The 59,134-nt window shown below is 34.4% G+C and overlaps 2 protein-coding genes, 2 long non-coding RNA genes and 1 pseudogene across 5 annotated transcripts in view; all 5 read left to right on the forward strand.

Annotated features, from left to right (window-relative positions):
* The window catches only part of LOC117113533 (adhesion G protein-coupled receptor L3-like), a 10,588-nt gene extending 359 nt beyond the window's left edge, over nt 1-10,229 (forward strand). Inside the window, exons 2-17 of the mRNA XM_033256893.1 lie at nt 781-819; nt 1,148-1,474; nt 1,952-2,272; nt 2,744-2,878; nt 3,012-3,110; nt 3,749-3,800; nt 4,118-4,229; nt 4,595-4,665; nt 5,127-5,244; nt 5,911-6,026; nt 6,293-6,398; nt 7,386-7,603; nt 8,013-8,079; nt 8,213-8,313; nt 8,986-9,154; nt 9,779-10,229. Coding sequence (XP_033112784.1) covers nt 781-819; nt 1,148-1,474; nt 1,952-2,272; nt 2,744-2,878; nt 3,012-3,110; nt 3,749-3,800; nt 4,118-4,229; nt 4,595-4,665; nt 5,127-5,244; nt 5,911-6,026; nt 6,293-6,398; nt 7,386-7,603; nt 8,013-8,079; nt 8,213-8,313; nt 8,986-9,154; nt 9,779-9,856 — 2,129 coding nt within the window. The 3' untranslated portion in view covers nt 9,857-10,229. The remainder of the gene's footprint in view (nt 1-780; nt 820-1,147; nt 1,475-1,951; nt 2,273-2,743; nt 2,879-3,011; nt 3,111-3,748; nt 3,801-4,117; nt 4,230-4,594; nt 4,666-5,126; nt 5,245-5,910; nt 6,027-6,292; nt 6,399-7,385; nt 7,604-8,012; nt 8,080-8,212; nt 8,314-8,985; nt 9,155-9,778) is intronic.
* Nucleotides 10,230-16,637: 6,408 nt separating this feature from the next.
* On the forward strand, nt 16,638-16,784 carry LOC117113637 (annotated as a pseudogene).
* Nucleotides 16,785-16,929: 145 nt separating this feature from the next.
* Nucleotides 16,930-19,842, forward strand: LOC117113567. The gene is made up of 6 exons (XR_004446230.1): nt 16,930-16,977; nt 17,282-17,383; nt 17,501-17,555; nt 18,271-18,391; nt 19,044-19,114; nt 19,769-19,842. It is a non-coding gene; the product is annotated as an uncharacterized LOC117113567 (long non-coding RNA).
* A 6,943-nt stretch (nt 19,843-26,785) lies between these two features.
* LOC117113568 (caprin-1-like) lies at nt 26,786-47,106 on the forward strand. 2 transcript variants are annotated; one of them, XM_033256937.1, is made up of 15 exons: nt 26,786-26,961; nt 28,877-29,026; nt 30,935-31,096; nt 33,010-33,107; nt 33,890-33,972; nt 34,555-34,650; nt 35,222-35,289; nt 37,493-37,682; nt 38,019-38,105; nt 38,284-38,429; nt 38,838-39,066; nt 39,579-39,947; nt 40,288-40,461; nt 43,356-43,556; nt 44,958-47,106. In XM_033256937.1, the coding sequence occupies exons 1-15, from the start codon at nt 26,845-26,847 to the stop codon at nt 45,035-45,037; spliced, it is 2,250 nt and encodes a 749-aa protein (XP_033112828.1). In that variant the 5' UTR covers nt 26,786-26,844; the 3' UTR covers nt 45,038-47,106. The 2 variants fall into 2 exon arrangements, with proteins under 2 accessions (XP_033112828.1, XP_033112829.1); XM_033256938.1 differs by having other exon boundaries at nt 26,787-26,961; nt 40,288-40,422.
* A 2,794-nt stretch (nt 47,107-49,900) lies between these two features.
* On the forward strand, nt 49,901-51,184 carry LOC117113597. The gene is made up of 2 exons (XR_004446233.1): nt 49,901-50,457; nt 50,673-51,184. It is a non-coding gene; the product is annotated as an uncharacterized LOC117113597 (long non-coding RNA).
* Nucleotides 51,185-59,134: the final 7,950 nt, after the last annotated feature.

A 59,134-nucleotide genomic window follows, 5' to 3' on the forward strand; every position in this document is an offset into this window, starting at 1 on the left:
ACAGACAACTAGATGTATATGACATCTGTGTGATTAAAATTATTGATAATGTAAAGAGTATCTGGATATATTCGTATATAACAATACTCTATATAATATCATGGTTGGAATGTTTGCTCTTTAACACTTGATTATTTTACGTTTGCGTTCAAAATCGCCTCTACTTGGTTTACAGATCATCACTTTGTCCTGTATGTTTTTGTATTTATATATTTTTCGTGAATTTAACCAGAAAAAGGTGTTTTGTTAGCGCATATAGTTTTTTTGTATTTTTCTTATAAAGGCCTATGGGATGTCAATAAAAATGTCCTAGACCAAGTGTCTAGGAACGAAAGAACGTATAATTGACGCGTCAATTACTGAGGCCTACTGTTTGATAGCAATGAATAGTATGTATATAGGTGCACCTAAGTATATGTACGGTATGTGTGAGTATATTTATGTGTACAGTATTTTTGTTTTTATCAACGTGACTAATCTATCTAAATTTCTAATTTTCTGCATATTTTTTTATCTCTTCAAGAATGTACTGGATTATATCAACAATAATTATATGTAAGTCTGACTTTATTAAATCATCGATTTTTAATACATTTCAAGGAGAGGATGGATGGAGCGATGTTAATTATTTTTACTCAATTTTACTTCTAGTAATTTGGGAATGAGTTAAATTAACTGAACTACATCAGCATGTACATCTGTATTAACATATTGTGATAGGAAGCTATAACTATATAATTATAATTATAGTTATAGAGGTATTTATTAATTTTGTTGTAGATCATTTCAAGGTCGGAGTGTCTGATCCACAGGAAGGAGGTAAGCCATGAATAGTTATTCTACCAATGAAGGTTAAAACCAATTGTAAATAAACCCATATTTACGGTGAATAGCTTAGGCCTATAGAATTGTACTTCCTTATTTTAATGTGAATAATAATTTTGCCATGCAAATCTTCAAACAATGATAATGATAATAATAATAGTAATAATAATGATGATGTTGATGATTTCGATAGGTCTATATGCATTTGCTAAATCGCGAATAAATATAACAAATACATTGTAATGCTAAGAAAACAATGGATAAACTCCTTAAAAGACTAGAATAGTAACTGTCATCTTTTTTGTTACCATTTTCCGTTCAGATATAGTTCTTCTAGGTGGTAATACCGCTAACCAAGGCAGGATTGAACTCTACCACAACGGTAGCTACGGTAATATATGCGGGAAAAAATGGAACTTCGACGATTGTTCAGTTGTTTGTCGGTCGTTAAATTACAGGTTATGTTACAATCATCACCGATACAGCGAATACGGGAAGGGTAACGGTCCCCTGTTGATGTATAATGTTGAATGCACAGGATACGAAAGCACGTTGAGTGACTGTACACATAGTGGATGGGGGAACATACACGAAGATTGCTATATTCGAGTTCAAATAGCTAGCGTGGATTGCAGGGATACTGTTCTAGGTATTGTCGGGAATTATAACGCATGTCATTTAAATCGTTTTTACATACAATATAAAAGCTGATAAAAAAGCAGCTAATAAAATTCAAAAATATGACGATATTTTTGATAAAGATCATGTCAGGCAATACTTTATTAGAACTAGGCCGTCAACCGTATGAAGTTGTAAACAACAAGGTCATGAATAAAAACAAATGTACAAACGATAAACGGAATGACAATGAGCACGCGTGCTGAAAAGTGTCGGCTGGTTTCTCGGACATAGCTTGCATTACAGTCAGAGCACAAACAAATTTATATACAACACGTCAGCGGAGAACGGCGGGGAGAGAATCTTTCACTTAAAACAATTTTTATTTTGCAGCAGTAGCTGTAGTAATAGTAGCAGTAAGTAGTAGTGATAAGTAAAGAGTATAGCAGACTATCAAAATTATATAGCCTTTCATTTTGTTTTTAATATGCACCATAAATCCTTTCAGATATACGCTTAATAAATGGACAACATCCGAACGAAGGGCGGGTGGAAATGTTCGACGGGGGAAGATGGGGAACAGTCTGTGACTACGGATGGAGCATTGATGATGCAATGGTTGCGTGCCGCCAAATTGGATACGCATCTGCTGTTGAAGCATTTTCTGGATCTAAATTTGGCTCTGATAATTCGCTTGTGTATGTTTCCTATATGAATTGCTTGGGCTCTGAGGATACACTAAGTGATTGCTTACATAACGGGATTGGTAGATCGGGTTCCTGTGATGCAACCACAACTGCCGGTGTTCGTTGTTCGGACGAACTTATTGGTAAGCTGGGGTTTGAAACTACTTTATTAAACCACATTGAATAGGTAAATTTATAATTAAAAAAAGAAGATTTCATTCATTTAATTATTTATTTACCCAGCCAATGAAATGCAAAATATGCCACTGACGTTAGGAGAAGATTATTGAGAAGATTGATTGAAAATGACAATATCAGACTTAAATTTAAATACAATTTTCTTTTTTTTCTCCATTACTTTTTTTTTATCTTTAAATATTTATGGGACGGAGGGAGGCTGGCCCCTTGTTTATGTATGCTTGATACGATTATGGCATCTCCACTTATTTATCTGTTCGCTTATATAAAATTTATACCGTATATAATACAGTAATAAAATGTAAACAGATAAATCTTTTTAAGCCTAAACATTTTAAATGAATAAAAACTAATAAGAAACAGTGCTATATTTGTATATATATCATATAACTGTATTACGTATATCATTTCTATAGATTCTAGTGTATCTGATGGCGTGGTGGAAATGATTAATGACGTAACTGCTCAGCAATTCCCTGAATTAGAAAACCTTGCAGTTGACGAATTTAAATATTTTTCGACAGTGGGCGAGGGTAGTGATCAAACCATAGGTGTGCGTTTTTGTTTTATAAATTTCTACAAACGATTTATAACAATGGGTTTTAAATTTACAAAATTAGCGTACTTTGAATTACTTTAATTAATTCAAAATGCATTTGTACTTTACATTATTAATTTTTTTAGAGGGGGTGATTATCAAGTCATCTGGCCAAACAATGGACCTGACTCCAGTAACAAACAATCAGAACGGAATAGCGTTTGCAGTAGAAGTAAACACGAACGGTAAATATAATTCTGTTATGATTGCAATATAAAGCCCTGGGCATGTTTTAATAAAAACATGGTGTAATTAATGCATCGATTAATTAAGATTTAAAGCATGTTCTTTGACATTATGCTTTAGCTTCATATATAAATCATTGGTCCATTGGCATATAACGTAAAAAAGTGATGAGTGATGTACCTTGATGCTAATCTCAATTGTTGACTTATTTGTTTCGTTAGTTTAATTCATCATATTCATCCAATTATCTTAAGCCCAGAGACGGCGATCAAATCGCTTAGATTATTCCGATTCCTATATTGTTTCATTTGGACGCACTCTGTCCTTTAGATCATCATTTTATCTCTCCGTTATTTTACTCTGGAATAGATTATCACAATCAGAGGTCAACTTGAAAAAACAGTATTCACATTTAAACAAACTTTAATTGAATATCTTAAAAGTTAAACCCTTTACTGTCTTTATGCATTTTTTTCTTTATTTACTTTATGTATGTAAGTTAAGTTTACTTAAGGGGGAGTTATAAGACAATAGTCTTGACGAATATGTGGCTACCCTCCCCAGGTGGCCTATTGTATACCGAATTTTCATAAATAAAAAAATATATAATTTGTCATAATATCTTGTTTACATGCAGATACAATTGGAATAATCGTGGCTATATTCAGCTCTGAAAGTGTATCACTACCGTAAGTATAATCCAATCGTAGGCTACCATCAATCAGTACGATAATGAAAATGTACAAAATGCTGTTTTACTTTATATCTTGCATTTTATATTGTGCTATCAAGTAAAATTAGTATTAGGTATTAATTAATTATTATATCAATAAACGGGTTGGGGGGAGCATTGTGGACGACTAATGGTGTTTGGGTTCCCACGCTCTCCTGGCCATTTCATCCATAGTACTCATGTGTACAAAATAAAACTAGGACTATATTGATAAGAATGTATTTTTTTTAAATAAAAAATTCAAATATCTTCTTTTTTTTTCTGATTTGGAAGCAGCCTTGCGAACTCGTATATTGCAAGTGACCTGGTCGCTCTCAACGTTTACGATGCTGAAGGAAATCATACACGGAAGGCGAAGCCATATATTGTTTTTCCTTCTTTACAGGTAATTAAATTAATATAATTAATGAAATAATCAATAGACTGCGGTAGAATAAATAATAGAAATCCATCTGAATCTTCTGAATTTGTAGTCAACAAGTCAGCATTTTATTTGTGACGAAAACTTGTGACATGCCTAAATATGGTCATGATAGACATCACATCATGACCATATATAGGCACATCATGACTATATATGGGCACATCATGACCATATATAGGCACATCATGACTATATATTGTGTGCATGGGCTTAGGTCAAGTTTTGTTTTTTGTAAAAGAAATGTTAATTTCATATAATTTTTATAATAACGATAGAACGAAATACATTACGGTATAAATATGTTTATTGTCATTTTTTTCGTTTAGGTAAAAGAATCAATAGATCATAAAACCATGGAACCAGTCTGCGCTTTCATCGATGAAGCCAAATCCCCTATGTAAGCTTGTTATGTAGGCTATTTAATATACGTCCAATGTTTAATACATTCTTTGCTGTTTTTTTTTTTATTAGGCTGCTTTGTCAACAAATCAGGTAAACCCGTTCATTTGTTTCGATGTCAGAGGAACCCCTATTCGTTCAAAAAAGCCTTCTAACAGTCTAATAGTGGCGTAGGAAACTTGAATTGGGGAGCTGATGGTGACGCGCAAGCGGACTGGGTTGGAGTGGCTTTGGACATTTTGAATGGGGGAGGGAGATGGGCTGGTTTTTTTTTGTGCGAAAAATGTGTACCGGTAGGCCTATCCCTTATGAATTTGGTTCCTGACCGAATTCTATGCTTTCGGTGTCCGAATTCACAGTGGATTTATGCCTGTGTTCATTTATAGGACTACATTATGCCTATATCTATAAAATATTTATTTTAATAATTGAGTTTTGTAAAATTCTATTTCCTTGTAGTGAATGGTCGGACGAAGGTTGTGTAACGACATCAAGCGACTCTCTTACCACGGGTGTAATTTGTTCGTGTCAACACTTAACGTCATTTGCAATCCTTATGCAGACTAGGCCTAATACGGTAGGTGTAACGTATCTACACATATGTGTTTTAATCAACCATTCACATAGATGATGATCATCGATGATCGCTATGGCCAGTCTCTATAAATCTATTTGGACAACATTTATGGCTTTATCTAATTGTTATTGTAACCGTGCATTATTATGATTTCACATTTTTTGTGCTTGAATAAGTTATGTAATAATATTGTATAGGCCCACACACTATAACACTAGGTATTGTCATAGAGAACCTTCCCACAAAGTTTATTGTCCCCAGTAGAAAACTCATAAAAACCAAGCAAATTTAATTAAGAGTCAAAATGGCAATATATCACTGGTGGATCCATGAATTCAAAATAGAGAGGGTGCGGGGGCTAGGAAGGGTTGGGGCTGAGTTAAGAAAATTTATGCTTATGGCACCACCTTTAGATGGCCGAAAATGGCACTCTCAGACCTAACTTTTCTTTTTTCTCCATTTTAAAAATATTTTTTTTAATTTTAAGGGTGGGGGCGGTTCGTGCGGCTTTCCCTTGAATCCGCCCATCTTATGATATTTTGAGTTATCTGTGCTCAAGATGTATTTAGATAAGGCCTATTAGAAATTATATCAGGAATAATTTTTCAAACAAGATATTATATGGGATGTCTTATTATTACATATAATATCAATATGGTATTTCAGGACATAAAGATAGAGGACAAGGATGCAATGTTGGGGTTAGATGTCATTACGTTCACAGGATTGTCAATATCAAGCGTGTTCTTACTATTTACCATCTGTATAATATGCTCGTTCAGGTTTGTGAATTAAATTTAGTGAAAGACTAGAGGTCAGTAAAATTGTTTTGCTTCAATCTATTGTTCAAAGCTAACATATGTATTCCTTTTGAATAAGAATTCGAATGCTGCAATTGATTTTTATTCATTTTGATGTCTCGTGATATTTATTTGAGTTCCATTTGTTTAAAGTGGAGCGTTGATTCGAATAAGTACCTTAATAACATTTGAAAAGATTTTAAACTAAAATGTTGCATGTTTATGTAATAAATATTATTATTTTGTAGCGATTTGAGGAAGTCACGACGTTATAAAATGTTGGGAAATCTTGTAATCTCCTTGCTCTTTACCAACTTTACTTTTTGTTCGCTCGCTTTCAATATTGAAAACAAGGTGGGTTTGTTTCTTATTAAATGCCTCCCTCTTTATTTGAAGAGAGACTTGTATTTATGACAGCACTATATGAAATGTACGAAAAATGCAGGCGTGATCATTTTGACAAGGAATATGTGGTAGGCCCTATTACAAACCACTGACATTGGATTTTATCTAATTTTGTTTAATAATCATGCAACATAAAAATATTGAAAATCATTCCTAATTTACAATAATATAACTGAAAAATCGCGGAATAAAAGCAGCATAGTTACCAACCGTCTCGCATCGTGCGGGACAGTCCCGCATTTTAAATTGATTTTCGATTAAAAACACGCATTTTGTAGAAACACATTCGTGATCATAAATTTGTCACGCATTTAGCACAAGTCTATGCATGATAACGAATTATCATCAGGGGAAAATGTTTTTAAAATTATAAGAAATTGTTAACAATTTAAAAACGGTCATGAAGTAACTTGAGTTATTAGAAAGCTTTCGATTTTGAGAATCAATTTACCCAGAAAATTTTCTTTTTTTTTCGACCAAAATTACTCAGCCAACCACGCACTTCTAATCTAGGAGGCGCGTCCGGTTTTGCGCGTTCATTGTCACAACCAACCGTTGATTATGTGACTCAAACCCGACCGTCACCGTGGCTTCGACGGTGGTCCTGGCGGCCACTCCCCCCCCCCCTCCCACACCACCCAGACAACTGGTGTAGTCATCACGCATTTCAAATCTCTCAGGTTGGTAACTATGCAGGAGGAAGATAGATTGAAATATAAAACAAAAACCCACCAAAAACGTATAAGTATTTAATAATTACAAATTTATATAAATTTATAAGTAAAACAAAAATTGTTACCTACGTGCTGTACGTCTACAATCAAGTTTGTATTATATATCTCAGCATTGATGTCTCAGGCAAGCTTTACAACTGCGCACTCAACAAAATCGTTTCAAAGTTTTAACGAAAGTTTTGTGGAATAATATTTGTTTCAGATCGCTTGTTCTCTTGCTGCTGCTTGTCTCCATTACTGCCTCTTGGCGGCGTTTTCTTGGATGACCATCTTGTCCACTGACATGTACCTGTGCATCCAACATGCATTTCTTGATCCCGAGAAAAGATTTTTATTCTTTCAAATATTAGGATGGATGTTCCCTCTATTATTCGTCACTATCACGGTTGCTGTTACAAGGGAGAACTACGCATCCGAGAGGTAATTCATAATATGGAAAAGCAAGAACCAGCAACCATGATAAAAGTTAAATTTACGAAAATTTGAAGGTTATTGTTACGTTATATCAGAAAATAACGTTAATACAATGTTGCAGCAAGTTGCATTTATTTGAAGATACGTTATGAATACGTATGGTTCTACAAAAAATAACGTAAAAGTCAGTAAATGGTTATTTACAAACTGTTATGAGCTTTTCAAATTTACAAAGTAGCAAACTAAGTCTTTATCTTCATTGCGTTTTTATTACATTATGCTGATTTTGCTGATTGATATTGTAATAAATAATATAGACCTAAATAGAACGCACAGAAGTTAAAAGCTTATTCCTTATTGTTAGTTTATCTTACTAAGTTCGTACTTAGTTTACCGATATATTTGTATCTTTTAGATGCTGGTTGAACATTAGCAACGGAGTGACATGGACATTCATAGGCCCAGTTATGTTTACAATTTTGGTAAGATAAACCATACGTTAAATTATTATAAGTTTAAAGGCTATTGATAATAATAATCATATGGTTTTTATTAAATTTACTAATAGCTATAACGATAATGTTGTGTGAATTCAAGTCTTTTTGTCGGTTTTAGGTCGTTACGATTCAACTCAGCATAGTTGGGTACGTGGCATATACAAAATCGCAAACGCCTCACCAAAACGATGATGAGAAAAATAAACTGAAGCAGATCAAGTAAGTGTGTCAATCAAAAAGGATCAATTGACCAAATAATCCAATGTGAGACTATATATATACTGTCTCTTATACACATCTAGATGTGTATAAGAGACAGNNTAGCCTATATATATATATATATATATATATATATATATATATATATATTCAGAGCCGAGCATCTGATGATTGAGGATGTGCCCTCATGAAACAGTCTGAAGTGCAAAATAAAATGTAGTGTTTGTAACCTAATTGTATTTGATTACTTATATATACAGGTTTTTAGTTCTTTTTTTTTTATGACAGACGGTAATGTTAATGTAGAATATTTGTACAGCGCCTTAATCGTCTTAATGCGCCACGAATCATATTAAAACAGAAACAAAAATTCAATAATAAAAATTAAACAAAAATCTAAATAGCAGGACGGCTATATTTCTCTTATCTGGTTCTATAAAGAAAAACTAACACGTTTCTAATAAGCCTGTATCCAAGGTCAATCGATATAAACATATAATGTGTGTATCTGGTATATGGATGTTTATGTTGATTGATCTAAATATGGGCACATGCAGTTCAGAATACGAAATGGCTTATTGGAGAAATGTTTATTTCATGTTATCTAACAGCTAATATTTGAAATTATATTTTAAATATATGATTTAATTTTATGTGTTTTTACATTCCTAGAACGTTACTGTTTAGAATTCTTCTTTTGACTCCGGTTGTTGGACTAACGTGGATCTTTGGTATTCTGAGCATCTTGCATAGTACCTTCATTTTGCAGTATCTGTTTGTCATTTCAACGTCTATGCAAGGCTTCTTGATCTGGTTCACACAGTGTTTTCTTAGCAAGGAGGTACGTTGTTATGCTACCCCGTACTAAATATTAAAATGTCATATATGTACAATGAGCATTATAATAACGTTAATTTCTTCTTCTCTCGTATGCACTGTAAATCATATCACTCTTCCACAATGTGTTTCATTTGAATATCCGGTCACAGCTCTGCAATTACAGGCATGTGTTGGTTTTATATTCCATTTGTGCAGCATTGTCCTGTGGGGACAAATCTATAGTAACTGGAGTATAGTCTATTTAGTCTGCAATCTACTCGAGAGGTGTAGTGCAGACGAGGCAGTGATGTATCTAGGACTCTTAAAATGTGTGTGTGTGGCGGGGTGGGGGGTTGCTGGTCTCCAGAAGGTGGAGTGGGATGGGACTGGATGATTAAGTGAAGGGGCACTAGCTCTCAAATTAAGGTACTACTTGAGCTTCGGAGGTGGGGGTAGGAGTGGGGGTGCGACTGGGAAAGGCGAGTCCTCCCTCGTCCCCTTGATACGCTACTGTCCAGGCAAGATCTTTGATAATCACAGGGTCCATTTCGTATATGAGATCTGTTCTGTAGTAGTCTTGCGAAATCCTCTCTTGTTAATAATCATATTCTACCGGTATCTAATTTGTAGTTTTCATCTTCCTTAGGTTAACACGGCCTGGAATAAATTCAAAATGCATCACATGTCTAATAGCGTCGACGCTACCATCGAAACGGTTAGCTGAAAATAGCAGTAATCCCACGAACTTTCATGGTGATGGTCAAACGTCATGGACGCCGCTTGACGACTGATTGTGGCCGCAATAGGCCCACAGAAAAAGAAATATTTTTTTTTATTTGTTGCTCTTTGATGTTTCAAATGGTATGTGCAATTATTTTGGAGTAGAGTTGGCCTGGCAAATCATATAAACTCTCTGAGAATTTGTACGTGTACTTACTGTCTGCTGTAATATAAAAATAAAATTCAAATTCAATAAGGATTTATGATAATTAAGCTTTCTTGAAAAGACATGAAATTGCGTCGGGGACAGCTACCTTAAGCTCCGTTTCCATACAATCGCTCACCCTTTCGCGACAGTCGCCGACAGTTGTCGAGAAGGTTGAACCTGGTTCAACTTTGCCGATTGCGTTGCAGACAAATCGGGGTGCCTTCCCGATTGCGTCAGGGCAGCTAGCAATGTACCCTGATTCGTCTGCAACGCAATCGGCAAAGTTGGACCTGGTTCAACCTTCCCGACAACTGTCGGTCACTGTCGCTGATAGGGTGAGCGATTTTATTAAAACCGAGCTATACTCAGTGCAAGGATTGCAGTGAAAAAGCGGTAGCGACTGTGTAGCGATTTATACGCAAACCAAGCTTGAAGCATCATGAGTATATTTCCCGCACGATTAAATTCGTAACGGTACTAAGTTTGATCTACAGGATTAATAGAAAAAGCCTTTTTAATGGAGAAAGCGTACCTGTCGTTAGCCATAGTAGCCTAGGTCAATACATAACTCCGGCTATATAAAATTGATTATAAGATTGAAAAATATAAATCTTATTATTGTAGTTGTGACACAGTGTCCACATTTTAATTATTGTTTATTTTTTAACATTATTATATATATTGTTTATATTTAAATTTAATTTATTGTTTAAGTATGAATTACTACGTCCGTATAAAAATTAATCTTATGTATTAGAATTGTATATTTAAATAATAATATAGGCCTAGGTCTACAGTAAACCTAGTGTGTAGTGTATAAAATTACGAATTTAAAAAAAAAACGCAAAACGTGAAATGATAAAGGAAGAAGGTAAAATAGCAGTTACACGATTATCAGCTGGTAATTATGAATTTACTAACATCTTTGTAAATTACTAAATTATAGCATGTAAATTGATCAGTGAAGTTTGCAGACATAAATCTGGTTCAGCAAATGTAACAGGGTTTATATTTATTGGTCTCTGGTGTGACTAGATGAGTATGATGGAATTTATCTTGCTATTAAATATATATATATATATATTTGTAAACCTCACCAAACCTAGTTCTGCTCGTACCTAATACTGTTGAATACACACATTTTAATAGTTTTGTAGTACCGGTACGGTAGCTCTTGTAACATGCAGTTTTTCTTTCCAAGTTTTCCTTAAAAAATAAAAGAAGTTGATACTGTCATTTAGTCAAAAATCTCAATGCATCTAGTATTAGGATAGACACCAAACAACTGCAGCGATTATAACACGTGAAAAAAAAAATAAGCAAAAGATTGTCAAGGTACCTGTAGCCTCAAACGCAGCCGCTGAGCGATCATTCCGGGAGTCTCGCATTGTAACTAGGAATGAGAAACTCAATTAGATTTTCTATTGCGTATAATACTATGCACAAGTAGTTAATAAGTATCGATTTATTATTAATAATTTTACTTTATACTTATTTATTTAATCAAAATAGAGTAGTCCTGTATAACTTGATTGACATATTGCCAATAAACGTAAAGACGAACATATTACAGTATGTTTCTAATTCGTATTGGTTATATCCACGTGGAGTACAGCGTTAATTAAGTGTTTTGATCGACAAAAATATTAGAAAAGATGCTTTTTACTAATTAACACTGAAAATTTATAATGACAACGAAATCAAGTTAGAAATGAAGTATGCATGTTTATCCCATAAAAAAAAAAAAAAAAAAAAAAAAATTTATACTGTCATTTAGTCAAAAATCTCAATGCATCTAGTATTAGGATAGACACCAAACAACTGCAGCGATTATAACACGTGAAAAAAAAATTTAAGCAAAAGATTGTCAAAGTAGGGCGTATTAGGCCAACAAGAATGTTGGTATTAAACTCCTGTAGCCTCAAACGCAGCCGCTGAGCGATCATTCCGGGAGTCTCGCATTGTAACTAGGAATGAGAAACTCAATTAGATTTTCTATTGCGTATAATACTATGCACAAGTAGTTAATAAGTATCGATTTATTATTAATAATTTTACTTTATACTTATTTATTTAATCAAAATAGAGTAGTCTTGTATAACTTGATTGAAATATTGCCAATAAACGTAAAGACGAACATATTACAGTATGTTTCTGATTCGAATTGGTTATATCCACGTGGAGTACAGCGTTAATTAAGTGTTTTGATCGACAAAAATATTAGAAAAGATGCTTTTTACTAATTAATCCTGAAAATTTATAATGACAACGAAATCAAGTTAGAAATGAAGTATGCATGTTTATCCCATAAAAAAAAAAAAAAAAAAAAAAAAAAAAAAAAAAAAAAACACGTATAGTTGCACATTTTTGCCCTTAAGGAGGGCATGGTGACGTGGAGACTATAGATGAAAAAGATTGTCAAAGCAGTTATTTTGTTTTCCACACATTCCGTAATCTTAAGCACAATAATTAGCATTGCATTGTTCCGTGGACATTACATCAATCACTGACCAAGTACCATTCCAACAACAATGCTTTCGCACCTAAAACGAAAACCTTTCATGCGCCCTGAACCTCAAAATTCTGTTCGGTTTACTCCGATCCAACTGCGATGCAACAAGGAGTGTTGAGTAGGCTATATGCGGAGGAATATAGTGAGAACAAAAATGAAGGAGTGCCAACAGTGATCACTCCAATAGAGTGAAAGAAGAGTGTGATTTCATTATATTTTAGAGTGAATTTTACTATTTTTTTTCCATTATTTTGAGAATAATATTCACTCACTGTTTAAAGGTTTACTGGTACGGGCACTGGTCTTGTAACCGACGGTGACACTGGATCATATGGTGGCTATTGACTGCATACAGTTATAACGCTAGACACGTCCCGGTACATTTAATGCTCAAAAAAACAAAAAGTACTCTTGCAATAATTTTTTTTTTTGCATGGCGAAATAATAATAATAAATATATTAACGCTTGCGGTATATCTCGTGGTGCACGGTAAGCATTCACTCATTTAGAAAAAGAGTGAATTTGTTGTGATCAAGGTAGGCAGTATTAATTTTTTTTTTATAGATTTTTTTTTAAATTACTATTCTATCGGAGGCAGATTGTGTTTGTTGTTTATTGAATTGCATCTCAGGCTTGATTGGTTTTCATACACTAGACTTTATAAAGGGATACAAGAGACGATATCAAGCGATTTCTTGAAACATATTATTGACTTTTTATTAAATCAATTATTTATCAATATCGCTTTTTTAGGGCTAACCTGAACGATTAATTCATGTTACGAATTAGTTTGTCCAAATTATATGGCACAAATAAATAATACTAACCATGTTTCTGACTTACGTGCCTCTGCATGCCTGTTTTCAATTAGAAGGCAGAGAGGTATAACAATCATTATTTTTCTAATCTATGTAACAAAGCGTCTACTGGAGTCCAATATAACGATAATATTTTTAATCAAATTTAATATTTAATTAATTTGATTGTTAGAAGGGCGTACTGTATTGTCGTCTTGGATTGAAGATGTGGTACAACTTGTAGATAACATAATTTCTGAACAACGCGACAAATTAGAAGAACTTAAAGATGACGAAATGAAGTATTTAACGGTAGAGGACGAAACAGGTAAATGCGTGGTGCAGAATTGATGGTTCGAATAATATTGCAGTATCCGCTGATGGGGATCGAATTCATCACTACCCACCAAGCGCAAACTCGTTGGTCTAGTGGTATGCTAGTTATCTGGAGGTCGTGGGTTCGACTTCCACCCGTATCACTTGCAAGATTTTTTTTTCGCAAGTATTTGGGAATATACTGAGCATTCCAGTAGGCCTACTTATAATATGTCAGGAAGGGCATAGATCATTTCGTATTATTTCTCCTGACGCGAAAGCATTGCAGTACCTGCTGCGCTATTTGGGGATCGGATTCATCACTTGCCACCAAGCGCAAGCTCGGTGGTCTAGTGGTTAAGATATCATGCTAGTTACGTGGAGGTCATGGGGTCGCTTCCCATCAGAATCACTAACGAGGTTTTTTTTTCGTAAGTATTTGGGAATGTACTGAGCATTCACTACTTATAACACGTCTGGTAGGGCAAACATAATTTCTTAATAATATTTTAACACATTATTATTATTATTATTATATATTAATATTTTTGGAGTTGAGTTGAATAGTGGTTAAGGTGCTTGCCTTCTGATCCCAGGGTGCTGGGTTCAATCCCTGTGACAGCAGGCCTTTTTTCACGACTAAAAACAACTCCACTCCCTAAGCCTCATAAAGAGATTTCGCTGATAAAAGCATCTCACATTATTTCATTTAATTAAAAGGCCCTTCTGAATATCAGCCTACTTTCTATGTCACCCTCTAATAGTTAAAAATATTATATATCGCGTGTCTTCTTTATCTTCGTATTTTATGTCGTGGCTTCTCATTGAACGTGCTTGACAGTATACTGTTCCTAGTATGAATAGTTAATAAAAAAAAAAGTTGGAAAGTTTTAATTTTATTAGATGTTAAGCTGGATTATTGGACGATGTATGGTATTCTCTTTCAAAAAAGTAGACGTTCGAATCAAATTACATTAGTGTGAATTGAAAAAGAATCTAGGTTGTTCTTGCCATGCCATTAATCCAAATAAGAACCAGAACTATCGACGCACTCGATCACAATTAGGCTGGCTATGAAGTTGTGAGTGTTTGACTACAATAATTACAAGGTCTATAGGACAAGATTGCTCTGCAGACATTATGTGAAAACGGTAAGGTTTCTATGCTGAGATATAGGTAATAATTTGAATTTATTAAGCGCTCAAGGTCAGTGGCGTGGAGCCAATCAAGAATTTTGAAAGGAGGGTGGGGGTGCTGAATGAAAAGGCCTATTGCATCCACTGACCTCTTTTTAAGGTGCCATATTATGGACGAACATATGGATGGCTAAGGCTACACCATAAATAGGATGTTAACGTCTAAAGTAACTTACTTTGCCATTTATTTCCATTAATTTACTATTATTTTGTATAAAAATGGTGTGCTCGGATACCGTAAAACCCCCACTGGTGGACGCCACTGTGGGTGATAATAACTATAGTATGAAGTCGAATATGTTTGCATCTTCATTTTTAGTCACAGAGATGATTTAGTCACAGGACTTCTCAGGCTTAAAATGACTTTAATTCGTGACATTAATACTGAAGGTTTTACCGCATGCAGTTAAACTGCAGCGAAGATGAAGAGAATAAAGCAAATTGAATTCTAAAAAATGAATGTTTAACTTATTTGACCAGTTTCATATTCTAACAGGACTTTCAGCTGAACTCAATACAACATACCTGTATTGGATGTGTTTTAAATTTAGTGGAGTCATTCTTACAGGTTGAGTTTGGTTTATATTTTCGATAATGTATTGGATTCTGTTGCCGTTTGCTTTATGTAAGTTTTGACCATAATATTTGTTATCATTAAGTTCATTTTTATGATAAGCGATAATGTTGTGTCTGCTTGGAAGTAAAATAGCTTATTACATTTTCTTTTTTACGAGAAACTCGTTTATATTGGATTTTTGAAGTTTTCACATAGACATACTTGTTTTGATGCTGATCTTACAAGATTTTATATCTTTGGTTATAAATAGACTTGTAAAATATTTGAAATAAGGATGATGTTAATACTGATGTACGGTACGTGAATGTAAACGGTACATTTATCAGTTAACAATGGTTAAAGTGTGTTTGGGTAGGCTACGTATACGCCGCGATTTGAAGAGAGTTTAACCGTGCCTTCATACACTATAATTAGGCCTACTATTATTATTTTTAGAATTATTATCGTTTATTATTATTATTATTACCATACCAGTAATTTATACAGACCTTATTTTCTTTTACGTTGCATTTTATCAGATTGTATCCACGTTAAAGGACAACAAGAAGGAGGTAGGCCTATAATTATGTTTGTCCCGTGAGCACTTGAGTCGTGGCATGGTTTCCGTTTTTTTTTCTTTGTTGACGAAAGCCAAATATCTTTTTTTCCCGTGTGTGCACATTTTCAAATAAGTTAAGGCTACTGCCTGAGTGCTTACCATTTATGCAGCATCCATTAAAAATGTTATCGTTTCCGTTTACTAGGATTCATATTTGGATTATAATTAAAATTTAAATTTCAATGCCATTGCCTCATTATTAATCATGAACAGACTATTTTTTTTATGGAATAATGTATATGGCACTGTGACTGGGGCTTTATATTTAGGATGTCTTACTCATCTGTCAGTCATGTTTTTGTAGAAGTCATGACTCATTGCTCCTATTGTTCCGCAATGAACAATGAATATTCATGAGCGTCGATATACTATAAAAAGTGGTAAAGTTCATGAGATCAAAATCATTATACTTTACATGATTTTTATTTAGATATCCTTGTAAAATAACACAATTATATCTTAGAATATATTTTTCATTGAGTTTTAAATGAATAAATGCCCGTATAATTTTTTTATTAATGACATTTGTATATAGCATTTAAATTATTCGTATATAAACTTATACTCGTGGAATGTAAAGCATACTTACCTGGCACAGGAGAGACTTTGATCAAGAAGGAAGTCCTCCCAAGGCGAGGCCACGGCATTGCACTTAGCTGTGGTTGACCCTTGCGATTCCCCCAAATGTGGGGAACTCGGGTGTATAATTTATGGTAGCGGGGGACTGCGTAGATGTGTATAAGAGACAGACATTATATAAATTCAACAAGGCAAGTTTTGTGTAAATCATAAGAATACGAGACCTCAACCAGCGAAATCACATGAATTGGGACAAAACCTAAAAGAATATACTATGTATGCGTATCCTAATCTAGCTTGAAAATGACGGAATACAGTATTTAACGAATGACGACGAAGCAGGTGTACCTTGATGTTTTATATATTGTAAACATTTAAATACATGATATACTAATGATGAATTTGTGAGTTCTTATTGGGTTTAAACTACAGTTTAGTTTTCAAGGCTCCGATAATAATGATATTATTATTATTATTATTATTATTATTATTATTATTATTATTATTATTATTATTATTATTATTATTTTATTATTATTATTATTATTATCATTATTATTATTATCATTATTAATATTAATAGGCCTATTATTGTTGTTGTTAATTATTGTTATTATTATTATTATTATTATTATTATTATTTCAGTTGGTGTGCTTCTCAAGTCTTCGAACTCTGTAATCGAACTGACTCCAATTACAACTGATCCAGGCGGTATTAACTTTTCATTAGTGGCTGAAAATAAGAATGGTAAATTTATACAATTTTGTGGTAGTAATAAACTATGTTAAAAATTATGATAAATTTTCCAAAAAAATTAAATTACTTAATTTTTTTTCTTTTAATTTCTTACTCTTCACTACACAGAACCAATCGGAATAATTGCAATTGTGCTGAGCTGGAAAAACTTAACCACTTCGTCGTAAGTATATTTTATCACACCAAACCACTAAACATGAAGGGACGAACTCGTGTAGGCCCATATATTTTTTTAAGCCAAGGGTGGCGCCAGCTAGGGAAGCCCGTCGAGGAGTGCTGCCTGCTCCCCTCCGTCGGGAGAAAAACAATTAAGGGTTACAGAAGCTTACATGATAGACGTGAACATCTTTGTATTGACTTCGCCAAAGATATTGTCAAATAGATACTCTAGCTGGTTTCCAAACATGAGAAAACACATAAGATGAACCTTAGGTATACTAAAAAATATATCAACATGAAGTCTAGAAAATGTCGTTAAGCAATAGTGCAATACCCAAGTTAACTCGAAAATTATCCTCTGTACAGCCCTAAATTTGAAATACTTCTAGCAATTGCATTAATCGCAGCTTAAACACATTTTAAAATGCTTTTAGTTAATAATTGTAGGCCTATTTATCCTTTTACCTTTGTCGTCGTTTTTCACTTTTGAGGCATTTAATTGATTTGTACATATATATTTGTTTATTCCTGCATTTAATCCTTTAGGTTTTAGGTAGTTTTAAGTAATGTTTTTACATTTTTTTTATTTTATATCTCTAATAAAAATTACATTTTTTCATATATTTTAACATTATATATTTCCATAACTGTCAAAATTGTTATTTTTTCCTTTAATTGAATAATTGAATTGAAATTTCACTGAACATGATCATTTACAGATCTGGTAACAAACTTACGAATTATTTTATTGCAAGCGATTTGGTCTCCATAGTTGTATATAATGCTGATGGCAATTATATTCCGAAAGTGAATACAACAATTTTATATCCTGCAATACGGGTAAGATATTTGCATTATCTGCATTTGAATTTGGTATTTTAATTATGAGACTGATGCGTTTCATTATATAACCAGTAATACTTTCAACTACTATACAATAAATTCTCTTAATTAGTAGTAATATGTAGTTAGGGTTTCTTTTAATATAGGTGTCCCAAATAAGGGGTCTATTACTTTTTATTTAAATATATATAGGCTACCACCGGGAGGTACTAACTGGTCCATGCCGGGCACTCTGCGAACGACGATCGTCGGCCGACGCGATTCTATGAAGAACGCAACGCCGAGACGCGCGCGCAACCGATCGTTTTTAATGGCGATCCGTTTATTGCCACCGATCAACACACGACGTCGAGTCTGGCACTCACCACAGGCAGCGGAGTTGAACTCGTCTTCCGACGGTCACACGCACGTCGTACGACGCAGTGAGTGACCAGCTTAAGGAATATGGAACTAGTGGGGAGCAGTTTCAGTTTCCACCGTGCCTGCTCACTAGGTCTACCCATAACTCAATTTGTTGAAAAGAAGATAGTTTGTGTACTACACATTTACCTGTCGGTATCATTCATATTATAATTATTTATTATTATTAGCGGGCGTAACATTTATTTTAATTAAATATGCATTTGAATTGTTTTTTTTTTTTTTAAAGCATACACTTCCTGAAAATAATGATATATTGTGGCCAGTCTGTGTGTTTATCAACGAAACATCATCCCCACCGTAAGTTAGACCATACTTGTCTCGTAGAACGATGGTGATGATGAAGGAAATGTGCACGTATTAAGTGTAAAGTTAATTGAACGTATGTGGTTCAAATTATTCTTATTTTATTTTGTTTTGTTATTTTTTATTATTTGTGCATTTATAGAATACTTTTTTGCATATCTTATTATTTTTCACAATTATTATTATTATTATTTTAATTGGGGCAGCAGATTGTGAGATATACGACCGGAAAATATTTAAAAAATTCTAAAATCTGCATCTTACTTCTTCAATCCATCCGCCAAATGAGGCCTATCATAGGCCTCAAGTGGCAAGCCCATCAGTCAGGCTTACAAGTCCGGGCTGCTTCCAGTCCGCCGGCCAGAATTTGATACATGGTCGGTCCGCTATAGTCAGCCTTTCCTAACTAAACGTTCTCAAATATACATCTTACTTCTGAAGAGCACCAAATTCTGGGAGGACCAAGACATGAAATATTGTCAATGTGTGAAAGTTTGGGGTTAATCCGACCAGTAGTTTTTGAGTTATGCTCCCGGAGGACAAACACAACAGACAGACACACAGACACACTGACAGACGGAGCTAATTGCAATACCCTCTTCCACCCTTTGGGGGGCGAGGGTTATAATACGGTAATTTACATTTCAGGCAATGGTCGACTGAAGGCTGTGATACAAGACATGATGATGTTACGCAGGGCGTAACTTGCTTGAGCAATCACTAAGAAAATGTTACGGTACATTTTTCAGATGCTGGCTGAACGTTGATAATGGAGTCACGTGGTCCTTTGTAGGACCTATTATTTTATCATTTTCGGTGAGTGAAATTATCCGTTTACTCTATTTATTTTACATGTTTTGCATATGACAAGCTACGAAATACCATGTTATAATACAAATGGTATTTACCAAAGTAATACCATCAAAAAAACCAAAGCATTTTAATTTATTTTATAATATACGTTGCTAAAACCACCACTAGGATGTTTAATGAACATGAACATATATAAAGTAAATTATACACAACGACAATCAAGTAGGAATTACAAATACAATACTGAACAGTTAAAAGTTGGTAATATGCTAACAAATAATGGAGAAGGCACGAAACAACTGTAGTTATATGTGAATTTTTTTCGCAAAGCCGATGCTCGTGTGATTGTGAGTTTCTTACCTATCAGGTCCAATGCGGGCTGAGGCAGTAACGGCAAGCCCTCTCATGACTAACGCTGCGCGCTTAACCGCGGTGGTGGACCTTTCCTGTCACTCGACACTATTTCTACCCCTCCTGTACTCCTGCTTTTGGAGTCCTCAGGAGGTCGGCCTTGCCCACCAGAACCAGAACCATGCGCTTTCCTCTTTCCATACAAACACTATATTCGCTTGCCAGTTCTTTAGATTGGATGTTTATTTTAGAATTTGTTTAGGCCTATATCATGGTTTGTTCTAAATAATCGTAAAGTTTATTTTGTATAACATTAAACCAAATAAATACTGCAGGTTGTTACGATTCAGCTCATCATAATTGGATACGTGGTGTACACGAAGACTCAAACGCCTCACCAAAGTGACGAGGAGAAGAACAAACTGAAGCATATTCGGTGAGTTTTAAAATTAAATTTCATAGATGGACTTTTCATGTTAAGAGGTTCAATAGGAATTATGTTTTTGCCCTCCTGACGACGAATGCTCAATACGTTCCCTAATACAAAAACTCACAAGTTGCAAGTGGTTTGGGTGAGAATCGAACTCACGTCTCCAGATAACTGGTCGGTTGTCTAGTGGTTGAGACACCAATATAGTTATCTAGAGGTCTTGGGTCCGATTTGGGAACGCACTGTGCATTCACTACGTTAACACGTCGGGTATAGGGACCTAGGGCAAAAACATCATTCCTAATTTCAACGTTATTATGGTATAATACTAAATCAAGAGCTAGGTCAATTAACTAGTCCATGCTTTGAGCGTCGTGTTCTTCATGAAATAGCGCTATTGATGTATTGAGTATAATGATATAAAAGTACGCGATTGATGTTGTTTTAGTTGTAATAGGAAAAGAGAACACGAGGCAAGAATGAATGGATAGATGAAACTTGTTAACCAAATTTCACGAAAACAGTATAAAAATATGATTCATTGCGTCCAACCTCCTACAATAGAACATGAGGAACATATGAAGAATGATATCTGCAGTATTCTTTAAAATCTAAAGGCCAACTCAGATAGCGTCGTACGACGCAGCCCGACGCGATTTGTTGTCGCGTCGGGTGTTAAACGCAGACGCGATATTTGCGTCGGGGGCAGTCGCGTCGTAGAATATTAAACATGTTTAATATTTCTCACGACGCGACGGCTTGTCCCCGACGATAAATCGGATCGGGCTGCGTCGGCCGACGCTGTCTGCGTTGGCCTTAAGAACATTAATATCTTACTTTTTTTGTAATTTAGGAGTACGTTATATAGAATTCTTCTTCTGACCCCGGTTGTTGGACTAACGTGGATCTTTGGTATTCTGAGCCTCTTGCATAGTACCATTATTTTGAAGTATCTGTTTGTGATTTCAACGTCTATGCAAGGCTTCTTGATCTGGTTCACACAGTGTTTCCTTAGCAAGGAGGTAAGCTATTATCTTTATAATATTATATAATTTATTTCGTTAAAGAATGCAATCATTCAAATAATCAAAATATATAAAATCTATGTTCGAAAATTAAAACTTTTCCTGGTGTTTATTTCAGTGCATTGTTATTAGTATAAATGTGTTTCTTTTCAGGTTAACGAAGCATGGAGGAAGTTTCATAACCAACATATGATGTCCAACATTGTTGATGTTTCATCCTATACGACAGATAGATGAACTGTTTCGTCCGTTCATGTTGCGAACATGACAAAGGATACGGTCATGTGTCACTTTTCCTATTAGGCCTTTTCGACTGGTACATAGTCAGTGTGTTGTAGAATAATAAATTCTTTACTTATCATAACGTGTTAGCTAAATGAATTCATGTTTTGTGAAATATGACCTTTCTTATTATTAAGAGGCCTATACAAGATTCCAAGATACATTTTAATGTCAAATATGATATATGATTTCCATTCAAGATCATTCTCATTCCAATAAATAATAAATAAAATTTTATAGGCTTCTGACTATGGTAAAGCAAATAGATTGGCCTATAAACAATATTTTTATAATATAAAAACATGAACATAACGTTAAATTGTGATTATCTGGTATAATTTGAGTTAATGATGAGTAAAAATATTGCGTTGAAGATTATTACTCATTCTATGTTCTCGTACGGCAGCCAATGGTTAGCAGGATCCGGATCCTGCTAACCGTTAGTTGCCGTACGTCTAGAAAATCCCGATCCGGATACCAAGAATAATATTCTTGGTATCCGGATCGGGATTTTCATCATATTATGATGATCGTATCACTGGCCAATAGAAACTGGAAGTTGTAAACGCGATTAGTTGATGATATCCTTTAGTGGTATCCGGATACATACGGTAGTTCAACCAACCTTAAAGATTTGAAATGCGTGACTAGACCAGTTTGTTGGGGGAGGGTGCAGGGCCCGGGGTCCAAATCGATTTCAATGAGCGTTTGTTGACAATACCGGGATACAAAAATATTTTTGATAAAATCACATACAATTTGAGTTTCAATGTATGGCCTACATTATGTTTAATTTGAGCACCCGAACTATGTACACAAACATTTAATGACTTAAACAAGCAAAACATGAATACCGGTAGGCATACTGATTAATTTTTAGTAGCGCGTCAGTGAATTATTTTATCACGCATAGAACTGTGCTAAATGCTTGACAAATTTATGATCACCCATGTGTTTCTGCAAAATGCGTGTTTCAACCAAAATCGCGGGACCGTCCCGCACGATGCTAGACGGTTGGTAACTATGCGGATACCGCTAACGGGCGCTAACCGATCGGGCGTTCTCACACAGGTGTTAACGGTTAGCGCTAACAGTTAGTCCGATCCGGATACAGGGCTCTCCTGAGAACCTAACCTTCTTAGATCGATTTATCTTTTATTGATATTCTATGTAATAGAACTAACATTTGAGCAGTTGTGTGTCGAATTGAATTTCCGAAAGGATAAGTAAAACGAACTATGAACTATGAAAAGTGTCATACAATAAAGTATATAATTATTATATGATCTAAAATATGCAATCCTGGTTTGCTGTTACGTCTGCCTACGTAAGCAGCCATTTCAATGTATTTAAAGCATGGTGGAGGTTTTAGTCATTTAAAAATATCAGTAGACACACTAAACTTAATTATATAACTAAATAATTATATTTATGATACGAATTCGAATTAACCGATCATTTTTATGTACTTCTTTATTATGTGTTATTCACAGAACGTTTCCTATTGGTCGTCAGGTTATTATCATCTAGAGTAGGCCAAAGCCTGATGAGTTGACTAATGCATGGAAATGTATAAATTAGGGTACGGGTGCAGGTTTGATCCCATTTGAAATTAAGAAGCCTGCATTTTCAAGGGAACAAGCTTGAAGTCAGTCCATTGGTTAATTTATCATTCTAAAGCAATAAATTAATTCCATCATAATACTGAGGCACGATATAATGTACTGGTTCTGGTTCTGGTGGTTAAAGCCGACCTTCTGAGGACGACTCCAAAAGTGTAGGAGTGGCGGAAATACAGTCGAATGATAGGAAAGGTTCACCACCGCATTTTAAGACGCGTAGCGTAAATTAACTTCATGTAAGCCTATATAAAAACCACAATAGCAAAAAATATACTGATTCATTGTATTTTCATTATCATTATTATGAATAACATTGCATGTCAGAAAACTGAAATCACGAAAAAGTTTCAAAATTGCATTTATTTAATATTTAGGCCTCGGTACGTTTTGCTTAATAAAGATTGTTTGAACTCTGTTTTGTTCTCTTTTTTAGTATAGTGTACCGTATTTCGTTATGATACTTTTAGTATGCCTGATTCGCATAAAGTTGTTGTTGCTTTTTTTTTTGTCACCTCTCTCTCTCACTCTCTCTCTCTCTCTCATTTCATCCATGTACTTAGTAATCGATATTTTCGTGTATATAGGCATGTTTGATGAAATAAATGTAATGGAGAGAAAGACTTACGCCTAAATAGAAAACCGATTTTATTGTTTTTTGGAATTGAGGCGGTTTCAATCATTCAGGCTCTGAACCTCGTTGTTCAAGGTTCGAAAACACGCTGACCATTTTTAGTTAGGGCGGCGCAATGGGGGCTTAAGCCCCATCGGACATGTGAATCCCCCTCCCCCAGTGGCGTAACGAAGGGGCCCTTTAGGGGATACGCTGGAGATACGCTGGAGATGGGGCTGCGAAGGGCACCCGGCCGCTCCCGCGTTTTTTTTAGCGTTCGACGTATTGTTATGCCTTTTTTTTCACACATTCGAATTCTATGTTTATGTATCATGATTTGACCCAAAAAAGCATACTCAATTTTAACTAAGATATCACTAATAAACATATTACAATAAATACCAAAAAAAAAAAAAAAAAAGCCAATTAAAATCAATAAATATTTATGAACTACAGTACCGTACTCGCGCAACTTTTTCAAGTTTCAGCAAACCGTAGACTGGCGATAGTGATGACACTAAAATGCCCCAGTCACTAGGCAGACATTGCTTGGAAAAGGGCCTTGGTTATTTGTTTGTAAAAAAAAGTCTGAATTTGTTGTGCCCCTAGCTTTAGCCAGTGAGAGCTCATAGCCGTTACGCGGGCCGTTACGCCACTGTCCCTACCACCCCCACCCCCGAACAAAGCTCGTCGGGCAGTCGGACCAAAAAATACAAAAAATAGGCCCAAGAAATGAAGCGTGTATTTATTGAGTTAATTGAGTTTGAGAGTATAGTAACAATCGTATTTTATCAACTTTTATATTTCTTTACATTACAACTTTACAAGTCCGAGAGTGCCATTCCCGCCATCCAGCGGTCCCTATTAAAAAAAATCTCATTAGCGATACCCCCTCCCAAGCCCCTTCCCCTCCCACTGCGCGCCAAAGTTATTATCTGACCCAGCCCCCTCCCCTTTCGGACAGCTAGAGGTCTGCCATTGCTTATAAATTAATTAAATTCTGACAGTCTCTCGTTAATATTGATGGTAACATCAGGCTTCACATACCAAAATAAATATGTCTTATAAAAATATATACCCGGTAGGCCTATATAATTATTTGAGTCAATTGCATAGCTTTAGCCAGTGAGAGCTCATAGCCGTTACGCGGGCCGTTACGCCACTGTCCCTACCACCCCCACCCCCGAACAAAGCTCGTCGGGCAGTCGGACCAAAAAATACAAAAAAATAGGCCCAAGAAATGAAGCGTGTATTTATTGAGTTAATTGAGTTTGAGAGTATAGTAACAATCGTATTTTATCAACTTTTATATTTCTTTACATTACAACTTTACAAGTCCGAGAGTGCCATTCCCGCCATCCAGCGGTCCCTATTAAAAAAAATCTCATTAGCGATACCCCCTCCCAAGCCCCTTCCCCTCCCACTGCGCGCCAAAGTTATTATCTGACCCAGCCCCCTCCCCTTTCGGACAGCTAGAGGTCTGCCATTGCTTATAAATTAATTAAATTCTGACAGTCTCTCGTTAATATTGATGGTAACATCAGGCTTCACATACCAAAATAAATATGTCTTATAAAAATATATACCCGGTAGGCCTATATAATTATTTGAGTCAATTGCATTTCTAATTGTCACTTTGTCTCTAGGATAAAACTGACCATTTTGGCTGGGTTGGCCGAATAGCCTAATGTTACGCTAAAAAAAATAATCAGAAAATTAACTTGCTCATTAATTTAGAAGTAACATAAAACTAGAGTGTACGGCACACAACAAATATTTAAATTTACCCATATATTTACCGCAAATATAGGCCTAAATAAAAATCAGGGTAAAACTAAACTTTAATAACTTAAATAATTCTAGGCCTAATGCTCTTTTTATGTTACTTTAAAATGAGCAAGTTAATTTTAAAATTGATTTTTTTTTTGTCATATATAAGGGGATTGATCCTAAATAAAGCTGTCCCCTGGCTATGGGTGTCAAAGAAAATTAAGGATTGAAATGAAATTCAACCACCACTACAAAACGGATGGAAAACGGATAACAACAACAATTTATAATAGCGCCACCATCATAGACTGTGCTTGGGAAATTCTAGAATATTCTGTATCACAAAACTGTAGCACTAACGCTACTCATTCAATAGTTAACCAGTGTTAAAAAACATTTATTTTACATCATCTTCACTTTGACTAAATGGGATAATAAATACACAATCCTATGATTATTATACATACTTTAAGTACAGTATCGCTGCGGTTACGTCATTTTTTACCCCGATTTTAGCTTGTAATTTATATTGCAATAATATCTGCAAATTTTTCAAATGACAATTAATATTTATGTAATAATTTATTGTAAAGATATATTTATTTTAAATAATACTAATTATTATTTACAATTAACTTTGTGTGAAAAAAATCGTAACTATTATTTGCAATTAACTTTTGTGTGTGGAAAAAATAACCATAATTTGTGTTGCATTGTGGGTAAATTGTAAGCTTTACCTCTTATGATTCGGGTAATTAAAGGTTGCGATACCCCACGTGAAATCTGCAGCGGTTGGTTGGGTCACTGCTTTGTATGAAATTATGCCTTCAGCTTCGAGTAAAGTTGCTACACAATTTTCCACCACAGAAAGTCAGGACCATATGAAACAGGTCCTACTTGTGGTGGAAAAGAAGATTAGAAATATAGAGAAAAAGAAGGTAAATTTTCTAATTCCTATAGTATTTTAAGTGTATTTTAAATTATGACTTGAGAAACCGGAAGGAGGATGGGCACACCGTCAGAAGTAGGCCTAGCCTAGGCATGCGTTCAGAATGAGGTGTGTGTAGGCCTAGTCCACTGGCAGTGTATTGTAGTACTGACTCGCAATGCCAGGCCGGTTAGGCACCATCCTTTGTAGGTGGTTATGATGATATTTATGCTGTGTGTGCTGTAAATATGTCATTCTATGAGAATATATATGTATCTTTGTTTTATGATAATCCTTTACCATATTATTTCCAGCAACCATCCATAAATATCACCAACAACAAAAAAGATTCCTTTTTTAATTGGTAATTAAAGACATAAAAGAGGCTAGCCTAGGCCCAGAGTTCTGAGTTCCGGAACCAGATCTGTTGTTGTTAGCACAAACATCTGTGCACTGCTAATGAATAATTTTAATTTTAATAATGTTTTATTGGTCCTCATTCTAGCCTAGGCCTAATAGGAAATCTGAAATTGGGGTTGAGACGCAGTGCAGCGCCACCCAACATAACTAGGAGGGGACCCTCCACCCATTTTTTCTCATCATCAACTCTGCTTTTCCATAACCATCACCCACCACTAACCAATGTCAGCCCTAGGTAATCTAGGCTGGCCTTCTTTCAACAAATAATGGACATAATTCCAGAGTCTATATTTAGGCTACAGGTATGACTATATGTGTTGTTTTTTCAAGTCATTAAACCCCACTCAAAAGGGATGATGCCTCCAACTGTGTGCATATCTGAATTTTTATGGACAAATTTACCAGTAAAAATGTTTCACTTAGGAGAAAACTGCCATAAGTTTGTTGTCCTATTTAAAGGGCTAGGCAGGCCTACAGTAGCTTAGTTTTAGTTTTAATTGCCAAATCACTTAAAATAACAATCACATGTATTTTGATTTATTTTTATTAGAGAATACCCAATTAATAGTTAATATGGTGTCTTTAATTATTTATTATTTTATACCGAAGTGCCAAAGCGCTCGATGCATGGACTAACTTGTACAGTAACTTCCTTGTACTGTAATGTTCATTATATATCTGAGCTACTTGATGTGTTTTTTCATACCCTTTTGGTACCACCTGCAGTGTTCTCCCTAGCATCATGGGCAAGCGTCGTAGTTGGGACTGATACAAGGTATTTTTAATAATTATTATTATTGAAATGGCCTAAATTGTACTTTAAGTCTATATAAAAGCAGGAAACATTTAAATAATTTAACTGTTCCCTGATAAAAGCATCATGGAAGATGTTCCAAGCATCATGGTCACCTGCCAAGCATCATGAGGAAGTCCCAAGCATCATGGTACCATGATGCTTCAAGGGCCTGGGGAGAACATTGCAACTGTATTGCAGTTTTTTTAAATTGTGCCAACTTTCTGCTAGCTTTATTATTGGTGGTTGTGCGCCAGAAAGATGATTCAGTGTAATGAAATTATAAAATATAAATATTTAATTGAAATAAACTTTAGTCCACCAATCATTGAAACAAATGTATTCTAACAGTTTCCAAAGAGTGCAGGGTTCAAATTTCCTAAAAATGCTCCATCAGCAAATAGTTGCTGTGGGCTATGGTTTTACTACTGTACAGCAATTTATTCTTCTTCTACAGTATAGCAACAAGCTTTGTAAATAGTATTAGAATAGGCCTACTGCTATAAATGTGTGTATCATCCAGTGCTGGGTCAGGTGACTCAACCGCAAAAAGCTTGTTGTCAAGCCTGGGATTTACAGCAGCAGTGGAATTCCCTTTCAGCAGCAGTTGTTGTTGGTACTGTGGGGAAATTTGAACCCTGTACGGTATGAACATAATTACCAAGACAAAAATCCCAATATATTAAAAGTTTTTTTTTTTTGTCAATTGCAGGGCAAGTTAGAAGGTTACAGAGATCTGGTGAAAGATGGAAAAGTATTGAATGATGATCAGCGCCAATCACTGAAACATTATGATGAGGTGCTTGGAAACCTGGAGTTTGCGAAGGAGCTCCACAAAACGTTCCAGTCTTTGGCGACAGATGTAGGTTCATGGTATTTTAGGTCATTTTAGGTTTTCTTAATTAAAAAAGAAAATCAATTTAAGTTTTGTTGTGATGGATTGAGATTCAGTTTGTGACTTTTTTAACGATTGGTAATAACCACTGCGTGCACCGATCTGTGGAGGTTTTTGGCTTACTTACAATTTAAACAACTCAAGCCTTTGCATCACCACCTAGGTTCAATAAAACCTGAAAATGACGTATTTTGGGAATTATTTGCAGACTAATACTCTTTCTGTTAAATATTTGTGACCCAAGCTCACAAAAGCGCTGTAAACTCGTCCTCAGGCCAAAATGAGTTTTTGTTATAATGGCATAGAACATATCATTTACTTTAAAATGACAGTTAAATGAACTCAATCAGGTGTCTGGAAGCAAAGTTATGACCGTTTGAATAATTGTCATCTTATCACCTTTCTTCAATCAAGTTTTGAGAAAAATGCTTTTATTTTTGGCAGGTTTCTATTATTTTTCACCTGCTCCCATCCGAAAATGGCTAAATTTTACCTCTTACAGTTATAATTTTAAACTCAAACTTCAGGAATAGTAAGATTAATAGTTATACTTTATTTATTAATCAAACTTCAGGAATACTAAGATTAATAGTTATATTTTATTTATTACACAAAAACCCAATTCACACAAAATTCACATTCTACACCCTATTCTGGCTATGGAGTTCTGTTTCTTAATACAGTGTGGTGCGAGTTTACAGCCCTTTTGTGAGCTTGGGTCACATTTGTAATGGCTTTTGGTAACGTGATGATGCACGTTGAATTAAAATGCCATATGTATAAATAATAAACCAGAAAAGTACCCAGTATCACTTCATTAAATGACAAATTACCTAGAAATTTCACTTCACCATCTTGGGACCTTTCATTGCTGCCCAGTTTGTGTTGTAGATACTGTGGTGTTCAGTCTGACCCAGTTATAAATCACCTTCTTTAGTGCATTACATTTAACATAGATTAGCTGCAGTATGAAAATCTACTAAGTGAGGTAGCTGGAAATTGGGATTAATATTTGTTGAGAAGTCATGCAGTTTTTAAATATGTTTCATTCTAAGAAATCCACATATGAATATTAAAATATGTGTTCAGAAGACAATGACAATTTCTAGGAAGTATGTTCTATTTAATTATACCAACTAAATATATTGCTGCCTAATACACATAAAATATATGCAAATCACTGGAACTGGTTATTGCTTTATTTTTGAAATTGGATAATCATGTGATTCCTAATTTTGAATGGTTTTTGTGTGGTATTATCTTTTATCCTGGAAATAGTGTTAAAAATGAAGCTAGAATGAAACGTACTGTGAATGAGCTCATGGAAGAATTGGTTTTTAATGAAGAGATTCCATAATACTGTATGAATAAGGAATAAATAACAATGTCAAAATAAGATTGGTTTCATCAGCCAGAAATAATGTATCAGTATGAGATAATTATATACTGTAAGAAAAGCATAAATAATTAAATATTAACAAAAATACATTTAATTAAAAGTTATCTTCAATAATTATGCAATATTAAAGACATGTCCCAACCTATGTTCTTGCAATACACCTTTAATAGATCCGGCCATTTACATCTAATTAAGTGCAATACTAACAGATTAAGAAGATCTTTCATTCATAACTCAATCCATATGTACAATGATGACTTTAATAGATAAACTTCAGTAGCTAACTCTTGTAAATAATTGTATTATTTTGTATTTCCTGTTTTATTTATGTCCTTGATTAATTTATTATTATATTTCTAACTTTCATACTAATTTTTTTTTTTTTGCATCGGGAAGACGAATTTTACTTGTATTTTATGTACCAGTGACAATAAAAGAATCTTGTATCTTGTATCTTCTAATATTTCTGTACACAGTATGCAAAAATGGAGAAAAAGAGGAATAAGAGAGAGCTTGTGTTAAGACAAGAGCAGGAACAGAAAACGATTCAAAGCATCCTACTGCTTCAAAACGTGTTGGATAACATGGGGCAACAACAAATCAGAAGTGACTTTGAGGCAGGCAATAATGGAGCCATTGTAAGTAACAATTGTATGCCCATAGATAGGCATGATGTTTCTATATATGTGGCAAAGACAAGCCAATCCAGTCACTCGTTGCAAAAATGAATTTTGAGTTATTAATACAGTGTTAGAGAGTAAAATAATAGCTATAAAGTGGTAAAAAAATCATTCAAATCGGACATTTATTTATGAAGTTACAAGCGATTAACCACACAGCTATTTAAAGAACAATATATGAGAAATTAACCGTCAAAGTTTATGATTTCAGGCATTTCTCATGCAGAAACTATCTTTAAACCCTTAAAAAATATTGTTTTAATATTGAAAATGGGGAAAATAACAGCATAGAATGATGTGTAGATATATAAAGGTTAGTTTAGTGCAATAAAATAGATTTTAAAAAATTTGACATTCCAGCATGTTTTGGCCATTTTCTCTGAAACACGATTTGCGACGAGTGACTGATTTGGCTTGTCTTTGCCACATATGGTCATGATGTGATGTCATGACCATATTTGAACATGTTGCATGTTTTTGTCAAATGAAATTTGATAGACTGGACAGAGCTTTAAACTTCTTGTCATTCTGTACTATTCGTGGGCGGGGGATTTACAAAACTTTCTGTTTCACTTTCTAAATGAGCATATGTTGCTTTTCATTTTTGTGTTCTGACATGTTTTAAAATCGGAAGCAAGTCATAAAGGATTAAATGAAGGGAATGACATTTTGTTGGGGGTTTTTTTTCTATCCAGTTCTAACTGTACTGTGAAGATAGGTAGTTTGATAAGTTGATATATTGGTTGCATGAACTGTGCTTACAGTCCAGCAAACGCAAGATCAGTTAGCTCAACAATAAGCGACAATATGCCCGATACCTACGATGAGAAAAATGCTTACCTATGTTGTTCATCATATCTAGCCCGTCTCTAACTCCCGTGGACTGGGTAAATGATTATGATTGGCCGATTCAGCCAGTTGAGCACATGGTGAGCATTCTGCATCGAGGCAAAAATTAATATCATACAGTATACTAGAGATATTTAATTCTCAGAAACGAACTGTGCGCTCAAAATGAGCAACAAGAGCAAACTAGCAAACTGCTCCTGTGCAGAGGGCTTACACAGGTAGCATTTTGAAACATATAATATATAATATCAGCATGTTTACATCTTCTATTTTGCGCATAGAAGAAATCAATTGTAAAATAATAATAATAATAATAGTAATATGTCGGTCATATATAGCGCCTCATGCATAAAACCTCTAAGCGCTTTACATTACTACCCTGGTCATTGGATTAAACACGTATGGAACACATACTCAGTTCGAACCTACCAGGTCCTTACTTGCACTCCTGGGTGGAGAGACAACTGTAGATAAAGCACCTTGCCCAAGGACACAAGCGACGTGCACAGCGAGAGTTGGAAAATTAGAATTACAAGAATTACAGTCATCTTTTTGGCATTGAATCATACTGTATTTTGTATTCAAATTGTAGTATATCCAATATTAAAGCGAAGGTGTTCTGTTTGACCTGGTTCTTCTTTCTTTTTTTGTAGTTGATCTAATTTTACTTTATAATTAATCAAGTCCAGAACTTGAGTATTCTTATGATTAATGCTAAAATGTCAAATGTAAGCAGATTTTGTATACATATTCTATGCCAGTGTGAAAAAAAAAAAAAAAAAAAAAAATCTACATCAGCCCTTCATACTGTATTTAAAATATCAATTGAATGTACATAGAGTAACAATTGATTAAACAACTGCCATTGTTGAATTTATAATTAAAAAATGATTGAAACAACAAATTTGCAACAAACACAGGAATTAATGGTCTTCTTTTTCATGGTATTTGCAAAGTGTATTGTAGAGATATTATGTTTTTAAAAAATGTTATCCTTAATATGATAATTGTTTTTTGATTAGATATTGAGTGCAGAAGAATTAACATACTTGGATGAGTTTTACAAGATTGCTTGCCCATCAAGGGAGGATGACGAAGATGATACTAAAACAACAGAAAGGTGAATGTATAGACTATAATAGGCATTTATATTTTTATTATTATTTACGTGCATATTAGAAATATATTGTTTACCATATGATTATACAGTAGTTGCTGTTTTGCCATTCAAATAGGGTGAATTATAGTTAGCTATGAATGCAAGAATATAGCTTAAAACTATACTCTTAAATGAAATAACAGAAGAGTGACTATTGACAGACGGGTGACGACTGACAACCAACCTTCGTTCAGTTCAAACTGGTTTTAATCAGAATTAAAATATTCAGAATTGTGCATATAGAGAACGGATAAAGACTAAAATTTGCATAACATCATGTATGATTGATTTTTCACCATTTGTTAAATAATTGAAACCTTGTATGTGGCAAGACAAGCCAAACAGGTCACATCATTTTTAGTTTTAATATGGGGTTAAGTAGTAAAATGAAGTTTAAATCCGACATTTCGTTATGAGTTCAAACATACAGCTTTTAAAGAACAGTATTGAGAAATCTGCATACAATGTTTACGATTTCGGCCATTTTTCAGGGCAGAAAATTTTAATGTCAAAAATGGGAAAAACATCATAGCATGATGTATAGATATATAAAGTTTAGTTTAGTGCAATAAAATAGATTACGGAAATTTTTATATTTCAACATGTTTTGGCCGTTACCTCTGAAACATGATCTGCGAGGAGTGACTGGTTTGGTTTGTCTTAGCCACATATATTGCAAGAGAAACCTTTTCATATGTGTTTTTATATTTTTTTAAATATTTTATTTTTTTTAAAATTTCTAGTTATGAGAAGAAGAGAATGGCTGCTGGAGAACATCTGAGCAAGTATGTAAGAGGGGATGAGTCTAAGGTCTGCGGAACAACATGTATCCTTCTTTAGTAAATTGTGCAAGCCTAAAATTCGTTGTTTTTAAGGGTGATGTTTCTATATATTCTACATCTTTTACCAATTGCATGGTGATTAACTGTTGAGTCTATTTGTCATATTGTACATTAGACATGTCCACTTTTAGCAATGATCACTAAGGGACACGCACACTGATGTAGACACATACTGATAGACATATCAAAAGATACACAGCCACTGATCTCAACAAATTTGTGAGTAATCCTGTACACATGACTTGTAATATATTCAGTAATGTACACTTGAAATCGTAATCAAAATTAATCTATTAATCCAGCAGATATCTTCCTCGTAATGAATTTAATTTTATGTGTCTATTTAGGTAACATGACACTACAGAAACGTAAATAATAACACTACATCCTTTGCTTATATCCTTAAAATTGACTCTTAACCAGTTTAATCATTTTTGTTGTAAAGAGTAAAATAATGAATATTGATTTTCTTTTTCTTAATTGGTGTCACTTTGTAAATTAATAACTTGTTTGATTCTTAAGATGGTATCTACAAATACTTTATTACCTTGACGATGTGTAACTAGATAAAGAATTAAATGGATTGATACAAAGGATTGAAGAGTGTGGCTACTTAGATAACATACCAGATTTCACCCAAGAGCCAGCACAGGAAGCAGCAGGTTAGTATTGAGTGAATTAATGAAGTCCTGTCCAGACTATCAAATCTTATTTTACAAAGACATGTGACATGCCTAAATATGGTCATGATGACATCACATCATATAGGCACATTATGACTATATATGGGCATACTTTATTTTGTCAAAGAAAATTTGATAATCTTGACAGCCTTAGTTTTCTTCCTCTTTAGATGTTACACAATCCGTAGGATATTTTTGCAGGCTTTGAGCAGTTTTATTTTGTAATTTTTTTTTTTTTATCAATACAGATGTTATTGCAATACAAAACATTGTATCAGAGAATGATTGTTAAATTTCTTATATAGAACTTACTTTTGGAGAAGAAAATTGATTGAATTTATATTAAAATTAAGTAGCCTACTTCGTGAATACTTACCTGGATAAATCGACAAACTCCCTATTCTTTCTCACACCCCTAATTTAACAAAGTTCATATAATATTATATGATAGTCAAAATCATATTTTACATGTATAAAAGACTAGTTCATCCATTGTAGTGACCTGTTGAAGTCCTGATAGTTGCACCGTTATTTGTATCTTTAATTTCAGAAACAGAATTGCGAGATGAGGAATACATGACAAATCCAGAGACACTTCCGGCACAAGACACTACTGACGTAAGTCTGAATCAATCTGCCAATTGCACATATGCATTGGCGGATTTAGAGGGAGGCATGAGGGGTGTACGCCTCCTATTTTTGAAAAAAAAAAAAATGTAAAGCTTATTGGAAAATTTACTATGCTTTAATTAAAATCTATCAAATACAAACTGAATTTAACAAAGGTGCTAGACTAGAGCTTCAAGGAAGATTCACCCCCTTGCACCCCATTAGGCAAACAGTTTTGCACATTCATCCCCCCCCCCCCCCCCCCTTACATTTCTTAACAGGCTGAATCCATCCCAGTGTATGTAGAGTATGAAAGTATGGAGGTATTATTGAGAAGGAGATCACTTGGCAACAGATCTGTTTGTCGCGACAAACCAATGTGTTCCCCGCCTTTGGATTGCGGGTGGGCGTATTACCTTATCATTAACATGTTTTTGGCAACGTCATGCTTTTATACGCTTTAACATAGCAGTTGTGCGATAAGCCGTATGATTTTAACTCATTATCTTTAAAATTAACAATGTTCCCCAGATTGGATTTTTTCAGACTTTTAGTATGTTGTTATGTGTATATTTCACAAACAGATTTTGCAAATTATTTCTGTTACAATTATTCTTGTGTTCTTTATAATTTTGTCTAAAGATAGATTGGTTCGTCTATAATGCTAAGGCAGCGTAAAACTGAAAATTACTCTGGCTTTGGATTAAACTTTTGAATAGTCCACAATAATTGACACTAAAATGAATTAGTTTATTATAATCCTCAATCATTCCTTAATTAATATCTGTTAAAATTAGAATTTGATTCTAGTTTTATCCAATTTATGGAAATTAAAGTTGAAATATACTAGGCTTTTAAATCTCATGTAAATGTCTCATTAAATTTGGCGTATTTTTTATATCTATTCTAGTTTTATAAATTTTATATTGTACTTTTTCTCTTTTTAAAATTTAATTGTAATTGAATTGTGAATTCGTTATTGTTTTTTAAAAATAATATTTGAAGTTTTGTGTCATTTGTGTATTATTTCTTATTGTTAATTCAGTTGTTTTAGTCTTGTACTGCTGACTATTTTTTATGATCTTATACCTGAATAAATAAAAAATAAAAATAAAAATTTAAAACCCTTTTTTTGTAGAAATATTAATATGTTTAGCATTTCATGAATGATAAATGTATTAGCTTCAAGGTGGAAACAATTGCGCAGCCATAGTGATGGACTGTAAGTAGTGCGCATTGAGAAAATTTCCATTTCCTCATGTTCAATTTTTTGGTAAACTAAGCCTGCTGAGCATTTGGTGTCGGGGAACAAATTAGACTTCAAAGGCATCGGGTAAACCTACTTCACGCACTGCGGTAGCTTAGTTCATTGGCTTATTTGCATAGTGCTGCGTGTACAGAGCCTCTTCAAGTGATCTCCTTCTCAATAATACCTCCATGGTATAACAAATGCCCTCCAAGGACAACCAGAAGTGAAGCACTATTAAATATATTCTAAGTTATTTATTAAAAGTTTCATAATTCTAGATTTACCACATATCAGATTAAAGATCGCAGTAATACATTTTCAGCCTATTTTGCATTATTATGCTAAATATGCCTTGCTCTATCGTTCACTTGACTATCATATGCAAATTTTGTAGTACTTTCTCGTTCCCCAATATTCTTATGCAAATTGCATGCTACTTTCTCTGTGGAGGAATGAAACTAACAAAATACAAAGAAAGTTAAATAACTGTATGAAGAATATCTGAAAATAAAGCAAAACAACCAATCAATAAAAAAAAAAATAGTATAATTTTGAAAGAACAGTTTCAATATGGTAAAATTAGGTATACTCCCCAGGGAGCAAAGAAAGTTGCACTCTGTGCTGGTTTGCCAAATTGTATCTTATTCAATGGCCAGGGGTAATGAACGCTCTTCACCTTTGATCATTCATTGAAATTGGCACTGTATAATATTTGGGTATCACATTTGGGTATTAAATAAAATTATAGAATGATAAAAAAAAAAATCACATGCAAAAATTATTATGCTAACCTAAATAGATATGACACTCTATATCTATACATTTATGCAACATGTAATTGCAGGATATTTAACACATTTTTAGAAGAATGACATTTTTTGCCAACCAAAAACCACGGTGCGATGTTATTATATAACCACAGTAATTAACATAAACCTCTTTAAAAAAATTCTTTATGCATAGGTACCCACCTCTCTGCAACCTGAAGTCTCACTGAAATCAGAAGTTGAGCCTGTACCTGTCCACCCCGAGTCTGCCGTGTTAGACACCATTGATTACCAGCAGGAAACGAAGGCTGCCCGTGACTTGGACGAGGTCTTGAAAGCTGTCCAGGGTAGTTTCAGCTTTGTGCAGGATCCTATTGATTTTGATGGTAAGTCAGACAAGTTTACGGTAGTTATACCTTTTTAACTGCAATGGGTGAGCACTATAGAAGTATCAAGTAGCAAGTATAATGTTTTTGAAGGCTTTTAGAGCAGTGTTTATTGCACTGACACTGAATTATTGGAGTGTTAAAGTGGTACCATTTCAGCACTCCAGTAATGAGCAGGTACCTTGAGCATTCGTATGTGCCTTGTACTTTGTTGTTCATTCCAGGTGTGGTTGAACACTATATTAATGCTATATAAATGGTATATGTGGTAAATGTATGTAAGTGTTTTGGCTTAGCCATTCAAATCTCCAAGAATAAACTTTGTTTTCTTTGCAGCTCCTCACCTAGTTGATCCTGCTGTAGTCTCAGTTTCCCAGCACTCGCAACCATTTCGCTCTCAGCAGCTAAGCTATGGAACCTCAGGTAAATCCCTAATGTCATTTTGACGTATTTATACTATAATTATTGATTCCGAAAATTTTTGAGTTGTAATAATTTTTGAGGATTTTCCCACATTTTACTACAAACAGTATAAGTTTATGATGGCATTCATGTTTTATATATTTTTCACTGGTGAAATGTATTGTGCTTATTTGGCTAGATTCAGGTATGATGGAGCATTCACAGTCGCATCAAACACTGGAAAGCCTTCAACAATCAGGAGGCCAGGTCTTGGATCAACACCTCTTACAAAGCCCATCCCAAACACTACCTACACAATCAAGTACAGAACAAAGTTACAGTGTGGTAAGAGGCTACTGATCTTAAGTTAAATGTCTTTGTCAGACGCTGGTTATATAAATCAATCAAGAAATGACTGTGAATCCTTAAATTAACTGTTAACCGTCTGTCAAAGATGTCTACAATTTAAGTTTTCATGATCAGAAAGGCTCAGCCACTTGGTTTGATTTAAAATGCTTTAAAATGTATTCAAATGTTACATTAAATTGAAGAGACAGGTCTGCTTTGCCTTCTGCTACCATATGGTTATATGCCAACCTTTTTGTTTGCATTTTTTAAAATAATTTTTGTAGTCTATTTCATTGAAATTTATTAACACTGATAAAAAAAAATGCTTAGCTGAAAAGTGCCTTTAACATTGTTGTAAGTTAATTCATGGAATATATTGTAATATATTGTATTGTAAATTATTAGGATCAGGAATCAGTACTTCAAAGCAATACATCAACACACGCCAGTTCCACCTACCAGTCAAGTATGGCATCTGACCAGTACGGAGCCACAGACCACTATGCCACAGGTGGAGACCAATTCCCCTCAGCCACGGACCAGTACAGCCAGTCGGCAGACCAGTATGCCAGCTCAAGACTAGGCACATCTACAGATTACACGCAAAATTTGGGTAGCTCTTCGCAATATTCAAGTAGGTTTTAATAAACTTTGATTATTTGTTTATCCAAGATATTGTGGTTTAGGTTATGGTTGACCTTTGACTTGCACCGGCATGTACAAATGGTTCTGTACTCTGTCTACAATAACAGGTTGAGCTTGGCAGTTCTGTCCAAATTTTTTTTTGACAAAAAACTGTTGTATACCCATATATAGTCATGGTGTGGCTATATATGGTCATGATGTGATGTCATCATGACCATATTTAGGCATGTCACATGTTTTTGTCAAATAAAATTTGATAGTCTGGACAGGGTCTTACGTTTAGAGTTACTAACCAGGAATATTTGGGTCCAGCAACTGATCACGGCTCAAGCCTACAACTTTCTAATTGTATCCAGTCCCAACTGGTGGGAACCGATGTTTCAATGCTGTATTGTATTGTAAATATTAGTTATCCTAAATCATCAAATCACAGAACCAAGTGTTAAAAACAATCTTAAATCTTGTTTTTTTTTTGTTTTTTTTTTGGCTCGTTTACTTCAGACCAGGTCGCAGATTCAGCTTTTCAACAAGAACCAATGGCACAGCAAGGCCAGTTGTCCAGTGGGCCTATATCCATACCCGAACCCCAGACTATTGCTCTTCCCACTGATTCCTCACAAGTTGCTGCGCAGGTAACGACGCAGTCCAATGTCGTCATCCCAAAGTCAACAATGAACGCAAGCGCGCCACCGTTCCAATCAAGCATGGCGTACCAAATGCAGTCTTCACCTCCAATTGCTCCTGTCGTCTCAACTACTCAAGGACAGGATGCATTCCAGAATATGGGATCAACGCAAATGACTGGAACAGACTCTTATGGATCAACTAACAGAAATCCAGATCCCTCATCAGTAAATTCAGACGTTTCAGGTACAGAGCAGTTTACGTCGCCATAATTTATGTAGAGTTGAAGACGGTGATGCTCACCTTCCATTACCATGATCTGAGGTTAAATAATTTAGGATTTGGTTTCTCAGATAGCTCAAGTGCGCTAAAACTCATAATGTTAAGAGCATTACTGTTTTGTCCTGCTCATGCTGCTGATATGGAGAGTTGGAATACAATGATGCTGACCCATGTATGTGCTCAGCCTGTTTTTTATTTAAGAGGGAAAAATATTTTCTTCTTTCATTTCATTTTATGACAAACATAATATCTATACTGAAAATTGAAATGATTGTGTAACTATATTTCTTTTAATTTTCAACAGGTTCAGGTTATCAGCAACAATACCAGCAGCAAGGCAGCTATCGTAATAACAACCGTGGAAACCGAGGCAACCGTGGCGGTGTACAAAATACTGGTTACCGCAGTAACCGAGGAGGAGGACAGCAATACAGCAGGGGTAATGGTGGATACAGTAACAGTCCTCAAAATAAGAGGGGTGAGGCAGACGGTGTTTTTGTACCATATTCTCTACCAAGTGAAGCAGCTTTGTCAGGCCCTATAACCCCAATAATTTGATTGAAATTTTAATTTAAAAAAAATATATCTTGTATTACCAACTGCATTTGTCTTAATCATATTTAATTTGGACGCCCACTTAAAAACTTTCTGACCCAATGCAAAGCATATAACGTCTGTGAATTTGGCTCTTTAATTTTAGGCACACATTCACTAATAGATATTTCTAATACAATTCTCATTTACTTGGTGATGGGAATTCGTCTGCTTTTCTCGCTGGTACCTGAGGCATTACATTTATCTGTTGTTTACCGTAAATGCTTGAATAAGCGCCACTCTCAAATAAGAAACGCTCTCGAATAAACGCTGCACCAAACTTTTTTTTAGCTAAGCAGTGCTTTTGAATAAGTGCCGAGCGCTAAATAGAGGGTAAACAGGGGCGGATCCAGAAATGTCCAAAAGGGGGGGGGCCGAAAGTTGGGCCGATTGAGACAACACTGTCGTAGGGGGTTCCGGGGCATGGCCCCGCGAAATTTTTGTGTTCTAGACGCCCGAACATAACATTTGAGGCATTCTGGGCTATCATTTTTTTCTTTTTCTCTCTTTTTTTCTTTTTTTTACCTCCCAAAAAAGGGGGGGGGGTGGCCGGGGCCGGGCTGCCCCCCCCCCTAAATCCGCCCCTGGTAAATATTACCTTGTGTGTAATGAAACGCAGTGAGAAACAGGGTTTTAAATACAATGTATACAGTGTTAAAATAAATAAATGAAGACATAAGCATTTCTTTATAAACATTTGTATGCGATGATGTAGAACTTATGATAGGCGTACCAAACTACTGGAATATGTGAGATAGGTAACATGGGAACAGGCATGGAAAGTACCACGCCAATATTTTTTTATAAGTGCCGCTCTCGAAATAAGCGCTTCACTGAAGCCTTCAAAAAAAATTTTAAGCGCTGCGGTGCTTACTTGAGCATTTACGGTAGTTGGATAAACCAAAGTTTGGTGCATGTAGCTGTGATCCATGTCTGTCTAACATTATGTGTAGAAAAGTGGTTCTCAAAGTTTCTCGATGTATCCCTATGCAGAAGTTTAATTGATTCAATCATTCATATCCTTGGCTACCCGTCAGATGTCCTAACTGGTATAAGCTAATTTTGATAAATCCACTTCACACAATTCTTGAATAGATTTTCTGGTACATTATTTTATACAATTTATTCTGCTGTTTAGAAACATTTGTTTACCACAAAAGGAGTTCTTGGCAAAAAAAATACACCTCAAAAGAATTTTCCTATCCTTCAAGGGTACATGCACACCCCACTATGAGAACCACTGTATTGTATATGTGCTACTCGTTAACTATACTAAATATGTCTGTGTTGCGTGTATTAGAATTTATGTTGCCAACTCATTTGCTAAATGAAAGTCAACTGTTGTGACAACTTTACCTGGATAAAAGACTCCATCATTCAAAAGAACACACCTGCAAAGTTAAGGCAGTGTTCTCCCCAGGCTCTTGAAGCGTCACGGTACAGTGACGCTTGGGACTTCATCACGGTGCACCGTGATGCTCCCAAGCTGACGTGACGCTTGATGCGTCTTCCGTGATGCTTTAAAATATCGTCAATAAAATAATTTGAAATAAAAAATGCTGTCCATGTATCCTAGCTTGAAGAAGAGTGAGTGTGAAAATATTTTTAAACGCAGAACAATGCTATCTTACGATGTTGGTTTATCAGCCCAAGTTCATGCTTGATCTTTTTGCGTTCATTTTTGCATTATCTTTACCTTGAGAAATGACACTTTCATTTAAAAACACGATCGTTAGCTTGATTCACACAAACTGTTCGCTTCAAAACTGCCCATGCATGTCCATGCGTATGCCCAGAACGATCTATCTGGATTTTCCTCTCACCACATGTACTTCTCTTGACAGCGATCGTGTTTGTGTTTAAACAATTAGGCCTAGGCAATAGGCCCTATGTTGAATTTGGTTGTTTTTTTATAATAAACGTTTTTAATATGATAATACTATTTTACAATGAAGACAAGTAAGTTTAGATAAGTGTCAATCTAGGCAGCCTACGTGGCCGATGTTTTGTTTAGCTATCTAGCTAGGCCTAACCTAGGCCAAGCAGTTTGAAGCTAAAATTTAGGCCTAGGCCTAATCTAGGTTGGTCCAAAATTGCCATCCTGTGGCAATTCTGGCTAGGCTATAGTAGTAGTACAGTATATGGTCACTAATTTTACAAAAAAAAATTGTTAAATAATGGAAATTTATAGAAATTTCAAAAATCTTAAAAAACATTTTTGATGTCTGAGAGTGCCATTTCCGGAAATCTAGGTCATTATTTAAAAAAATTTTCCCTAATCATGTTGAGGGAGAGGGGAGGGAGGGGCAGGTACCATGATGCTTAACCCTCATCCTGGGGAGAACACTGTTAATGGAACTATCTATTTATTTTTATTTGTATCCTTATTTTTTTATTGCCAAAACATATACATCTAGATAGGGAGGCATGATCTCTAAAGCACTGTGGTGTATGACTGTCATACAATGAATGCATTCCTCAGCTCTGAGTAAGCGTTTGATGATGAACACCCTCAACCAAGTTTTGGTGGTGGACATGGCGGGTCATTAAAACGATCCATTTGTTGTTGCATTGTGTCCTCCGTGAAATCGTGTCGGCCGACACTCAGTGCTGCATGTGCCCGGCTAAAAAAGCGTACTATTAATAATTTTTTTTGTATGTTGTTGAACTTAAATGTGAGTTTTTATTTATGATGATATTTTGTTTGTATCTTTTGAACTTTAATTGAATTTCATGAATATAATAATGTTGAATTTTCTTATATTATTTCTTCTTTAGGATTTAACCAACAAAACTATATGCAGCGAAACACTTATCCGCCTCGTGGATCAGACGTAGCGTACAACACAGGCAATGGCGGTGGCAACAGTATGCACACGTCCAGTACCTTCCAAAACTCATACAGATCAGCAATGCCGGATAATGGCTACCAGTCATATGACCGACGTACAAACATGCCACGTGGTAACCCAAGGGGAGGTGAGTAAAAACTACAGCTTTCTGTAAATTCACTTATGTATTATGCAGTTGGTCATAGTCTGTGTTTGCATTGGATTAAATTTGACAAAGGCAAGGCGTTGCTTTACCATGGTCAAATCGTATTGCTGTTGGCATTCTATTTATTTAAATGTACTATAGGTTCAACGATAGTAAAATTTTGCATTTATAAGGATTGCCATCCTAAAGCCAGCAACTGTCACTAAATGTTAAACTGTGTAATTAGCATAAGGATTTGACAGTATTGTATAGTACAACAGTGGCGGGTATAGGATTCTGGGGTGGGGGGGAGCGCTAAGCTGTCTAACAGGGGACTTGAGCTCTTAGTCCCGAGTTGGAGGAAGGGTTTGAGAGGGGTTCCCCCACCCGAACAAGATATTTTTAAGAATAGTAACCTCTGGATGGCCGGAAATAGCACTCTCAGACTGTGACAGATGTGTTGGCTTGGTGTGGGCCTATTTTTATATTTTTTAGGGTCTGACTGCCCGACGAGCTCTGCTGACGGGGGGTGGGGGATGGGGGATCTTAAGCTCCCCCGCTGGCGCTGCCACTGTAATACAGAGGAGCTGTAATACTTTTACTCATAATTTTTCGAATTGTAAGTCAATTCTAGTAAATGACCTAGCTTTTTAAAGCTTATAATGAGGAGAATATGAAAATATTAAAAAGTAAATGTTTTTGCCACTGATGTTGGTTTTGGCATGGCAAGCCTCATATGGGTCATTGCTTGATATATGATCGTAGATCACTGCTCTCTTTGTAGTTTTGCTGGATAGCTGAATACAAGTAATTATACAACCTATAATTACTTGCATTCAGCTATCCAGCTGAATGCAAGTAATATAGCAACCTATGTTTCAGAAGAGAAAAGTTTAAAGGTGTTTAATGCAAAAGAGTAAAGGAAGCAAATTAACCAGTGACTTCCATTCACTTGATAATGAAATAAAATAAATAGCAGCTCCGATTTCTGACTTTAATATGGAGATTTCTACATCACTATTTTTCTTGGGATGCAAGGTGTCTTTAAGCACTGAACAGAATTTTAGAAAAGTATGGGAACCTAAAATCACATATCAGTTGTCTATTAACTGAATGTTAATAACACCACCAATTTCTGACTAATATAGAGATTTATATATCACCATTTTTTGGGATGCAAGGTGTTTTTAAGCACTTAACAGATTTTAAGAAAGTATATGAACTCAGACTTGTATCTGAATGTTAACTTGGCTTCTTGGGTTCTACTAAAATGTAAGGCTTGTTGCCCTAATCAAGTTGTTGCTCCATACGACTAAAATAAATAAATAAATATTTTTGGAAAAGGATAATATTTTTTAAAAAACTTGTTTGAATTTAATCAATATTGTTTTCAATTCTTTTAAGGGCGTGGTCAAGGTCCTCGTCCTGGATATAACAACCGTGGAAGAGGTGGGTTCAACAAGACCCAACAATTAACCGCATAAATACAATAAAAGACCAGGTCATGTACAACCACACTATGAGTAGTAAGGCCTTGCAACTCAGACCATGGATAGTGTGACAACTCTCAGTAGCATATTCACCTTAGCCATCTTTTAACCAAACACAACCGAGCCATGATAACTAATTCTAGCGTTACTGCTGTAGGTGAAACAGCTTTAACAGACTGCCACGCTACAACAACCATTGAAAACTCGTTTAAATAGTATTTTGTTGTGTTTTTCACCACATTCAATTATCCAGATTCTTCATGGATCTTATCGAATCAGTGTATGTAAATTTAGATAAATTCCTCACAACTGCCAATGTAATACACTCAAAAGATGTGCTCTAACTTAGCTATATGTAGAAAATATTTGCAGATAAGACTAAACAATCACCTCAGTGTTAATTAGAGATATGGATGTTGTTTTTTTATTAATTTTTTTTGTATAATATTGATGCTATAAAGGGATTTTCATTTGTATTAATAAATAACTGACTAAATGTAATATTTTGTAGATTGCCTGTTTGAAATTTTTGTATGCATGGTTAATAATCGCCCTTAATTTTGTTGAGAAAAATTTGTTTACGTTATTTTCTATTATAAGACCTTGCTAAAGGTAGAACTGTAATTTTATAATCAATCTCATTTCAATCAGTTACCAAACGAAGTGCCATCTATTTACTTATAATCCAATTTCATGTTATATGACTGTATGCAAGTTTTCATATACTGTAATATGGCATTGACATTCTGCTTGCTTCATATATGTACTGAAATTCTACCTTCCATTTTCTTTCATATATGGAGCTGAACGAAAAGTCAGATTACACTTACGTACTGTACAGTATATCTGTTTAGATGTTATTCATGTCTGTTTACATTATATGTTATACTATGTGTATTTATAAGACTTTACATATCAGGCCAGTTACACAATGTAAAAATAATTCTGTTCAAGTCCTTTCACATATGCAAGTCCACTTACATATATGTGTTTTTTGAAGGTGCTGTTAGTGTGAACTGCATTTTATAAGCTACCTTTGCAAGTCCAGACCCTGTAATGTTTACTGTCAGTTACAACTAATTTTTTGTTCAGGATGCAAAGGTGGCATTTTTACACTCTGTAAGAAGAAAATTGTTCAAAATGGATAGCAAAGTTAACAATACAGTTTTGTATATCTGCCTTAAATAACACTACATTTTGCCTAGTAACGAGGTGGTGTCATGTGATGGTATGGTATGATGTCACCAATTTAGTACCAGTAATGTTTTACTTTACAAGGCAAGACATCTAGATAATACTGTGAGACATCAATATACAGTACAACTATTTTTTGGCAGCTGTGGCCATCTGTGAAAAAGGATAAAAGAAGACATGTTTTCCTAAATGATTATAGAAGAAACATGTTTTTTTAAACTAACAGCGTAATTTCTCTTGTCATTATTTTGCTATATCAAATCTTACTTTGAGTTGGATTGTTGTGGCCTATTCTTTGTTGGCATGTTGCCTCGCTGTACACTTAGTAGCCGTTCCTCTCTATGTTAAGCTATATTATAGTGTTTGTAGGTAAACAGATGAGTGAAGAGCAGTAACACCAAGAAGTATAGTCATTTTTATTTCTTTGTACTTAGCATGAATATTGAACCACTACACAGACTGAAATTGGAACTCCTATTGAGATAATGTATCACCAATATTACAGTATACATATTTTATTTGATTAGTATCACATTGTATTCATGCCTTGGAAATATTTTTTCTTCTAAAGTTTTGTCAACAAATTGTATTATCATTGTAATTTTTTTTTAAATATTACTAGCTATGATGTTAACTTATTAATTTTGCTTTTTTCCCGTAAGACAATGAGTATATAATTCTTCAGTGAAGAAAAACTGGCGTTTGTTTTAACTTCAATCATTCCTTTCAACTGAGAGCTATTTTGTTTGTTTTTTTTGTTTTGCATTTGCTTTCTATTCGATTAAATTCTCAACTCGGTACATTAATCCTATGCTGGTTTGTATTGTTTAATGAAAGAATAAAACAGCGAGTCCTGGGACACATTCGTATTTAAAGATTAAAGTGTTTTTATGCGTGGAATGTCTGCTTTTACAAGTTACTTTCTAAAACTGCAGTGGTTTTTTCCTGGATGTCGAACTTAACAACTGACCGATCAGGAGAGGGCCAGGGATACGGTACACGCTTTTCCCCACAGACACGTCGTGTCCCACACGCATATGTGTTATATGTAGGTTAACATCATTTGTAGGACCTTGGCAATATCCAATGGCGGGGCATTGTATACTTATTTAATCATTGAAATTATGCAGGTCATCAGCGTGTTAAAGATGTGTTGTCCTATGCAAAATACCAAAAAAATCATAAAAATAATTTTTTGAAATTAACTTGCCCATTTTGAAGTAACATAAATATTACCAATTGTGTATTGTGTTGATCTAGTTTTTTTCATAGATCATTTGATTGACTGAAAGAATTTTTATTCAAAAAAAAAAAAATTTTTTTAAACCTTTCAAAAACATGAATTGCTTTGCGATGTCAGCATATCATCATTAATCAGTTTATATGAGCAATTCAGTGTTTTAATATCATTTGTTTCAGGATTTGTTCAGGTTTCACCACAAACATTAGGCATAATATACAATAACTTGAACCTTGGCCCCTTTACTAAAGTCTGTTAGAATCTTTGTTGTGGATGTGCAAAATTTAACGCACATTTATAGGCCTAGGCCTAATAGATGCTAAAATATAACTATGTATTTTAAAGATAATTCAACTATTTTTTCGATACATTTATCGTTTGAACTTGATGAGGTCCGTGGCCTTTAGTGTTGTCAAGCCAAGGTATATTAAAAAATTAAATTCTTAACGTCACCCGTGGGCCCTATTTCTGATGCGTTTATCCACTGGTTTCAGCGTTAGAGACCAGGCCTCCTTACATTATATGGGGCCGTTGATCTATAAATGACTTTTGTAAAGTATCTAAAATGACCTTAAAAGAATAATTATCGCTGTAAGTATAATAAGGCCTATAAGCTGTTGTAGAAGATTAAAACTGGAATGTATTCCGTATAGCGCCCTCTAAGTAAACCATTAGTTTCAGTTTGATATGAGCTGTAACGTACGCGCGCTGGATCATACTTTTTGTGGTTTTAGTGGTCAAAAAGATTTCACCAATTAGTCGTATCAATTTTCTCACCTAAGTAAACGTTGCTAATGTAAATACAACTGCGGTTTCGAAGTCGCTTGTCAGCTGAAAAGCAAGTGAACTGCTCTTAGGCCTAACTCCGCGTTGTATTTATTATTCATTCTTTCAAATTTATCACAGATTCTCTTTCTTCCATCGTAATTTGCGTTACTTAATTTCTTGACTATATTCAGACGCCATTCACATCAGCGGCACTCAGGAGGTGCGTCAATCATAACAAATAACTTAAAAGAAAACAACTTAACTAGAAAAATACATTAAGAAGCACCTTAAAACTGTTTCCATAATATATTACTAAAGTACTATACTAAACACTATATACCACCATAAATATTTATAATGATAATAGGCTGGCAACTTCCTCTTGTTTTAAGTATGTTGTAAAAAGTATAAGTATGTAAAAAATCGATGAGCAAACAACGTGTACAAACTTCAATACAATCACGACACTATAATATCATATGATGATGTTATGTCTTTTACCAGTCTGAAGGTGGTGGGTGGGTGAATGAAGGTAAGTAGTGGAGGTTTTTTTGGTCGTGGGGAGTGTCGTACTATGATTAGCGTGTGTCACTTTAAAGGGAACAAACAGCAGAAAACATGCATTATTTCATGATTCATGCATTCATTCATCAAGTATGGACGTCAATTTACATCAATCACAGATACGTAAGTACCGTTTCAAGTTCAAGAACACGCTTCACGACTTTAATTGTACAGTATATCATTAAATGCCAACAGATTAGCACTCGAGCGGGAAATGTAGGTTTTAATGTCACTTGCATGTGGATCGTGATTGTCGAGTTGCGCAGATCATTGACACGGCGCGTCTACTATCTGCGACGAATGACAGCCAATCGAAACAAACAGTTTTCTGGGTGTTAAGATTAAAATTATGCATTGCACCAAAAGGGACAATATTTGTGACTGTGTGTGGCAATTCAACATAGTCCCTCGGATTAAACTGTAGCAAATATTATGAACTGATGTCTCTGGGGTGTGTTCTTTAAGTTTGTGCTAAGTCTCAAGGCGTGGGAATTTCTACAAAATGAATCGTTATGTAAAGACATAGCGTTTTTTGTTGAGCTAAATCACACCCCTTTAAAATTCTACTACTGTATTATGTTTTCAATCTTTCAATTTGTTAAATGGTAGGCATATATTTAACTTGTTAACAATTAGAATTTAAAAAAAAATTGTAGTAAAAAATTTTAAATCAGTGATAATTTCTAACTAATGATTGTTTTTATCTCTGGTAGGTTAATAACTCTTTAAAATAGTTATTATATATTTTAGAGTTCGAGATGTTTTTCCTCTAGATTTAACCACCGATGGTATATCATATTTAAACACATTTTTAATTTTTCAGTTTGTTTGTTTGCGGTATTCCCCGGGAATTTTAGCATTATTAGGTTAAATTTTATGTTAAATTTCGCTTCATGCCTGGGTGCACTCGGCACAACTTCACCGTTTTGTATGTTTTGTGCTACTGTTGCAATAAATCTAAATTTGCGTTTCTCAGTTTCCAGATTTTACAGGACAAACATAGGTAGGAGAAGGGTGAATAATCGTAGGTCATGTATGCAATTTATATTACGACAGGGAGACAATGTAACTGCTGAGGTACTTCTTATGGATTGTGATTGTTTTTACTTCAATTTTTAGCAACTAGTAGAGGAATTCCAGCGACGTTGTCACTGGAATTTATAGAGCAACGCCTCCTTGCCAATGATTGGCTGCAGCTCAGCGCGCTATTTAGATTACCAAGGCCTTTCTCAAACACGACAGAAAGAATCATCACAAGGGCTGACTCGCCGTGAGGATAATAGAGTTGGGGTAGAATAACTATTTTCGCTCATGCTAATTGTCAGTGAACCTGAATTTAGCTACAGCTGTGTCGGTCGCTTGGAAAATACATGTCGGAATCATTTTATATATCTCTGCTAACTTTTTATCTGGAGTTTTAAAATTTCATGTCTTTAAAAGACGGATTTCAAGTTAGATAGAATAGGCCTACTTTTTTATTTGACGTACTTAGGAGGAGTTTTGGTGGCAGTCGCTTGAGAACTGGTTGTGCCCGGTGTTAGTAGAGGTGGGATAATGGCAGTGGGAGATTCCATGCCATGGATTTCAATCGTTATTTTAGGAATAACATTCAGCTGTTCCTGCTCCACAGTAGCGGAATATTATCCTGGTAAGTCACTTAATCATTAATTACTCACCCCAAGATTTTCAAACAATCGTAGCTAACTTTATTTTCAGGAATTTCTGACGCACACTTTATTAGTTTCATGTTCACCTGGTAATTGGACGTTCGGCCTGTAACTAATTTGGGGACGTTACATGATTTCTTAAATTAAAGGATGTTTTCTCAGTTTATGCTTATGTGATAACATTTTTTTTTCTCAGGTCTTCCGATAGAAATTATATTCCGCTCAGTAAAGTTGGATCCATTCATGGACCTATTTAAGATGATAAAAAAGTAAAAGTGAGCCCCCCAGGCTCCTCTCTAGCTCGAAGAAGAATGAACATTGTTATGCAATCAACACATGCAATGCATTTTAAGTGCAATGTTTGTTATGCTTGAAAGAAAACACTTAAGAAGATAATGTAAATTGAGTTAGTTTTGCCAAACAGGTAGTACATGGATCAGTGAATGGAATGGATTGACAACTGGTTTACATGAAGATTTAACTGTTGATCTGTCCCGACCGCATTGTCCGGTACATTGTTTTTAATGCCAATCTTTCAAGTTGATATAAGAAGCTTACTTAATTGTTTCAATTTGCTCACAAAATACTTAAGAGAGGAATGTCTTCAGATGTTTTTGTTTCCTTGTATATACAACAATATTATATTTTAATTCTGAATGTGATACAATTTCTGAGATATATCTATATTAAACCATGGACGTAATAATACGATTACATGTGTGCTAGATTCATGTGTGCTAAAAATTAATAGGTCCATGATTAGACCCTATAGAATTATCACCTAAATAACCCACTTGAAAAAAATCATGAGTAAGGGAAGCTTTGAGCTAATTAACATCTGAATCAATCCCAAACTTGTTTTTTTTTTTACTATTTTTTCTTCTGTCAAATGGATAGACAACAATGAACAAAACTCAGGGGCTCGGTGATTAAGGGGTGATAATCTTAATTGTAATAAATTGTATTTTAAATTTAAATATTTGCAGCTTGATTCTTTTACTATATAATAAATTCATGTGTGCTGGATACACATGTGCTGAATTCATGATGTATAGTAAATCGTGCTGATACGTGTGATGGATGATTCATGGATAAATACCATGTACTGCAGGAGATGCATGTGTGCTGCATTCATGCAATAAATCCCTGCGTTACATGCACATGTGCTGAATTCATGGAATATCATTAAATTAAATCAATGAATGTTGTATGCACATTTGCTGAATTCATGAAATAATATTAAATTAAATAAATCAATGAATGTTGTATGCACATGAATTCATGAATTAATATTAAATAAATCAATGTGTGCTAGGTGCACACATGCAATATGCATATGTATATATATATATATATATATAATAAAAGGATGTGTGCTAGATGCACATGTGTTAGAATATGATGTAAAATTATACATAAGTGCTACATACATGTATGCTAGATACACGAGTGCTACATGTGTGCTAAAAATTAACGTGTGCAAGATTCACCATACAGGTATGTGCTGAATTAATGTACTGTATAGTCATGTGGGTTGAATCCTAGATACTAAATGTGTGTGTGATGTTAGCTAATGTCTCTGATCCAAAGTATTTAAAATCTAAATTAAGGCCTCCCATTACAGTATACTAGGTAATTGCCTATAATAATATTCGAATATCACTATATATATTTTTATTAGTCTAGCTTAATTTTTTATTAGATCTACTTGGGAAAAATTAAATATATACATTTGTTGTATAATTTACCTAAAAGAATGTAAAGTATTGTATAAAGATATAACTTATTTGTCATAAGTAATACAAAAAAAAAATCCTTTCCGAGTTATTAATTCTATAAGCCTCTTCAAGCTTAAGATTTAGGCGATAATGATTATCGCATAATAAATGCGTGCCCTGAATTCCCACTCACCTTGTTTAGCAATCAGAGAACGTCCCATATCGTAAAAGTTCACATTAGTTAGAATGCATTCTGGGTGGTTGACTGACTTGTACCTCAGCCTTTAGTTGACATTTATGTTACCCCGTATGATGACATGATCTACACTGGGTGACATTTCTAATCAATGTTTATGTTCACATAATTGTTAATGAGCTCATGAAAATAAAAAAAAAATGATGATGATTGCTACTTGGAGACTAAAAACAACCTGCCACCTCTAGAGAAAGTATTATTCCAGGTGCTAAGATTCAAACTGTTGGAACTTTGCTATTTTAATCAACCATTCCCACTCCTCCTAATTATGTTACAAATACCTATTAGTGTGACCTTGAAAATGTAAAATAACTTTGAAGAAAAAATGCTAGTTCAATATTTGAGTGATTATACTTTATATACATTTTAATCCTATCTTTTTTTAACGTATATATTAATTGTATATATTTCAATGATCTGAATTTGTCAAACTACTATACAGTATTTTTAATAATACAGCAGACATTATTGCTAATATTTTATAGTGTATATTAAATCTGTTCCAAAAACAGTATTAAATCAGGTAAGCCTAACTTACTATATAACAAAAAAAACAAAATGAGCAAGAGTATAAGGTAATTCATTCTAATAATCACTTAAAGATTGTGTTCCTACATCAAAGTCATCAGTTTCTGCTTTTAAATCAGTGTATCCAATTAGGTGTTTTTACTCTACTATTAAATCACATTTTATTGGGATCGGGAGCAAGAATAAAGGACAATATCACTTCAGGGCTAAAATTTATGAAAACGAACAATAGCTTGTGGCAATGTAATAACTGCATTGGTGGTACACCTTCAGAATAATTCTGACAGAAGTGCTTAAGCTAGGCTTAATCATTCACAACAGTATTATATTTCGTTGGGATAAAGCTTGATCATTTTTCTTTTATTCACTAAGATAATAATGGCTTAAGGGTAGAATGTATTTTGTCAGGTAAAAGTAGTGACCTCAATTGAAAGCCGGCAAAATTTTGGAAGATTGTGCTTTGTTGTTTTGAGTGGTATTACTTTCCCAATTTTCAATCTGTACGATTAAGTATAAAGTTGGGATTAAAATGTTGTTTCAATATTCTTGCGCATCTGAAATATTTAAATCTATTTTCTTTAAAATGATGAATGACATGTTATTTATTTTTTTATTTCAACATTTATTTGGGAAAAAAAAAGTAATTAAAATACATAATTATAAAATATATATATGGGAAAAAAAAATTAATGATTACTGTATATTTTAATAAAATTTTAATAAACATGCAAAAAGCTAAATTTCCTTCTTCAGTCTCTAGACTGAATAGCACTTTTAGTGCCGAATTTTAAAAATGGTTCGGTATAATGCTAAGTGTATATCCCAGGGAGCTCACTTGCTCGACCAAGTGGGGGGATTGGGGGAGGGGGGCTGCTGCAGCCACTTCAAGACATGAGACACTTGCGCTACCTATTTTACTGAAAATTCTTATGGACTTGAACTACCATTTACCAAAATCGCACTGTGCTTTAAAGACGACAGGAAAAAGGCCACTTAGTATTGCCAGAAAGGTGCAATATTGACTGTTTCCCGATGGCAAAAAGTGTTCGGTCCGGTCGTGATCTCGTGGCTGTACCAAAGTTAGGCTTAGCTTGCAATTCCTGCTAACATCGTGCGGAAAATCGTTGCACTTTGACACAGGAGAGGCCAGGGACTTAAGTACCAATTATACCCCATAAATGCTGCAAATCCCCCCATATTTCCCACATTTGTGCTACTAAGTTCTCGAAAATATACCACGTAAATGCGGCACTTCCGTGTATACAAATATTTTAGAGTGAGATCCCGCGGGTGTATATATTCTCAAAAGAGGAAATTATTAAAACACTAATAAAGATATAGTAAAAGGTAGCAGAAATGTATGTATCACATTGGATGTACGTATCACATTGGATGTACTGTATTAAAGATAATTAAATATTATACTTAAAACATCATTGTTATTCTTTTAACAATTTCAGCTACTAAAATTAAAGATTTTCAGATTGATTTGTTGTACTGTAAGCCTACTGGGAACACTGGATGTGATGTACACAAAAGTAGAAATTATTAAAATTACCAAATGTAATTGCTGTCCTTTCAGCAACTAAAAAGGATTTTCAACACTGTACAGGAAAAAATTTTTTAAAATAATTAAACAGCAATAAAATAAATGGAAGGCATGTCTATAAGGTTTTTTTGATTTGAAATCATCTACTGTAAAGAGCATTTTGGTGACAAATGATGATGATATTTGTTTCCTTGTTAATTATGTGCACTTTTTAATTATTTATTCCTGAATTAGATTTCATACTGATAGAATCCAAATATATGTTTTTAATGACATGTCTTTGTGTGCTGAGATATCTACCTTGGCTAGGTTATTAACCTTTCTGCTAGGGGCAGCATTTTGTTTCTCATTTTGATGACAAATTAGAAGCACCATCTGTTCTTGTATTTGCATTAGATGTAGATATTGTTATGAAACACTTCTGCTGATTTTCAATAGACCTACTATAATAATGAAATCACTATGTTTTGTTTCCTGTGATATAATAATTACCATAATTAGAACGAAAGTATATATTGACAATGTTAGTCCAAGGTTTTAACATTTTTTCCTGATTTTTAAATATTCAAAAATCTTTCATTATCTGTTCTAAGTTTTTGGTCAAACACTTTTTGTGGCTTAGAAACATCATTGTACAACACATCAAAAATTGTATTTCCTCTGGAGCTTGTGTTTAAAGATAACGGAGCTTCAGAATTACTATAATAAGACTGGCTTAATTTTATGCTAACTATCGCCGATCGGTAAGGTACACTTTCATCTACCTATAAAATAACAATAAAATTGATTAGTTGTTAATATATTATTTCCAATATAACATGGTGTTTGATAGGTTGAAAGTCAATTAATGGTTATGTGACTTTAATGAAGTCTTCCATCCCATATATTGCTTCTGTTCAGTGTGCATTCTCCTGAAGATTACTACTACCATGGAGTAAATACTGTAGTAAACTATTTCCTCCATTGTACTACTGTACAGTTAGTTAAATTCCAACTGTGTGAAGTTATATTTAGATGAGAACATAATCTGAAGGTCATGCTAGGATACTGTAACTACATTATGACATAGTTATCAAACACTTATGCTCTACAAATTTTTTATTAGCATATTAGTCATTTTTAAAATTCTAAAATCATTGTTTCACCTGATATTATTTGTTTATATTCATTATTTTAATGTAAACAATGAATTTTAATTAATTGCCTTGATAATTTTAAGAGATGTTTTTAATAAGTAGATCTTAAGTGACATGTTTTAAATTTCATTATCAAATGTTTAAAAGAAGTTATTGAATAGGCCTACTGAACATGAATGCTATTAATGGCTCAAAAGTACACTACATTCTACTATTACTATCTAGGCCCATACTTACACCATACTGTACACTTCCAAGCAGCACTACAATACAGAACATATTTCAACTGTTGATACATGTTTGAAAAAGTATCATATTGACACAAGGACCACCTTGAAAGTAAAGCCTGCTAGATTGTCTAAATTATAATGGTCAATGAAGAGGTTACACTAAAGAAAAACCGCAAGAGGGACTCTTATAGCTTACTATATCATGAATGCTATTCAAATGTCATGTACATCTCCAGAGAACCTCTGCATGTTTAATATTCAGAGATCAAGGTCAAGGTTAGAATGTTAATCAAAGTTGAGAGATATTTGTTCTTTCCCATGACTTCCTTGTGGTAGTCATACCCTGTTACCGTTTGTTGATTTTGATGAATGTGTTTGTTTTGTATGTGGTTATGTGACTAGAGATGTACTCTATGCTTCTGTGGATTTTTATTGTTTTTTGTCTGTCTGAATTCATCTCGGGATTCATCTGAAATAATGTCTGCCATATTTCCGTGTCTCCTCAATTTCAGTGCGCTATAGCATATCTTGGAAAGGAGCCACAACAGGTTATTGTTCGCCTTCCAATTCCCAGTTTCTTGGTTTCAATAATGTCAACAGCAACAGCATTGTCTCGTATCAACAACATTTTTCTCTATAAAACCCCTCGATTAGTAAAGTATAATAACTAAGGCTCGGCTTTATTCTATTGAGTTAATATGTTGATATTTATAAAATAGTACATTTGGGAGGGAGGGAGAAAGAAGGCAGGTAAAGGACCGCCTTTTTGGAAAGTCTTTTTAGACTTATACCCTGACTTTGCATTGCGACCGGTTGCGATATAATCGGTGGTAATCAGTTGTAATCCAAATTGTTCGCAACCATTTGCAAACTTTGACAGCATTCAGACACCTTTTTACTTACTTTACATCTCTAGCAAAGATATAAGTCGCCCTGTTTTGTTTGACCTCAGCCAATCAGTGCCTGTGGAATCCGTTGCGATCAGATTCCGTGGTAATCGGGAGTAATAAAGATTGTAGCACCCAATCGCAACGGGTAACAATTGCGAAATTGATTACTTATCGACTATTATTGGTGAGTTTTCAGACATGATTTTACTATGCGATTGGGTGTCGCAGTTGCTACAACCGGTCGTAATGCGAAGTTAGTCTGAATGGTGTATTAGTTAATAAAGATATCACACCAAGGAAAAGTCGCTATAGTTCCAGAGACAGGAGACTGCATGAAAATTCAAGAGCCTCTATCAAATCTGGATGGGTGAAATATCTTATGTTCTTAATTTTTTTTTACTTGGTTCTTATTGCAATAGGGATGTGAAATCATTGATATTTGTTGTGGACAATCCAGAGCCAGAAATCTAAACACCTTACCACTAAAGTTAAAAGCACTAATTCAAACCTGTGCACACATTTATGAAGTTACAGAGACATGCATACTTTTTACATGCATTCAGATGTATCTATAATCATAGGCTCTGCTGCTCCAGTATATTAAGAACTAAATTTACTTCTAAAAAAATTAATGTTCAAACCAGTAATTTAAAGTGAATTACATCGCCATTTAAACGGCGCACATATGTGCTTTCGGTTCACTAATTTTTATGACTGCAACACGGTTTCTCAACTAAAAAAGGGATCGGGCAAGAATGTGTGTTATGAATTGATTGATGAATTAATCTAGGTTTCTCTTAAGATTGATATCCTTGCTTCCTAACTGCCATTATAATGCATTATTCATTGTATAGTGATTTACACTAATTTAAATATCATAACATCTGCCATATATAAGAATACCTTGTGCAGGTTGATATGTTCAGCTGAAGAATTTTTTTATTTGACAATATTTCTGATTTTATATTCACATGCCACACGATGAGGCATGTGAAAATAATTTAAAAGAAAACCTTTTTTATGATATCAATTTTCCACCCTGTCATGTGTACTACTGTACAGGCCTAAAACCCAATTTTGGCCAGACATAACATTTTATATTAGATTTGCAATGATAATTATAAGTGGGTAGAGGGTTTTCAAAAATAGAAGTCATGCCAAACAATTGGCTTGAACTGCCAATGTTGTAATAAATTGGCATTCAGCCAAGTATCACTGTGTATCGTTCACAATACAGGTTTACAATATAGTTTGTGGTTTTTGTGTTATTCTTTTAAATATATTATTAAACTCCCATTCAGTAGATATTTGCTATAATCCCCATTAAAAAATTGACACAGAATGCTATCAAATGTTGTCAACCTTGGAGTGAATATATAGTAACTCTAGTATTGTTGTTAGTTTGTAGCATATATCCCTAAAGGGAAAGCAAAAGTGACAGCCAATATATACTTCAACCTGATTCTTCGGAAAATTCAGTTTTATTTTTTTTTTTGCAATGGAGACATTCTTCTCCATCGGTTGTCATTGTATATCATTTGGTGAAGTCAGTATTTATTTACCTCTCCCATTTAATGACCTGTAATATAGACCCAGTATTTACAAAATAAAGGATTGTTTTTTCTGGTACAGAATTCCTTCTATAGAATCTGGTCCTGTCATTTTTGGAGTTGAATGCGTGGTGATGAAGGCACAGGATTTTAGGAGTCATGCACAGGAGACTTAACTATCAGCTATGATAGAAATGTGGGTTGAAGAATTTGTTTATTTATCTTTTGGGCTTCATTAGTCCCTGTACATGATAAAATGATATCGCGATGGTTGACCAAGTTTTCGACCTGAGAATCCTATTGATGAAATTAAACGTTTACTATGAAATTTGATCTTACTGTACGTTGGAGTGATTTCAGGATCTTGGGCATAGATTGGGATGCGGATACCCCTTCTTCTCCCCCCACCCCCCTTCCATAGTGGCAAATTAGTTCCACTGGGTGGGATAAAGTACTTAAAATGGCCATTAATTTTTCATTGGATAGACATTTAGACCGCATTCTCAATTTTTGGTTTAGTGGATTCAAAGATTGATGATCCATCCAGGTGGATTAAAAAGAAGAAAGGGACTATAAACCGTGGGTTCCATGGATATTGTAGTGGAAGTCTGGGATAAGATAAAAATACTATACTTTTTTCTTTTTTTTTTCTCTTTTGTGGGTTCATCCCACTTTTATTCGTCAATTCAGTAGTACAATTTACAGCATGTATCGCTCACCAACATCAATATTTTACATCATATAAAAATAGAGTTATGGTATAAAAGAGATTCCTTTTCATGTACAATTTTAATAATTTGA

The sequence above is a fragment of the Anneissia japonica genome, unplaced genomic scaffold, assembly GCF_011630105.1.
Source record: "Anneissia japonica isolate Jap-2015-1 unplaced genomic scaffold, ASM1163010v1 scaffold287748_len1686314_cov196, whole genome shotgun sequence".
In the NCBI taxonomy this organism is placed as follows: domain Eukaryota; kingdom Metazoa; phylum Echinodermata; class Crinoidea; order Comatulida; family Comatulidae; genus Anneissia; species Anneissia japonica.

Bases quoted from the DNA above. Each gene is read 5' to 3' on its own strand.
- LOC117113568 (XM_033256937.1), top strand. From the start codon at position 26,845: ATGCCTTCAGCTTCGAGTAAAGTTGCTACACAATTTTCCACCACAGAA. The intron at 26,962-28,876 runs GTAAATTTTCTA...TGTCAATTGCAG, and splicing joins GAAATATAGAGAAAAAGAAG to GGCAAGTTAGAAGGTTACAG. The intron at 33,108-33,889 runs GTGAATGTATAG...TAAAATTTCTAG, and splicing joins GATACTAAAACAACAGAAAG to TTATGAGAAGAAGAGAATGG.